The sequence below is a fragment of the Hylaeus anthracinus genome, unplaced genomic scaffold (assembly GCF_026225885.1).
Source record: "Hylaeus anthracinus isolate JK02 unplaced genomic scaffold, UHH_iyHylAnth1.0_haploid 11982, whole genome shotgun sequence".
Taxonomy (NCBI): Eukaryota; Metazoa; Arthropoda; class Insecta; order Hymenoptera; family Colletidae; genus Hylaeus; species Hylaeus anthracinus.
Window position 1 is genome coordinate 9,209,479 of NW_026534330.1, and position 60,948 is coordinate 9,270,426.

The 60,948-nt window shown below is 36.8% G+C and overlaps 5 protein-coding genes across 5 annotated transcripts; 4 read left to right on the plus strand and 1 right to left on the minus strand.

The window, feature by feature from the left end:
- The first annotated feature begins 4,187 nt into the window (after positions 1-4,187).
- On the plus strand, positions 4,188-5,735 carry LOC128886303 (cytochrome P450 9e2-like). The gene has a single exon (XM_054141010.1). The coding sequence runs from the start codon at positions 4,188-4,190 to the stop codon at positions 5,733-5,735; it is 1,548 nt and encodes a 515-aa protein (XP_053996985.1).
- A 34,059-nt stretch (positions 5,736-39,794) lies between these two features.
- Positions 39,795-44,750, plus strand: LOC128886278 (uncharacterized). Its single transcript, XM_054140987.1, has 2 exons — positions 39,795-41,353; positions 43,038-44,750. The coding sequence occupies exons 1-2, from the start codon at positions 39,833-39,835 to the stop codon at positions 44,607-44,609; spliced, it is 3,093 nt and encodes a 1,030-aa protein (XP_053996962.1). The 5' UTR covers positions 39,795-39,832; the 3' UTR covers positions 44,610-44,750.
- A 70-nt stretch (positions 44,751-44,820) lies between these two features.
- LOC128886194 (cytochrome P450 9e2-like) lies at positions 44,821-49,519 on the plus strand. Its single transcript, XM_054140848.1, has 2 exons — positions 44,821-45,929; positions 47,555-49,519. The coding sequence occupies exon 2, from the start codon at positions 47,586-47,588 to the stop codon at positions 49,029-49,031; it is 1,446 nt and encodes a 481-aa protein (XP_053996823.1). The 5' UTR covers positions 44,821-45,929; positions 47,555-47,585; the 3' UTR covers positions 49,032-49,519.
- A 1,832-nt stretch (positions 49,520-51,351) lies between these two features.
- On the plus strand, positions 51,352-53,274 carry LOC128886195 (cytochrome P450 9e2-like). Its single transcript, XM_054140849.1, has one exon. It carries the CDS (start codon positions 51,451-51,453, stop codon positions 53,005-53,007), a length of 1,557 nt encoding a protein of 518 aa, XP_053996824.1. The 5' UTR covers positions 51,352-51,450; the 3' UTR covers positions 53,008-53,274.
- Positions 53,275-57,879: 4,605 nt separating this feature from the next.
- LOC128886279 (cytochrome P450 9e2-like) lies at positions 57,880-59,457 on the minus strand. Its single transcript, XM_054140988.1, has one exon. The coding sequence runs from the start codon at positions 59,455-59,457 to the stop codon at positions 57,880-57,882; it is 1,578 nt and encodes a 525-aa protein (XP_053996963.1).
- Between the last annotated feature and the right edge of the window lie 1,491 nt (positions 59,458-60,948).

Consider the following 60,948-nt stretch of genomic DNA (forward strand, 5'->3'; position numbering starts at 1 on the left):
CGCTCGAACAAATATCTTGCCACTCGATGCGGTGCGAACTTCGTGATCGATCGGACAATCAATTTGGCAACCGTAGATTCCAATCTGTTACCGCCGGATAAGAAACTAGACGAGTGGCCACGAGCGCGAAACAACCAGTTTCGTTCAATCGTTGGGAAGACGTATCGGTTGACATTAAAGAGTTGAGAATTTGTACGACAAATATGAAACATTCCGATCCTTCGGCTTTGCCTCTAGGTAATTCTCCTAAATGGTAGGCGCTTGATTCCTGTTCTCACGTGTTTGGGAAACACTTTAGATGTACATAATAGTGTTTAAGGTGCAGATGACCATCGCGAATGGTTCAGCGTAAGACGAACGAGCAAACTATATGGCGTCACAGGGAAATTTTACAGCGCCGGTAGTTCCTATACTCACCGTGTGCTGAGATGATCATGGTATTGAACTCTGACCTAAAATAATGAGCTATTACATTACTAGTACCGTGAAGAAACATTTAACCCATTCATACCTCTGCAGAAGCATTTAGAATTTTCTTATAAATATATTCACACATATTCATCAAACTTCAAATAAACTGTAATTTTTCAAAGTTTATAATAATTATATCAGCGTACATTATGCTACCAGTTTCATCAAATTTAAATTACGAAAATACCACCCAATACCGTCGAAGAACCAGTTTCCACAGTATTCGAACTATAAATCAGTTTCGTTCCCTGGCTTGTCGATTGTGTAATAACAGAAGACTCCTTCGGTCTATCAGTTCCGCCTCTTCTTCGCCATATACATACAATACCTTACACACTCGGCGCACAGCGCAAATCATCGTAATGTTCATTAGGCGAACCCAATTACTCGTGCGTAGCGCGCATATAGCTTACGTTTTAATCATAGTTCAGTGACGCAAAACATCTACCCGGTGCGTCGCGAACCAGGGAGCCCGGGCAATGTTACCGGTAACGTTGTTACTCTGTTCTTGTTATACGACCGAGCAAGGAAATTTTTGTCTGACAAGGTAGAAGTCGACGAAAGTAAAACGTGTACTCGGAAGACAGAGAGGTAACTGCGTTATCGCGACATATTATATAGCTACGTCTTGAAGATTTAATGACGTAACGCCGCAATACGACGTAGAAGTCTTTTCGCGTTTCTTACGGAGATTGGGGTTGCCATCTCGAAACGGTGGAAACGTATAGTTGCGACTATATACATGTATATACGAGGAGAGGGATGGAATAACGGACGAGACTAGGCAAACAGACAGATGGATTCTGCTTATAAGCATAGGACTCACGCTCCATTAGGAATCTCCGATTCGATCTTCTTCAATCGTGCTTCTTTTCGAATTACTTTTTTTTTTTGGACTTCTTTAAGGGGACACGTCGCAGTAACGACTGAAATATACCTAAATGCATTTCTCGAGAAATTTTTTCAATTGTACGATCCAAGTAAATCAATTGATTATTTATTCCTAGACTGCGGATTATTATGCATTTATGACTTATTGATCAAATGTACCTAATGTATGTTGAATATATTCTACAATTATTATAATAATATTCAAGTCCACATACAATTTTTTTCTTTATTTGAAAGATTGTTATACATGGCTTGGATTTAATGTTTTTAGCAATAATTGAAATTAGAAATGTTGGAATGATTTCTGAGCAGCTTTCACTAAGTACTTTTCCCAAATAGATGAATAATAGTAATCTTTGGTGCACATGATTCTTGTAATCTTGATTGCTAGTAACATAGGGATCATGTTACGTTATGTTCATTTTACTTTTACAGTAACAACGAAACTCTTCTTGTTCTTTAACGCTGCTAGAAATAAAATTTCAAGGCATAAGGAGAGATAATAAAAGGGGACTTGCTCTCTTCAGGAGTAATATTTCCATAGTTGTTATCTTTATTTCGTTTAATGGATCCAATTATTTCACTTCGATTCTTAAAAGAACTACACAACTTCGTATACAAGCAAGTTTTTACTTATTTGTTTTTAATTTACTATTTTCTATTAATGTTTGTTATTGAAATTTTAAACTCAAATTCATCCAGAAATATAGTAATCGTATATATATATATTATTTCTTTTTTAAAATATATTAATTATCGTTAGGATATAAGAAAAGTTTTGGAAATAATGATTCCAAAGCAATGATAAGCAACGATTTTACAAATGAGTTGTGCCCAAGAAATGCATGTATTTAGATTTTTATTATTTTTAATTAAATAAATAGTTGTATAAATTCAAATCTTCACCATTCTTACAAAAACTGATATTTTGTAATTTGAGATTTTCCATTAAATCAATTGCTTAACGAAAAAATTGTTGAATATAGCCATGATGACTTCTTTCCTAAGTTCCTTTTAAGAAGCATCAGTGTCTAAGTACTCGAGTACATTAACCAAGGTATGCATTGTTTATTAAATTTCACCTGTCCCTTCCTTCCGAAAGCAATTAATTATTGATGTAACCATCGAATTATACGACAAGCCCGTACACCGTGCTTTCCACGGTAATAGGAGGCGGTAATTCGAAGAAAATCGGTTTAACAGGTCACAGCCATACGACAGGACGATATTGGGCGGCATTATTCGTGAGTGCATCGTAAAAGCTCAACGCAAAATGGAGAAGCAGTTTCGCGTCTTGTCCTCCGCCTTTAATTTCTTCGTTAAGCGCGTCTCTCGCAACCTTCTGGACAAACAAGAAGCCAGAAGTCAGTCGAGCAGCGGCTGTGGAATACGCAACGGATCTCGACAAAGTTAACCGATATATTTTTAATCTATTTCCAGGTCGTTTAAAATCTAATTGGATGTCGTAAACAGAAAATAATCAACAGCCAGACGCAGAATTATCATAGACATTCTCTCCTTCGCTTCCAAGGCGAGGAAACTTATTTACTTTGTTCAACGTTTTGCAATACTGCTCCAACTTGAAAGACTGTGCCATGCTCGAGACAGATGTTAACGATTTTCTCGTTTTTAGCGAATATTCAAAGTGTAAATAAATATCTATGAACACGTGAGAATTTGCAGTAGTTTATTCACGTCAGATCTCATTATTGTTGAAATGGTATTATTTGAAATTTTATTTTAAAAGATTTTAAAGTAAATAAGATAAAGATTATAAGGTAAGGGTAGAGATTTCTTTAAATAAAATAAATTCTTTTTATTGCATATTATCTTGAAAATTATTTTTGAAATAACATCGTTTTAAATGTACCGTTAAATGTCTTGTATTATTTTATAATTATTTGAAGTAATTGTTTGAAATGACTGTGAAAAATGAAATAAAATAAAATGAATACAATTTAATTATAGATAACTTCATATATAATATACGAAATAAAAAAGGATATTGTTAAATATTTCTAGGTTTTCTAGCTAAAGACTTACACATATTATAGATCCATTGCAATGGAGATGAGTTTAAGGATTTCGAAGGCTGGTATTTCAACATAACAAAACGACGAGCAAATATTTCTACTATTATAGATAGTTATAAATGTATGAATACAAAGGTACAGAATTAATTTCTATATATTCACATAAAAGGACGTTCAAATATCAGAGGTTTTTCTCTAATAGCCGCGATTTGTTCGGCTCCATTTGCCAAAGAATGAAGAAATCGCTTGAAGCCAGTGGTTTTTAGCTAATTGATTTTTTTTTTGACCAATTCAGCGAGAGTATTCAACCCCTCTGTGCTCTCTGAAAGCGTGCTTTGTAGTTATGCAGCTCTTATTGCATTCCTGCGTGTTCGATTCCTATACAATTTTCGAGATAAATGCACACCTGCCAGATAAAAATCTCAGACAGTTCATACTCCCGAAACAAAGAATTTACAATATTTTACGCCATCTTATCAAAATTAACTCATTATCGATTCGTAATAAAGGTAATCCCCCAATTCAATCCACGATACCGTGAGATGAACATCCTCTGTAAGCTTAGGATGAAAGAAACAATTCACGATCTTTCTCGAAAACGATATATCTATCAAACGACGGATCGTGAAATATTCTTTATCCGAAAATCTCACAACAGTGCCGACTAATCCGTGAAATGGCGTCGCAACATATTACGAATCTCCACCTTTCCTTCTCCCACGCCTTCCCATAGTCTGGTAGATTTGTCGACGTTTATAAGAAGGCTTAATGAAAAACGATCATTTGCGATACATGTTCGATACAATGGAGGCATCGACTTTGTCTGCATTCACGGTGTTAGTGATCACTCTGATTACCATATGCCTGGGGAAGATCGCGTCGATTATATACCGCCAACGCACATATTGGAAGAAATATGGAGTGCCGTACGTGAACGTAACCCCAGTGCTTGGATCCATAGGGAAAGTTCTTCTGCGTCGCGCAGCCTTCCACGACGAGTTGAATTACTATTACAAATCCTACCCGGATGCACGATACGTCTGCATGATGGACTTCGCGACACCAACGGTCTTCATTCGTGACCCCGAATTGATCAAAGAGTTGGCCATAAAGAACTTCGACTTTCTCCCTAACCATCGAAGCTTCATCAACGAAGAAATTGATCCCATATTCGGGAGGAACGTGTTCTCGCTGAAAGGCGATCGCTGGCGAGAAATGAGGAACACTCTGAGTCCGTTCTTCACGTCCAGTAAGATGAGATTCATGTTTGGATTGGTGTCAAAGTGCTCGTACCAGTTCGTAGACTATTTGTACAATCATCCAGAATGTTGTACCAGGGTGGAGGCCAAAGAGACTTTCACGAGGTACGCCACCGACGTGATCGCCACGACAGCGTTCGGCATAAGCGTAAACTCTTTGAAGGATCGCGATAACGAGTTCTACAAGACGGGTGTGGACGCGGCTAACTTCACGGGTGTATTCCGTTTGTTCAAATTTCTGTTGTTCCGTTTGAACGCGCCGTTGATGAGAACGATGGGTTTGACGTTCATGGCGCGTTCGTCGATGGATTGCATGTGGAAGGCTATTACCGAATCGGTGAAGGCGAGGGACGAGCAAGGAGTCGTCAGGCCTGACATGATCCACCTTCTGATGCAGGCTAGAGACAAACAGGACGAGAATAGTCGGATGAAAATCGGCGATATCGTCGCTAATGCGTTCATCTTTTTCCTGGCTGGGTTCGACACGGCGTCCACCTTGATGTGCCACGTAATCTTCGAGCTGGCTCTGAACAGAGAGATTCAGGAAAGGTTGAGAAAGGAGGTGGATCACTATACTTCTGAAGGAAACGGCGAGATTGTGTACGAGGATCTGATGAAAATGGAGTACATGGACATGGTGATGTCGGAGACCCTTAGGAAGTATCCTCCGGTGATGTTCACCGATAGATTGTGCGCGGAGAAGCTCGAGCTGCCCCCAGCTGGGCCTGGCTATAATTGTGCGACTGTGTATCCGGATGAACTTATTTGGATTCCCATTTTGGCCCTGCATCACGATCCCAAGTACTTCCCTAGTCCGGAGAAATTCGATCCTGAACGATTCAGCGAGAAAAATAAGGATAATATCGTTCCTAATACGTATATTCCGTTTGGACTGGGGCCTAGAAAGTGCATCGCCAATCGGTTCGCTTTGATGGAGGCGAAGATTCTGGTGGCGCATATCTTGCAGAAGTTTGTTATAACGAGCAACGAGAAGACGAAACCTCTGGTGTACAAAAACGGAAGTTTTCAATTGGTTCCGAAAGATGGATTTTGGCTCAGTTTCGAAAAGAGGGACTATTAAATCTTTTAAACTAGTCTGAAGCTATTTTAGAGTATTTGACATATACCTTCAAAGGAATGTAAATCATATCAAACGGTTATAACTTGGCAATTGGTAAATTTTTGTAATACGATTTGGTAGAAATGTTTTGAATACTTTAAGTAATAAGAATATTAATACAAGATAAAAAAAAGTACCCGTTTGATCGATTGGTATTACAGGAAGTGAATGGTTAAACCGATACACAGCTGGTCGAGCTGGTGCAAGATCGTAATCTATTGTTTTGTTGTTCGATATATTTTTAATCCCATTTCTGATTTAATCATGCACATCCATCTTCTCGAATTGTTTTGACCGATCGTGAGTCAACGGAGAAACTATGTTGTTAGATAAAGATTGTACGGAGTGTGACTCATATTTATATTGCTTTTAACAACAGTCGACAGTGATTCATGGTTGAAACGATAACGAAGATTTTTCAAACTTCACCTTCGTTTAAAAATTAATTATTTTATTACTTTTCGTACGGTCTCTTTCAAGATTAATTTCTACATTTCAGATTAATAGCTTGATCTCAAATTGTCAAGAATACATAATTCGTTTCCGTTAACGTTCAACTATGTAGTTGTTTGCAAGATGTCATTTTCTTAATTTTTCTCTTTACGTTTTTGCCAATCTGAGCAGATAACTACATCAAAATATTATATAACTCTAATTATGATACATGTTAATCAAAACGACCACATTTCTATTTATAACCCTCCTTGTTTCAAGTAAAGATAATTAATCGCATTTACACTTAATAACTAAGACGAAGTACTGTATTATTTCTGACTGAATAATTTAATATAATGATGTATATTATAATGAAATATATGTTCAACCTGTGCTCCTTAGAGTGGATAACAAGGAAGAATGGTTTGTTGGGAATAGTACCATAAATTGATTAACAAAAATTCGCCATTTTATATACAGAATATGTCTTTTTACTTATTTCAAATCGTTAGTATCTGTGAGTAGCAGAACCTGGCTAATTTAAAATCGTAAATTACTACAACGACGTTTATGCGTTTTCGACATGAATGCGTTACGGTCTATAAATGTTTATTATTTCAACCGTATCTGTCATGGAGCGCCCATAAAGTTCGCTACATATACTTTGCTACGTTGCGGCTCCGCTGATTTTATAATGTCTTCTTCTTCAACTTCAACTGAATATTTTGTTGCAATGAATGCACAGTCCCCTGCATCGCGATTTTATTGCTTTCTTGGAATAGAACATCCACTCGATTTAGCAAAAATAATCAAATGTAAAGAGAATATAAAAGGCTTTTTTCAATTGTAATCCCAAGTAAGTAAAAAATCCTTTGTTTCGATTTTGTTTGTAGAGAAACCATTTTTTAAAGGAATAACATTATGAGAAGAACTATACTTTTATCTTAATGTTTTGCACTTGATAAATATATATGTAATTAAACCTATTTATGTTGCCCCCTGTAATTGTTTACAGATAAAAGCTACATATTCTCAAGCATTGTTTGCAGGAATTCATTTTTCAAATGTATTCATTTTTCATGCCTCTGTAATTATAGACAGTTCATATGTTGTAGTACGTGTCTAATAAATTAATTTTACGTATAACTTGTAATTATGTAAAATAAATTATGTAGAATTATACTTTGTACAATTTATGCAACTCTTGTTATTTATTTTAATCAAATCAGAACTTGACATGACTTATACTGTTCTATATTTATTAGATAACAGTTTAATCATTTTATTGTTCCGCTTTTGTTATATGTATGTAGCTTATCGTAAATCGCACATTTCCATTTTTGTCCTTACTTTTCACTTAATCATTTATAATCACTTGCAAAAATTAAAACTCTCATTCTGTCTAGAACAATTGGGTCAAGTGTAACTATAACAGTAAATAAAAGATCTTGAATCACTGTGGTACTAACCTCAAGTATATGTGTTGTGACGTTTCCTAAACGATTTAATTTTTAATATATATGCAAAGTTATGACATGCCATATTACGACTATATAAATAAATCCTCCACCAATTTATAATCAATTTCTCCGCGAAAATCTTCGTAGCAGGGTTGAAATCTTGTACCTCGGTGCATTTTAGAACAATGCTACACGACGTCGCCTGTTTATCGGGACTAACGAAGGCAAACACTAATAAGCAGAAATCTTGGTAACAACTCGCTCCTTGTATAATTAGATTCCCTCGAAACTTTAATATAACGAGAAAACTCGGGAATAAGTAGGTCGTTCGTTTAATATAGACCGCGACATATTTGTTTATTAATGATAAGAATGTAACAGGAATATTACAGAAGATTACATCCAAAATTGTTGGCGACGTTGAAACATGTTATTAGACAAAGTTTAAGGATTGTAGGTACCACATTTTGTTAAATTATTAATTAATTACATATTTCATATTTTCGAATTATAGGAGCAAAATAGTTTTCATGAGTTAATATAAGGGTAATAATAATAATAAATTACATATTTCTTGTTGTATTCTTATATATTTATATACTCATATAATGAATATATTATACATTATTTTATACTCACATAGAATGAATACATTATATATTATGTACTATCAATTACCTTTCTAATTTCAAGACCAAAAAGCCCTCGTTAATTAACTCCGCAACTAAACTCTCCAGAAAAACAATTGTCACATAACAAACACACGTTTGAATTCGAATTTGAAACCTTTTTACCGTCCATTTCACTTCGCTCATTTACGATTCACGCATGACGTACCATGACATTCGAGAAACTAATTAATCAGTATCTATCATCGTCCCAGTCATCATCCATAGATTTAGTCGTCTAAACAGCTATATATTCCAATTACTAATGAGTGATTTCCGATGCCGGTTGGATTGATGGTCTCTCCCCTCCTCTCTCTCCCCTCCCCTCCCCCCCTCCGCCCGCCCGTGTTTATGTCCGATCCCACCACTAACTCCTCCCGGCCCGAGTGGATTTTTATTAATTACTTTATTGTTCCCGTATCGATCAATTATGGTATGTAGGTACACAACCAATTGTTTTGCGGGTGATTGGTTGTTATGTGCGGTAGCGCGAAATCCAATAGTCGTTGTTTTTGGTGTCTCGAGGCTGATGGATGGCGGATATCGACTGCATCGCTGCAGGGGGCTGGGTGGCTTTCTCATTTCACAAGCCGAGAGGGACTTCCGCCGCAACCCAACTCCCAGGGGGAGACACTGGGAATTTGCTTTAGCCGCGGCATCAAATGTCGCCGAATTTTCTGTTGGTGTAACCAATTTTGGTCTATCCAGTGTGTCTCGGGCGTTTTTCCGTGAAAAACCTTTTCTCTACCATCTCTTTCTCTCTCAGCCAGTGGGCGTTCATTGGAAAAATATAACGCGCTGGAGAAGCGCTACACATTCCAATATAAAGCGTCGGATAACTGAAATTGAAATTTCTCCAGCTTTTAGAGGTACATTTGAAAACGAAGCGCTGTTGGCTCGAAACGTACGCCAGGGAAAAATGCTACCCTCGGAGGATACGCCCGTACAAAAGAATAACCTTAAAATTGTGAAACTGAGGTAACATCGCAGCGGGTTCGTATTCCCGATTTAGATTTGTTCATCGTTTTTAGCGGCAAACTCGTATCGGTTTCATAAGAAAGGGAGTTGTATTTTGCGTATTTTGCGTTCATATCGAATTTAGGAAGACTGTTTACTGTAAACTCTTGTAATTACGGACCTAAAACTGTATGAATCCATAGTTTTTAATGAATTTCTGTGATGTAATGTATCTTATCAGTTCAAAGATAAATGTTTTCATTTCAATGTTTCCAATGCACCGGTTGGGAAACCCCATTTTCTTGTCATTTTTCCAACAAAATGTGCTTCGTCTCAACGTTTACCACAGAAGCTTCGATAAAATTCGAGAAATTCTCGTGTAATCGACCAGGAAAATTAACTTTCGCTCTGTTCAGACGTTTAATTAATAAAGTTACATTAAATAAAGCGTTTACTTTGAGGCAACACATACTATTTCATTTTATTTAAATTTCATTGTCATGGGATTTCAATTAACCCTTTGACTGCGGGACGATTTTTGTTGGAAATTCTAAGGGGCGTGTCACTCGGACAGGGGTGCGATCGTAATTTAACCGACCAGCTCAATCGGTGAAATTTTTATATTTGTTAAAACAAGACGAAACTTTCAAAACAAAAATAATAACATAAAAGATTATAGAAAAAGTGTTCAACACACTTTCCAACCTAGAAAACACATAAGAAATCGAGAATTTTCTTCCATAGAAATAGTAATTCGCCGAAAATCCTTCACCCCATTCATAGTAAACACAATTTTTCAGTAAGTAATGAACCTCCACACGCCCGCTGCGTATCGAAGAACGCAAGCCCCGCCGTGTCCCCGTGGAAAAAGCAAAAACAGGAAACCGAGAGGGGCAGGAATGAAAAAGAGAAAAATCAGTTCCAGCCACGGGCGTGCCGGAGCAGATTTTCCTACGGAGAAACGATCCGTCGTTGTCCAATTTGCTGTACGAAGCCAATAGCCGTCGTCGTGTACGACGCACCGAAAAAAAAGGGACGTCCTGTACGACAGAGCCGCGCCGTTATCCGATATTTGTGACCGAAAATGGAAGCAGGTATCGTATAAAATGACAATAAGGGCGTGCCATCCCGTAGTATCGTGCTGGACATCAATAACATTCGTTACCGGCGTTACACCCTGTATATACGAACGTACGAATACACACGGATTACGGCTGCTCCTACGCAGCTGTATTGTCAGTGTGCTTCACCTGACGTACACCTGTGTGGGTGAGAACTACGCGTTTCCGTGTGAGACGGTTGTGTGCGCTTGATTCGTCTGTTACGCGGCCGTGTACCAGTGTGTATGGTAGTCAGTAAAGAATAGCCAGTCGTGCGGGGGCGTATAAGACCACTTTACGTAACTTATGTCTCCTTTGTTAGCATCGCTATACCTCGACCCCGTTGTTGTTCGCCGAGGAAACGGTCGGCCTTGTCGTTGATGCCCTTGCCATTGACGTTCTTCTGTTTGCCGTCATAGTCGTCATCCGTTTTCTCGCGCGGTTTTGTCTTTTGCTCTCCGCAGGATGGATGAGAAGACAGAGAATTAACACACCTTAATGATCACGCTCCCGTAGATTTCTAGTGGAAGAAGCGCTGATCCGCATGGGTGGACGGTGGATGGAATCGTTTACAGGCTTGGCGACGTGTAAGAAGATCCGATGCTGTCTCGTGACCTTGCGTAGGAGAGTATGGGAGTATTGGACATCTATTATGCGGGGTTGACTTCATTTTGCGTGAGCAACCAAGGAGGAATATTAGAGTGGTATTCAGAAAATTCAGGGCGACTGTTGGAGTGAATGAAAAGCGTTTGGGACTAAGAGTTGAAGAATAATTATTCTTGTATTGTTCAAGATTAGAGTTGAAAGGAGGCTTTAAGTATACGACCTCGATGAATTGGGACATGAAGAGGGGGGTAGTTTCTCCAAATACGCTTTGGCTTTCAGAAATTAGCTTTGAGATACTGTCCTCAGGCTTTAGGATGTACAGTGTACAGCCATTCCTCGGTTGATTTTATGAGTCAAACTGTTTCATCGGAAAAAGACGACGCAGCGATTATATTAAATTTACATATTATTTTGCAAGTGAAATTTACTGCGTGTTTCTTTGCTTTCGAATTTTATCCAAATCGCGCTCAACTGCACGAAGGTAAGCAAAATGGGACGTGTGTTATTTCAAGGAAAAAGAAAGTAATACGGTAGAAATATAACATGAATTTTTCGCTTTTAGTTAAAACTGTTTAATATTAAAAAATAGTCCTTTACTATCGAAAATGATCAGGGAATGCTAGGGTTGAAACGTTCGATGCAATACGAACAACATATTTAGACCGATATTCGTGTTTATTACTTTTGTATCGAGCAATAATTTTAATTATTACAATGTTAATTCATAGAAGAATTGTTGGGTCTGACTTGATAACTTAATTAATAACAAGTTCCAATTAAGATCTTAGATTATTTATCATTATTATTGTAATACTTATTTTTGTGACATAATTGCAAGACTTGTTTTCATTTTCAACGTGCAGTATTCGTTCTAAAACATCCACATGTATGTGTTTATATATGTACATATGAAATACATATAAATTCCAAGTAAAAAGACGAGTTGCTGTTACTTCTTTGGAATGAAATCTCCAATGAAAACTTTAGTTTGGAGCAATTTAATTGTGAAATCCCTTAAGAGGCTAAAATAATGCACATCTTGATGTGCCTTGGTTAAGCATGTTATCGTCTCCTCTTTCGATTTTAATTTCCATGTTCTAACGTTGTTTTGGAAGACGGTGCCAGTGTCGAACGGTGACCACAATGTCGTTAGAAAATGTCTTCGGGGTCTGTCTCAGTTATGCTGGGCTTTCTCAGGAGGCAGCTTAAAAGGCGGGTAAATAATCCATTTTCGCAGTCTAACGCGTTTACTCGATCCGTGGTTATGTTCACTCTTGTTCACCGCCTTCCTTCCGAGATTACTTGTCGCGAAGATGTGACGTAAACCAGAGATCCTTAGTTGTAATTATCTGGATAACGTTGTGTAGATCATTTTTTAATAGCGAGAACGAAACGTTATATAAAGAAATCGTCGAGTCGTGAAGCCTACATAATCTTGCCAAGAAGAATTTGAATTACAATTAAAATTTTAATCACGTTTCTATTTTATATCTCTATGTATCTCTGGAAAAGATATTCTTTTAAATTGCATTTCGATGTTTCGGATTGTTATTTTTATTATAAAAGGCTACCTTTATTCTTGATATATATTTTTCTAATACCTGGGATGAATTAATAAATAGTACAAAAGTAAAAGATTATAATAGAATATTATATAATAGAATATTATATAATATAGAATAATCATATAGACTACAAAATAGTATAACATATTATGTAACACAGAAGAATTATATTATATAGGAGTAAAATAGAAAAATAAAATAACATCATATAATACAAAACAATTTCTTTGTAATAAATATATGCGTGTGTAAAAGCAGAAATATAACAGAAGAACACTGTACCAAAGAAAACATGCAATTTTCAGATCATAAAATAAACACAAATTATGTACTTATCGAAATAAAAAATCGTCTACCTCACAACGCAAACGACGAATCATGTGAACGACTCGTCTTCGCGTAGCAAACGCCACGAAGAATACCATTTTACTCGAACGACGATCAAAATCAAGATTCATATTCTGATGACACCCCACGCGAAGACTGGCGGAAATTTTAACGCGGAATCTCACGGCACGAAACAGTCGTCTCGAGAATCACCGAGGATAACGTGCCCCGAAAGAGCACCCCTCGGCCAGAGTAATGCTCGCCAATTATCATCTAGGATATACACCTCGCCATAAATGGCGGCAGTAGCACGGTTTTTTCCGCGTCGCTCGTAAAGACACGGCCCTTTCCTTTTCGTCATAGTCGGCCACCCTTATTCCCGGTTTAAGAATTAAATTAGCCGATACGAAGGATGGTTTCACGGTGTTGGATCGTGGGAAGAGGAAAAAAAGTGATCCCCCAATGTCTACTGGAGTCACGAACGAAGAAGAACCTCTCGAGAGTGCCGTGAGGGCCACGATTCCCTCCTTCCCTGTTGCTCGTTCTATACACATCTCGCGGCCTCCTTCTCCCTCGTGGATCTTAGAGGTGGTAGGCCAGGCGAAGCTGAAACCAGGATATTGAAATTTCCCGCGGAAGAAGTGTATTTCTTGCTCGCTTGCTCCCGCGACCGTGCACCTCTTCTGGCCTACTTTCAAACACTCGATTCCCAGTCGTCCACCGTGGCTGTTCTTTCCGGTTAAAAGTCGTTAAGGAATTGTCGCTTTAATGGGGGGAGGGCGAGGGGTCGTTGATAATAATACCCGAGAACGGTTTCGTTTCGCACGCTTTTCAGTCACGATTTCTGGCCACTTCTAATTTTCATCGATACTCCCCTCTGAAACTGGACACACTTTTTCGGGACGATTGAATGGGATTTGGACTAGCTCTATTTGTTTATCTCTCTTTGGTTTCTCTTTTGAAACATTTGGGGGGAGCATTCGTGAAGTCAGACCTCTACGAAAATTGGACAATTAAATTTTTTTAAATAATTACGATTCTCCCAATGACGAAAATGGTTTCGTACAATTTGAGAATACTTTGTGATTAGTTTTGTTCTTGATTGTTTACTATTTTGATATTCTTTGAGTCTGGTAGGATAATAGTATTCTACAATGGATTATAATACCAGCTAATATAATTTTAATTTAGAAATTTCCTTCGCGAATCTTTCTTTGTCGTTTGTAAATATACAAAGGATTATGAAAATGGGGAGGAAAGAACAATAGACTCTTTAACAACAAAGCCTGATTCAACGTATAATTAAACATTTCAGCGTGACGAGAATTTTTGAAAATACTATTTCATTGTGCGCCACTTATTACAGTACGAACGATACGCGACGACAATGTAGGGCATCGAGAAATCGCAACCTAAACGTTTCTTTTATACGGGGGTGAAAGTTGTCGAACAAAATGCTTCACGCACGTATAGACTAACGTTGTTAGTCTAGTAACACGCGAAAGGGTAAGTTCCTCGTTATTAGCTGAACCTTCGTTGCAGGGATAATGTGGGGTATAATCTAGAGCAAATCGGTTCTTATTACGGTGGGGAGCAACGCAGGCGGCGCATATTTTTATTTTTACAGGAAATAGGCGCGCTTTTCATTTTAATCGTTCAAGCTCCCGTTGCACGTAAAATTAAATCGCAATTTACCGGAGGAGAATCAAATTAAAGTATACGCGGAACCGTACTTTCGAGTTACTTTTTCATCGTGTTCGATTGAATTCAACTGTATGCAAACGGAAAAAATTTGATTCCAATGGAGAACAGATGTACATGACGCGAATCTGCCAATATTTTTATTATCTTAATTATTGTACTATGATGGGGGGGGGGGGTACTATTTACAAATTGTTGCAAAACGGATTTTTAAAATGTTATTTTATATCTGAAACATTGCAAACAGTACCAATTTTTTTAACGCATGTAGTAATTATTATAATCTACAAAAATAATAATTAATATTACGTATATGTGTATTAATATATATTTAATGTTTTTAATTGAAATAAAATTTAAATTGCAGCATTATTCTTACCGTACAGGCGCAACCAATAATTCAATTAAAACTAATGAGACACAAACTGTCTATTACATAATTTGGATTTTAAATTTAAGTAAACATGCAAACATAATACCACACATAAGAAGACCCTATGGAATGAAAATTGTCATAAAGAAACGTTGCTTAATAACTCTTACAAAAATATACACGGTGTCCGAGAAAAGAAATATTAGTTTAATCGACGGACCACTTAAAACCAGCTCTGTTCAGCATCGACTTCGACATTTAACTTTATTTAACAAACATTTACGTCGATCATGGATGGTATAAGGCGGGACAGCAACGAGAACGGTGCGTTTCCAGAGGAAACGGCCATCTCTCGAAGACGATTACTTAAAGAAAGCGAATGCTTTTATTGGCTCGTTTCGCGAGCATTTCCCTCGGTCCTGGCGTCTCCATCACAAATGGTTTCGACTAAAGTACCATTAAGCGAGAGTTTCGTTGCACTCGGTACCCCGCACGATCTCGAAAACACAGAGGACGCGGGCGTAGCCGGACGAGAAAGAGGAAATTCGTAGCGCCCTCCCCGCTAGGACAAACACGAGCGAAACGAGAGGACCAAACGTAAGCGAACTATGCGGATCGAAGGCTGCCGATGAGACGGCATGTTGTTTCTGGTCCAGTAATAAGAGAACTCCCCTACCCCCTGGCCGCAAATAGACTAGAAAACTCTAATGAAGACGTGCCAAGAGTTTATCTTGGAGGCTGGTGTAGCGACGATTGGTCTGGGTTAGGTCCCTCAGGGACGATGATTTCACGGGCTTCGGTTATCCCTCTCTCTTGGTAAAGGATTCGGGATCATCTTTGTCTGGTCGTCTTGGATTTCTTCCTCATTTCTTAAGGGATTATATATTTTCTCTAGCCTCATAAAATCGGTTTTCAACATTCGTAATTACTTTTTATACATAGTTGGAAGGGAGGAAGGAAGAAAGGTAGTACGTAACACTGATAATTTCAAACAATTTCAGATTTACTATTATATTTAGGTTTACAGTTGCTTCGATTTCTTGGTCATTACCCACTATGTGTTTTATTGATTATCTAGGTAAGGTAATTATATATCGTCATTAAATAGGTGAACACATCGTTTGCCTAACTGCGTCGTCGTATATATATAGTACTTGTCTAGTATCAAGATATTATACATACAGTTAATTCCATATGTACACTCTGTATTTACTGAAAAAAACTTGTTTACATTAAACGATACGTTTGATGTTTTCAAATAAATGCTTCACCTTAAATATATACATGAATGAGCACATGGAAATAAATTTACACATAAAGGAATTAATGAAATGTATAGGGTCTCTATTACATAATTTGAATTTGTAATATACATGTATATTACATATGTATACAATACATTCATAAATAATATTTGACAGAAATTGTATTCTTACGTTATCAAAGAATATAATTTATTACATTTGATCTTGATTTAGTGCACTATATATTTTAATTCGAAATTTAATCAGATAAATATTTAATTTGGAGAACAAATACTATAAATTTAAATTGTATTTAAACATACATTAATTACATATATTACATAAATTAAATTATAACAGTAAACTATGTACATATATTTCACTTGAGTCACTTAACTAATAATTTGCATCCATCATTTCTTGCCTCTGAGGTACATACAGATTCGGAAGTGAAATTAGCGTACGTAAACGAATTTTAATAACGGATGAATCGCAGATTGGAATTCATAAATCATTAGCAGTTATTTAATCGAGTTTTCCCTTTGGCAGCTGATCATTTTTGATGAGCCACGAAGCGGCTGCAAATCATATGGCGCGTTGAAAGATACTAGAAGACCGATATTTCTCATGAAATTTCGTCCTCTTGTTTCCGCATACGGATCGAATGCGGAATTAGTGTCCACAATTACTGTTCGAAATGTCATGCAATTTATGACGGGCATGAATCGAATCGCTCGCATTTATAACATATGGAAATCAACGAGCCTTCAGAGCAGCACGGATCTGCGAAATACAATCGCATATCAATGTACGTTTATCGTGAAAACAGTAGCTTAAACGGAGCCAGGAGGCTGACATATTCCTGACAAATTATCGTCTGATTTTGACTACTGAATGATCGCAAAAATGTCCGTTCTCCGTGAACGAGAGGTCCAGATAAATTACCAGTCGTTGAGACGATGGAAACGTAACTTGAATAGAAGGGAGTCGTTTCATTTGACGAATTAAGTAGAATTACGTTTTTTTAAATAGAAAACAGCATGATATACATGTCACCGTTCATTGTTTCCTTTCCGTCCTTCAATATATATCATTTGAAAATTGTTTGCTACTTGTATAGTCCTTACTTTTTTTTATATATTATGACATCTTGACTGTGTCTCAATACATTTAGTTTATAGATAGTCTGCACTAACAATTTAATATTATTTTTATCAATTTAATTCCATTTCTTTATACCAGTTTTAAATAGATTTATATTTCACAAGGAAAGTTTAGTTCTTTTACTCATTAATGAATTATTTTCCAAACAGAATCAAAACATATGTAAACAGATGCATAAACATATAAATGAATAAAATTAAACGAGTTATTTGCATTTCTGATTCAATGAAATTCAACTATTTAATTCATTTTAAATGAAGAGTATTATCGTGTATTAGTATGTTCAAAATATATATAGAAAAATTGAAGACCAATACTGCTGTGGGTAATTCAATAAATTAAAAAATAAATTTCTTTCAAAATATAATTTTCTTATTTTATTTTTCATGTAACATGTACTTATTTTATATCTGCTCCCCACACATAAGTTATTTATTGTGACATTCTCTCATATCTAATTACATTTCACATTCTTCGCAATTTTCCTGTATAATTTCTAGAAAATTACTCTTTATCGTCGAGGAGTATGGAATTGGAACGTTTCAACAAATCTCCCAGTAACAGTTTGTCCATATTTCTGAAACGTATCTTTTTTCTCAGGGGTGGCTTTGCGTTGGTCGCAGACACGGCGAATAAAGTAATCCGCCGTCAATTCAAATTTCCCCTTAATCGAATTCTCGATAATTCCAATTTCATTCAATTTCAGTTACACCGAGAGTTTCGTTTAATTCGAGGCCTCGTTCTCATTAGAGTTTCGTCAGCGTTTACATCCCACGGACACCCGCACCGATAAATTCGCTGAATTCGACGTGTTTGAATCTACTTACGATCCACTGTTTCGCTCGCATCGCTCGAATATGAAGCTTGGGGAAGAGGAATGATTTTTCGCGCGTCGGGTAACGTAGTTTTGCGAGTCACAAACGCGAGAAGCGATCGTGCGGAAATTAAATGTGACAACCATGGAAATTCACGATGAATGAATAATTCGTTCAAAATTCAATACGAGTGTGGAAATTTTGTTACACTCTGAAAAATTCCACGAAGCTTTGCTTCCTTCCCCGAAACGATTGGTTGAACAACAATGAGCTGCTAGTGGCTTATTTTTGTTAAATACTATATATTGAATATTAACGAGAAAATTAAGGATAATATTCCAATGGAAACAGTATTAATTTTAAAGACGTTTCACTACTTTTGAACTCGATGTCTTCATTATTTCCTACTAAATAATAATAAATCAATTAGTCAAGAAGAAAATTTGAAAAAGAATAATCTAGTTCTCTACAATGAGAATGGTGAGAAACGAATCATAATTTTATCAAAATATATGTTTTTAAATATTAAAAAACGACATTGACATTTTTTCAAATTTCGAATATATAATAGAAAAAGCAAAAAAAAGAAAAATACAAGTCGTAGGTATCATTAGTTATATAGAATTCAAATACTAAATTTCTTTGGAATACGTTTAGCTGTTTAGGGTCAAAATTGTATCAACAAACGTGTATTTATTAAATATTAAATTCAAATTATGTAAAATAAGCCAATAAAGAGATCCCTTTATAGATTGAAATATGTAGAAATACCGAATTTTTATCGTTTACCATTCACAAATGACAGTTTACTTTGAATTATGACGTAAATAGAGAAATTGATACCATTACCAGAAAGTTATGTAGGTCATAAGGTCATACTTTCATTCATATTAATCCATCAATTAGGAAACTTTAAACTGTCGTAGCTCGGCGTGGAATTGTCGGATTCGAGACGGACAAACTTCAAATTAAAGAGCAGAACTTTTCTTATATAAGCAGTATTTATTATCAATGTTAAATATTCTTAAACACCTATTTTATTTATTGCTGCACTGAACGCAAAATTATGATTATTGTGAGTTAAAGCAAGTAAATGATTAAAGTAAGTTTCCTTGTATCTTATGAATACTACGTACAAGTGTAAGAAATAAAGTGCTGAATGTGTCGTTGTTAATATTTATCTAAGTATATAAATCAAACGTTTAATTAATGTTCCCTCTTGTGTTCCTGACTGGATTGTTTAAGTTTGTGAAGAATCCTACTAAATAACTTACGAAGGAAGATATTAACAATAAGTTTACTGTACGGTATATACTTACACATATGAAAAATAATTTAAATAAGACAGACAATCATTCCACATAACTCTCAACAAGTTAAAAATTGTCTATATGTTGACAAATCATAGTACCGTTAAAAATAATTTTCATTCGTTCGTTATGGCTTCGAAGTAAAAATCGTTCCGTCGATGGAAAATTCGCTGCAAAATGGAAATTAGGTGAAATCGTTTCGACCGAGAACCGGTCGCACGTAGCATTTCGTCGGAGTGGACGGCTCGAAAATTGTAGGCGTCATTATCTATTCAGGCGCATCAGGTTGGCTTGAGATATTGAACTGCACTATCCTATTTAAATATTCATGAACATCTTCGTAATCGACGTAATACGAGTCTAGCGTAATCTCATGCACCGTAAAGTAAATAGGCGTGCATTTTCAACTGGCGATTCGTCGATTAAATTACAGCATATTAATATCGCTCACCATCTAATGTTAAATCTGAGATGTTAGTAACTTTCAACATGGATTAATTATTCCCTGACCGCGGATGCTTACGCAAATTCATGTTTCTACAGGTAGAGATAAAGCATCTCTTAGTTTCTGAACGGTGCAATGTGTGCTTCATTATCGATCATTTATAAAATGACTGTATTATAAATGATATTCTTCTGTGAAATAAAAGAATGTTTACGCAAAGCATTTCTTAGTTCTCAAACAGTGCAAGGTGTGCTTCATTATCGATAATTTATAAAATGACTGTATTATAAAAAATGTTCTGAAATGAACTTACATAAGCGAGAACATGCTTTACTGTTGGGTGTACGAAGTAAGAGTCTTGTAATCATTGAAAGCCGGAAACCGCACTTTCTTAGACTTTTTATTAATTTAATTCGTAGGGAGTTATATAGTGTGCATTGCCAAATTACATGATTCAAATATAAAAGTACATCTTTTCGTTTTAATTTCACGAAATATTCAATCATACGGCCTATCATCTTTTCGGACTAACAATAAGATCAGGTAACGTTTATATTACTTCTCCAACTTCCATTTTGTATTCCAAACAAAACGAAAATTTGTTACGCTTACTTCAGAGCACGTACTCGTAATGCATAGAACGTGTACATACACTCCTATTTTAATTACTCGAAATATCCGTACATACGATACGTCCCACCATTTCGTTCCGTCACTGTCGTTTGATTATCCAGCCATCTTGCGCCCAAACTGCTTCGGATAACCACGGTATCGGATCTGGGTCCCTGCACTACTTAATCGGTCGCGAAATCGTCGACACTGGAATTTCCCGGAGGGACCCGGGCTTGGCTCGTTAATTCAACCGGCTCGATTAATTAGATTAATGAAAATTTCCCGCAGCAAGGAGCGTCGGCGCAACGCGAATCACGGTCCGCTGGTCTTTATTTTCTTTTTCGACGAAGGGAAATGAAATTCACTTGCTATATTCCGTGTGCCTGTCCGTGGCTGTTGTTCCGCCGCGGGCTGTTTAGCGGATCGCGTTGAAATAATTCCCCGTGGAAATTTGATTTGCTAATTTGACATCGGTTTTCGTAGTTCGCCGCCATCGACGTCGGCTGGTTACCATCCCCGATCTTCGCGAGGAATCGCGCTCGCGGACTCATCGTCGCTCCTGATCCGCGACTGGTGGAATTCACGAACAATGGCGTTATAATTATAATTGCAGTACAGCGAGCAACGTAAACAGGACGGCTTTGCAGCGACGCGCGTCGACTTCTTGCTGTTATTAAACGAGGCGTCCGCTGCCGAGCTGGCCAACATTATTACGGGACGCAACAATGGCGACCAGCCGGTGGCAAAAGTATCGCAAAGTCGATTTTAGGAGGGGTCGCTGTAAACCATTGTTTTTCAATGATAACGTTCCATCTTAGGCGATCGACACCTTGTAGTGGGCGAATTTTTAACTATTTGCTTTTGGGGACGATGGTCATTTTGCGTAGGCGTATGTTTTCCGATAACCATAGTAAAGATCTAAAAATCAAGATCAAAAGCGTAATTTAATTGAACCGTCTTACAATAGTTCTCACTTTGCGAGTCACTATCTGAGTCCCGCTTAATAAACAATAAAATATCTCGAAAAGGTTTCCAACAATCTCTAACAATTCATTCTCCATTGTGTCGCCCATTACGTTCGATGTTCGACGAGACGTTATTCCTTGGAAAGGTCAACGATAACATGAAAGAAAGAAACCAAGCGAGAGAAACGTCCATCGGAATGGCGTCCTTTATTCTGAAATTTTTTGCACTTCCTTTACCACGCGTTCATCGCGATAATTGTTCGAGAGTTTACTGCGCATACGGTGTGTGTCTTTCGACAATCGATCGTCCTGCTACCGCCAAGGCAAATATAAGGCGTATAAAGGAGCGCCCCGTTTAAACTTGAATGCGTCCCATGGGACGTGTGCCATCGTCGACGGTAATAAATATGTAAAGTACGGTTTACGAAGTGTATGCGGAAACACACGATGTTGGCCCGTATCCGGTAACCGTTCTAGTACTTCGAAAAGTGCATACGAATGATCTTATTGCATAGCCCTCCCCCCAAAATGGATTACCAATGGGGAATGATCGATAGTATCGGTTGAGAAATGCGCGAAAAGTTAAGTCGCCCCTGTTGAAATTTTTAGCAGCACGCGACGAGGGTTGATCGAGCACTGTGTACTCGATTTGGTAAAGTTTCGGATGGACCGACGATGGTGTGTAGCGTGCTACAGTCATCGGTCTTTCTTCTTGTTGTGTATAGTTTGAAAAGTATGTGGCTTAGACTCAACGAGCAGTGGAATATCCAGAAATTTAATAGGAGGAATGCTAATGAAAATTAAAGTTCGCAAAGAGTGGTGCATAACAGCTACGCTTAATTTCTTATTTCTGCCAGTTCTGAGGCAATTTTCCTGATTTTTGTGCAGTTAATAAGTAATTGACATAGGGTTCTGATATTTGGTACGTTTTTTGATACGTGTATGTACAAGATTCTGTAAAATCTTCAATTGTCCTATTCAATCAACTTGTTTACTAGTTACATGCAATTTTCCACGTCACATTCTTTATTTGAAGAAAATAGAGGAAAAGAAAGAAGAAAGTAAATTGTGTTGAAACTCTTTCGAGTACCACTAAGGAATAGTAACGCGACTTTTTTATTTTTAAAAAACTTCAGATTCTTTCAAGCGTACTTATTGTGGCACTGCTCTGGTTAGAAATGTTTCTTTCATTTTACCAATGTTTGCATATAGTAAAGCTCTGTTTAACTTAAATTGCAACAATAATTATTAATCACAGTAACATTCGTGGTCTTAACAGTAAACCTCCACGTATATTCTCTTTTATACTTTGCATGTAGTACTGACACGATTCTGTAAAACGACCATAAATTATATTAGATCTTGTACACGTTAGTCATGTTTGTTCACGACGAATTAATCAAGTTTCGCATGCAAAGCATAAATCAAATGTTCGTGCAGTGCTACACTTAATCATTGCTAATTTAGTCTGGCAATTGTTCGGTTAATTTTCATCAAAGTTACTATTACTAAATGTTAAAAGGAAGTTAGTACATTGAGCAATATTTTGGAAATTCCTAATGTTTCTAAATTCAATTCCTAACAATTGATACAAATCTTTTACTGTAAACATCCTTCTGAAACGTGAACTATTATACATTTAATAAGTATGCATGTCACTACAGGGGGAAGCAATTTTCTAAAATTATAAAGTTTTAGACAATACTAAAACTCGAAAACTACTCTTATTTTGGATCAAGATTTGATTATTAAAATAAAATTACATAATTCAATCGCTTTTCTTTTTTAATGGTTAAAATTGTTTCACTTTGTTAAGTTTCGAAGAAATTCACTCATTGTAGCATTAAAAAATTCAAGATTATATTGTTGGTTTAATATTCTCTAATAATTTTTTATGATACGTATATGAATTAGGAATTTAGAATTTAGAATTTAGAATATAGAATTTAATTAGAGTGAGGTATTTGTAACTTCGTTTATATTATTTCTTCATTTCTGTTGCGAATGTTAACATCACATTATCAGGGTGTTCTATATTATTTGAAATGGTATTCTCGACAGTTTGGATAACGAAGCTTTCAAATTTTACTTGATTAGTTTAGAACTTAGTTGATTCGATATACAGGTATATGTATAGATTAGGGACATTTCTGGGCATATTAGGAAGCAGTACCAAAGGAACTTAAATACATCTTCAGCCGGAGTGTGTTACATAAGCGTGGTACATACGTGCTTATGATTAGAGCTACTTAGCTTTAATTAGTCCCTAATTCGATAGTGCACGTAGCATTATCCATCGTCTGTTTGCTCTCTGGACAACATCTCTCTCAACCCCACCTCCTTGCTGCTACTACAAGATGCCTAAACTAATCGGACTTGGCTCCTAAATCCCTTTGAGGATTTGTAATTAAGGATATCTCATAGGGACCGTTCCAGCGTAACTATATTTGTTGATATTGTTGCTGTGGTATTGCCGTTTCACGTGTTGGTTCGATATTTCACTTTTTCAAGTACATAGTCATTCTTTGAGTGATTCTATTTTACGCAATCGATAATAACGATTGTCGAATATTTTTACCAAATGTTAATAGCAACATCGTCTACACTATTATTAGACATAACATATATATGTATAAAGAGTAATATTATACACACTTCAGAGCAAACATACTAATATTTTATTTTATCGTTATTATTTTTTAAATATGACTTAAAAAATTATACATGTGTTACTTTGTATAGTCACAAAGTACAGAATGATTGTTTATGCTTCCTTTTAAAATGGAATTACTTAAAACAATTAATTCGTTGTAAATAGAATAATATCGTGTCATTTAAATTGTAAACACTTCTCCATACCAATGTTCATGTTTAATACTTTAGTTGTTCCTAAAGTTTCAATTACAAATTAATGTTTCTATCATTTCTTTTTTGGAATAATAATATTTTCTTATTAAAATTATTATGGAAATACATATGATAATGGTGTTTATAATATCAATGAAAAAATAGAAATAACTTTATAAAACTGGCCTTTGTTACTTTACTAAAAGAATTATTTCACCGAGTTGTTCCAAATTTATTTGATTATTACATAATACGATAAATCATCCGGTTAAAATATATTTATACAGTTTCAAAGTAATCTTATATAATAAGACTTGATTCCAGTTTGCAGCGAAATGGTTTCGAATGGAAAGGGGGTTAAATAATAATATTATTTATGTAAGGCCCACATGGCGTCCAGGGTACATTCGAAATTCCAGGTGTATTCACTGTCTCGCATCTCCACGCCGTTGCAACTGTGTCGATTCCACGTGCTTGGATTCCAGCTGTGTCGTCTTTATTCGGAATTCATCGGATCTCAAATACTTTTCGTCGGGGCACGCCGGCAGATCCTTTGGAAATCCCGTGTGTGCAGACGCGATTGTACCGACGCAAGAATGTTTTTCGTTTGATCCGCTGGTAAGCCGGGAAAAATGCTCGATTTCAAGGAAATCGTGACACGCGTCATTGAAGATACCTCCATTTTTCTGTAAATTTCGTAGCCCCTACCACCGGCTCTTATCCTTTACTAGCGTGTCGCTAATAATTTCTCATGCTCCTCTTTTTAACCCCATTGAACTCGATTTACTTTAAAGATAGAAAGAAGTATCGTCATAAAGAGTTTTTTTTTTATAAAAGGCTTTAGGATTTCACTGTTTTAATCAAATGTAAATAGGGTGAAATGTTTTCGATATTTTTATTTTAATTTATGATACTTTTTTGGTTACTAGACGTGTATGAATTCTTTTTTATATGTATAAAGTGTTACGTATATAAGAGAATGAATGTTTAGTTAATGTGTGTGATGGAATTTTTTATTATGTATGTATGTATAGGAATACATGTATAAGATAATTAATATGATGCCTAAGTTAGTATATATTATATACTATTATTATTTTAATATAATATATTAAAAGTTCATACTTTGAACAACACTTTTGCCTATGTTTATGTATATAGAAAGTACAGGAAGTATGAAAAATATACGAAATGTACGAGATATGCAAACTTACGATACATATTAATTATCCTATAAAATAGTATTTTATTCGTGTGCACATTCTACTACTCGCAGAAATATAAAATGTACAAAGAATCTTAATTAATTTTAATTAATTCTAACTTTTAAAACTTATCACAGTTGGAGTTTCCATTGATAACATGCTCGAGTAATTCGAAATATAGTCAATAGATGGTGTTACGTATCTCAATTAAACCGTAAATTGAAATTTATGCACTTGTTAACTTGATAAATTTCACGAATATTGGGACGTGGACAAAGTCTAAAAGGGCTGCTATTGAATATTACTATCGAAGGGTAGCAAGGTACTCTTGCAAATTTATTCGCGAATTCCGTTACAATAATAAGCAGGAATAACCATAACAGTACATTTAAGGGATAGAATAGGTAAACAGTGATTTTGGAATTAGTACCTTCAATTTAAATATTAACTATTTTATTAACTGAAATTTCTTAAAATTAAAGCATGCTTGTATCGCGTAGCAATTGTTACAATTATCGAGTTCAAATCATTTTTTTCCATCTTTGAATCTAATTTTGACGTTTCACGAATAAAACCATTTGGTTTCTCCGTTCCCGATGGACCACCCTGTGTGCAAGTTCATTTTGCTTAACACCTCTGGTGAGGAACTGGGAAGCATTAAGTAAAAAGCGCTACGTGGGGTGTCCGCTTGTTGGACACGGTAAGGAAACACGGTCTTCTCATTCCTCGGCCTGTTAACTTTTCAACGAACCTCGGCTACGAGACTCAAAAGCTCTTGGTAAAGCGTGATTTACACGTCACCGAAACTTGCTTCGTATTTTCCTCTTCCTTACACCCGGCATCCGTGATTCTTTCGCGAGAAAACTCGACGACTCTGCTTGCTTGGAGTGCTGGGACACATTTTAAACGAGAACTATTGAACATAAATATTGAATGAGATAGTATTTGATTATTTATTAGGAACTTCATAAAAAATAAAAGAATTTGTAACTAATGTAGCATGTTTTTTACACTTAATCTTTTAAACATAACGAGTAAAAAGAATATAGTATAATATAATAATATATTACGTAATAGGAATAATTTTGTCACGTAACAAAATATTTTTTCTTCTGCTCCCTCAACATGTCGATTTTATTTATTACTAATAAAAATGCCCCTTTTAAATGGTACAAGAGATTCATATAAAAGTAGGAGATTGACTTTCAAAGATAAATAATTGCAGAAATATTTGTAATTAGTCCCCTATCGTTTATTTAATGATACAGTTTGAAATAAAAAATGTAAACAAACAAACAGCCACACAGAAATATTTATTTACATCGTCATTGAAAGATAGAATAAAATACATGTGTAGGTGGTTAATTAATACAGTTATTTATATTTAGTATTTTGAGTGATCATTAGCATGTACACATATAATAGTAAATGCAAAGAACTGTTGATTTATTAAATTGAAAGTTGAATATTTCCTAAACTGTTATCCTTTCGACATAAGTTTATTAACAATTCACTGCAATCATCGGTTAGCCTTCTTAAACAATACCAAGCAACGCCAACTTGTTCTCTCTTAAAGTTCATTTGATCGGCTAAACTTGCTTCGTCTGACCTCATAAACCTCCGCCGATTTTTTAATAGCTAATATAAACTTTCTTAAACTTTACTACATGTCAAATAAATATGCAAAACGACTCGTTCAATTTTCGTCTCGATGGATTCTGATTAAAAATTCATTAAATCTCGTTTCACGATTCTTTTGTTCATTACTCGGACAAAAGTTTGGTATAGGATAAATAAATTTGGGAATTGTCCATAATAAGGATCTACAAAACTAAGATGAATTATTCAGGTATGTTATCAGAGTGTTTCTATACGAAACTATAGTAGAAATGACAATTTTTTCATGTGTAATTAATGCTTTGATTCAGATAATTCTCAGAATATTACAACAAACACGAAATATTTATGAAATATTTATGAAGTGCTGGATGCTGTTGTAATAATGTGTACAATAAATAGTATGTAAAAAGCTAATTTTTAGAAAATAACTCCTCATCTCTAAGGAGAATTGAAACGACAAGTTGCAAACTTGGAAGACCGTGAACTTCATTTCTTATTATGATTAATGTTGATAGTATATTTCAGTGACCCATTAGGAATATTCATTAAAGAAGAAAGGAAACGTCAAAGGAGCATTATCGAAATGTCGAATTCCGGCTTTATTTCCTTTACATAATTTCCTTTCGTGGAACCTTTCCTTTCCTTTTGCGCAATAAACGTCTACTTCCATTTAGGTTAACTGGACATAACAGTGACATATAAATATGATTCATTGAGAGAATATTACAGTTCTTCATTTGATGTTATTATTAAAAAATGTACGCTATACATTTACTCCATTTCTTTTAGAAGATACGTAGCGAAGAAAATAGTACTTACATTATCAAAATGTAACTTACGAATAGTGGATAACAAATTGGAAATTATTTAGTACAGTTTCGATGCAATCCAGAAACAATTTCTCCATTCATATATTTTTCAATTTATTTAAAATAATATCGACGTATAATAATATCGGTAAACTGTTTATATTAATACTCATATTGTAGAAGTTAGTTTCTCCAACACTTATCAGTTTCGTGAGCTAGTCCTTTTAGAATTCCACACATATACGTTTTAGTATTTTATAATCACAGGAAAAGTCTTGCGTCTAGCATGGAAAGACAATTAACCAACGATGACGTGACCTCGATGGTGAACGACCAGGCAAACTACGTGTATTCGCAAGCAATAACAACTCAAATGTGTGTTAATTCCCCAAGAATACTCGTCGCCAACCTGGCCTATCGGCTTTTCAAAAATATTTCTTTCTTCTTATTCCAGAGTCCGTTCGATGACTTCAAGTAATACGTTCCTTGCCACTGTTGATGCTGAAGATGAAGTATATCGCGACTTGTTAGTGGAAACTTGTTAGTGGAAATTCTTTATAAGTTGAAACTGTTAGAGACTTACAAGTGCAGCTGTGATTTTTTGAAACATTTTCCTTTGGAGAAAGTTGACAATTTGCTTGAGTGAATAGTGTATTAATGATAAGGATCATTAAAGTTCTATACACAGAAATGACAGTTCAGCATACATCCAATTTTATTACTTTTGAAAAAACAAAATCCTAAAGCCTCTTTTGGAAAATCCTTTATAACACAATTATGTTATACAAAGCCACAATAAGTATTTATTGTAGCTTTATATGAAGTGATTATATAATAATATTTAAATAAATTTCATTTTCACGAGACTTCTCTTTACCACAGAACCAACAAATATATAATCAAACAGCGACACATTCTCAGGGAAAAACAAATAGATATAAAGAAAGGAAATGAAATACAGTATGACTAATATGTAACGTGCACCAAATAATTTGTTGTGCAATTTTTCCAAAAGACAAGAATTTCACCGAGCTGGACGTCATTCGAATGGAAGGATATTCGGAAACAATGGCACGAGCAGTCGATTTATCGGGAAATAATTAAGCGACAATGCGAGCCTTGAGCTCTCGCGCAATTAGCACGAGGCTACCTCAATCTTTCCGGTTTTTTTTTCAGTGGTAACGCATGAACGCGTACGGGCTACACATAAAACTAATGGAATATGGTTGTACTAGGACGAGGGTTCCCTGAAAGGAACACTCGTCTGCGTGTGCGCGTGTATCTGCATATTTTCTTAGCCATGAGAACACGTTCTCGATCACGCGATGGCGATTTAAGTATATCCTTGCGCAAATGGACAGTAAAGCTCAGGAATATGGGCTCCATCGTGGATATTATGGCGGACGAGGTGTATATTATTCCCCACGAACGACAGTTCCACGATACAACAATTTTACGAGTTGAAGATCGTCTTATTCCTAGGAAAATTTGATTTTATTAATTCAGAATTAATGGATAGCACCTTTTAAGAATCTACATACAAACCTCTGAATGTATATCCAAACCTCTTTTATTTAGAGTCTCGGAATGTATTGAAAAATTTCATCTGGAGAATTATTAATATAAAATTCACAGTGTGATTTCTCTGTAATTTGTACTGTTTTTCTCCAATATAAATGAAATTTTGTTTGATTGCATTACACATGAATAATAGCTGCAGCCATAATTGTAAATTAATTCAAAAATAATCTTGAATTTGGAGAATATAGTACTGGAATTTTTATGGTCGCATAAAATAGTTACAATTGTATTACTTAAATAACCGATTGAAAAAACCTGTTCTAAATTAATATGTATAAACACATTAAAATCCCCTTCAAGCAATAAACTACAACGTGTATAATATATACTAAACACACGACATAATTTTAAGCTCCATATGCGTTTGAAAAGTGAGCAGTTGGTGTAGCTAATGAAATTTGCACAGCAGTCTAACATTTCATTCGGAATCGTTTAATTATCCTTCCTGTTCCCTGTTGCATTTGTACTTGTCGGGCTCATCGTTATTCGCGATAGACTTTTGAACTCGATACCGCCTATACAAATACTCCACTTTGTTATCACTGACGCTACTCTCGTTTCCATTGATACTTCGAATTAGTGGACACGGTTCACGCATGTTTCACCGCGTTGAAATATATTTTTCATCGTTGGACAGGTACAATTCGCGGCCGAGCATTCGCGTCTGTAAAACGACACCTGGTCCTCGGCAGCCAGTACGGCTACCTATTATCGCCGTGACTTCGTCGAAATTCATGGTGCTTTTATGACGTTCTATTAACAATTTGTGTCACGTGTGAATCGCAACCTGTCGTTCTGTAATGGCGCGCGTTCTGGTGTAACAGGAAGCCACCGCGGCGCCGCCGCGCACCTCGCGCCGGTGCGTTTCGTAACCGAAGTACTATTTCCACGCTGGAGCTGATCGACTGGAAAATACTGGAACATCGATTCCAATCAATGGTGTTGCGTTTTATTGGACCATCGGTGATTTTGGTAATTGATACGCTTTTTCAATGTCGTGCTATTTTTTAGGAGAGTAGTGGTCACAATAAAAAAATAACATTAATTACAGATGGAAAATATGAGGTTTGAATAATGAAAAATTGCAAAGTAGGATTAAATATGCTAAAAAGACACAGCCTTATTAGTAGAGAAATGTTTCTTTATATTATTCAAAGTCTACGTATATTTTTTGTTGTATTATTAACTGATACAAATAAAATGTTTAGACAAGTAGTAAAGGCCCGTATATAGTCAGACAGGCAGTACAGTAGAACGCTTACAATTAGTCAGGAAAGTAGTATATGACCATACTTTGTCAGACCAGACTGTGCAGTGTGGCTTTACCTGATCAGTACGAATAGTGTACTTGTCCTTTTCAATTTCAATCGAATTTAGACAATGTAGGGAAGTTGTGATGGACGTATACTGACAGAATGCTAATGGGTGTATGACTGTTAAAATGATTATTGTAATTATGCAATCTAAATTATAGGTCTAGTCGATTTACCGTTTCACATTGATCAAATAACCAGAAGCATCGAATAAATGTTGCAAATAAATTGTTATACAGAGTTGCCCTTTCTATTCTTTCATCTAAATTAATTTTTGACTCTGTTAAAAAATATATAAATAAATACGTAAAAGCACAATATATACGCCGATAGTCGAATGTTTAGAAGAATAATGCACCATCAGGAACTATGGTTGTTCGTTAGTGAAACAACACCAATTAAAAGTTTCAAAGTATCGATTTTCTGTCGAGGTTGTGAATCGAGTATATTTCTATTTTTATAGTTGCAACAGCTTCTTGTAATTATTCCTTTTTTTAAGCTTGAGAATTGTACAAACGTCTATAAAAGTATATTTTATTAAAATTGAAATTGTACATGTACTAGGGAGCAGGAATTACTATTACAGAAACACAATTTTTATACTTATTTTGTAGTAACTTATAATAGAATTGTTTCAAAAAATTACTTTCCAAAATTTCCTTTCCAAAACATTTCTCTAAGAAATGTTTGTTATGAATTTCTGATATATTATATTACACAAGAAAAGGATATTTCTTAATACACTCTCTGTAGAGGTTCGACCAACCATCGCTGAACCCTTGACTCTCTCGAATCTCTAATTGGCACATCTCAAATGTGTCAACAAGAAAACCAAGAGAGAAAATGTAATAAAGAAAGAAAAAAACAAACGACGACACAAACTATACTGTTAAGCATTTCTCTCTTGGAGCATCGATCGAGGTGGAGAATTCTCTGGGAACTCGGAGCACGAGTGCTGCTTTAAAATGAGCGAGATCCATGCATTGAAGAGTTCGGCTTCAGCAGTCTCTGGAGTCCCCGAAACCAGGAGCATCCGGTTCGAAGCACTCTACGGTTTCCAACGGAGTGATGCTAAAGGTCCTCACCCGATTGGATGAAAATAAAAGGTGGACACAACTGCCAATACACTTAAGTTGGCTTCGCTGCTGCTTGCTTCCAGCATCCTTCTAAACAGAGAGGCCGAGAAGGACGGAGAACCTCGCCACGGGATTCCGTGACAAGGGGTGGGAAAGAGACGGAGGGGCGAAATAAAGAGGGAAACGGGAGGGTTGGAAACAATTCCGTGATAATAAGATAGCAACCAGCTCGTGCGATGTAAACCAGTAGCTAAAAGACTCGATTCGTGGAGGTACGAGTGGAAAAGGCTGAAATGTGTTTTATGGAACGAACTGGGACCGGAAAACCTCTCGGTTTTCGTCTGCCATTTTCTTTTTCTCTTTTGTGGATTGTCGACGGTATTTTGATACACGTGTATTTCTAAAGCTGAGCAATTCTGGAAATTTTGTTCGTGGAAGAGGTGAAAGGCTGGCAGGTTATTAGAAAATTATTTATTAATAAATAACAGTGGGTAATGAATAAAACAGAAAGTTGACACTTTCAGATTTTAATGCAAGTTTTTAATTTGTTTGTTATTATTTAAAATCATATTTGTTCAATTGTATTCATTCAGAAATGTATGTGCGACATTGTAAAATTCTATACGATATTCACTGAAGAATATTTCATCACGCAATATTTATTGTTAAGGAAAAATGGTGCGCCTATTCAGACGTATAGTGTCCTCACAGGAATGGCAGAAATTAAGGACGAACGTGAAATGTGTACCTTCACATGCACTTCATAGAATTTTAAAGATACGAAATTCGTATGCATGAAGCTTTGGTTTCGAGGAAATCAAATTTGAGTGAATGCATTTTCCCCGGAAAATGAATTGAAAATGTGGTATAAAGTTGTCACGCCCGAAGCTTCGCTATTGAAAACTGAAATTTAAATGTGCATATTTAATTATTGCAAGCTATTGGACAATACGCGCAATTTGAACGTTACTGTTATTGTTAAAGGCTATTACCTTAAGTAGATTACATTTCAGGAAAATCGGATTTATCCAAAAGTGTTTTATGTATCCGTAAAAACTGTGGAACAAAGCAACTCCAAAAATGACATGACATTTTATTTCAAAAGCATTCTCTTTTATATCGCACAACATATATGTTACATAAAGTAAACAAGGTCATCTAAGATTATCTAAAAGAGCTTTGAAAGTTTGGATAAAAAATATGTAAATGTATACGAGTTTGAAAGTTGTTTACATTCTTGTAAAAAAATACAAAAATTGAATCGGTCACGGAGAATGGAATGTATAGCGATAGAAAATTAAGCGCTGACTAAACAGCTTGAAAGGCTCACCCAGGGACCACGTCGGCCTAATTTCTCGAGTGCCTGGACCGCAATAAATCTACGGGCAGGACGCGCGTAAAGATATATCGTCCTTACTTTCCTTTTTATTTGCGGGAGACAGTTTTTCATTTCCTCGGAAGTCGAGATCCTTTTCTCTGAGCTTTTTAAATAATTTATTTACATCTTTCCAAAATCCTTTCTTCGAAATATTTACACCTGAGTTTGCAACTGTATTGCTTTCAACACGAGGGAAGCTAATATTGCCTTTCGAAAATTCCATTCAAGTTAATTCTCTTCGTTTGAAACGACTTGTGAATTATGATCAGAGTAAGTGGTAAAAATGTGGTTTGCTGTCTTTCCTTTTTTTTTTTTTTTAAATTCATCTTTGAAGGTATTATGAAAGTGGTAAGATCATATTTTAGGGGAAATAGTAACAAGCAGGAAAAAAATTCCACTAGAGCACGTAAAGCATCTCACATCGCCTTGCAAAAGCAATGCTTCTGAAAATTGATTAACTATATTTATGAATACTACTATTGATTTATGCAAAAAAAAAAAAAAATCGAAAATTTTGATTTTCTAAACCAAGTTTCCCCCTTAAATGATAAACAGTGATATAACGTAATTATGACAAAAACTAATAATAATATGAGGAATATCCATATAAAATATGGGACTTTCAATATCAGGAGTAAAAGTTTCAACGCAAAAAGAGTAAACTCCAAGAAATAATGATAACTTAAGCACCCCAAGTTACCCCAATCATTGGAGAGTTGCAGTTCATTAACGCATGGTGTTTTCGAGAAATTCGCAAGACACTGTCTGAAAGTGTCGGCGGTGAACGATGCAGACGGAAGGGTTAGTATCGACAGCGGTCAGGTGAAAGGGCCATGGAAGGGCCAGCAAGGAAACGGTGCATAGTGGCAGCCGTGTTAAGAGCACGGCTGCAAAGAGAGGGATGAAGCAGACGGACGGACTGACGGACGCCCGGATCCTCGACAAATGGATTAAGCGTAAATTGCTAAACTCTGTTTAATTTGGCCAAATGAATTTTGTTCCGCCAGCCCTCTCTCGTTTTCCCTGTTTTCTTCGCTTTTCTCTATCCCTCTCCCATCCTTTTCCTTTTCTAGGAGAGCTCTGCAAGCTTGACGCGAACTTCCAGACCGAAACCTCGTTTCTCTGCAACTGAATGCACATTAAGTTCCTGACGTACGACCAATCCCATGTTTCTTTTTTCATCGATAGAATGATTATATTTGGGTACCGATCTACGGTTTTCATTACGATCCCAACCATTTCGAGGAGCCAGAAAAATTCAATCCCGATCGGTTTATGGATGAAACTCGTCAACTCTGGTGCGTTCTTGGGCTTCGGAATTGGGCCGAGGATGTGTATCGGTAACAGATTCGCGCTTCTGGAGACAAAGGTCTTCCTGTTCCATATGTTTGCTCGTTACACCTTGAAGCCATGCGCCAGGACCACCGTACCGATGACGTTGAGCAAGAAAGGTTTCCAAATGAAGCCCGTGGATGGATTTTGGTTCGACGTCGAGCTGAGGAACCCGGCCGTTCCCGTATACAGGGTGTCCCAAAAGTCGGGGAGGAGCCGGAAATGGGGGGTAGCTGAGACGATTCTGAACAACAATTTCCTTTGCAAAAATGTCGGATGGGGCTTCGTTAAGGAGATATTAAGAGAAAACCCCGACCAATCAGAGCGCGCGTAGACCGTTCGATCGGCCGCGGTAGCGAAGGCTACGCGCTAGGTGGCAGCGTCAATGTCCTTCGATGCACGTCGAGTCACTTGTCGCGTACAAGTGCGGCCGCCAGCGCGTAGCCTTCGCTCCCCGACTTTTGGGACACCCTGTATGTTAATTCTATGGGTGATAGCTACACCGCCAGCTAAGCATTACAATTTATATCGTTGCTTCGGTACGAATTTGCGATTAACAATTACATTGAGCAATTTACTTTGTGGTTCTCTTTTCTTTGACCAGTTTTGAGTTATTGATATCGTTAAACGTTGATCGAGCAATTAACAAAAAAATCTTAACAAAAAGAAATATAAAAATATTTATGTAGTTTAGCTTTGTATGAATTAAAAAAATGATTATAAGTAACGTTCATTACTAGTTGTATTAATGTATCTGTTCGGTAAACTGAATGAATGTAACTAGATAAATGAATGTAAAGGTTGTTTAATAAATGTCTGTGGTGAAGATTCTGCATAATCATCCAGTACTCATATATAGCAGCTACTATTTTGCAGTCGAGACGTAACGCCAATTTTGTATGCAAATGAAATTCCTGGAATGTGAAACCATGTGTAAACATTAGATTTACCGACACTTCATTTGTATCTGATTCTATTACGACCTTAGAGTCATCTTCTCAATTGAATGCACAAATATTTCACGTGGCAGTAGATTGAATAATACATGAAACAATTTTGCAAAACGTTTCAACAGTTCATTCTTTTTTCTTTTTATTATAAACATATGGAAAAACTAATGGAATATAATTTCCTAGAGTATTGAATTTAAACGAAAAGTATGCATCTATAGGGTGTCACTTAGGTACCTAAAGTATTTCCGTTGTTTGTAACGATATGAAGATTCGCCACGAGAGGAAAATATTTACTTTGGATGTGAGATACTGTATCTTATCTACATAAAATATGTCGTGTCATCCAAACTGCGTAGCGTGTATTTTATTGATGATACTATTTATATTCTTAGATTCATGTACATTCTCACACATTTCTCCACAATCTTCTATGAAAGAAACTGTGCATAGAAGTTTGAAATCGATCATTTGAGCGATAGGTTTTATGTTAATTAAACACGTTTTAGAATGATACTAGAAAATAAGTTAAATAACGTATCTGAAATGGCAACAAACCTTTTACAACGTTTCTTTTTAATTCCTAGCCCGTTATTTTGGAAGAGAATAATTCCTCTGCACGTCGGCGTCGTATCACGATTACTATTTTACGTTAGAATAATCATCTCGTGTACCTTTCTATTATATTTTACATTTCGTATGTCGAAGCGTATCAAAGGCCAGGTTTCCGTTGTAACCGGCCAACGTGTTTCACATGGACTGTAAAGGCAACTTCGTAATCTGACTACGCGCTCCATTATCCCGCGTTCAGCCGGCTCGTGTGTGCCCGTTGGAAATCAGTCGCTGTCCACCTTCGGATACGTGCCTAAATCAATCCGGTCGGGATTATGCGTTGTGTTTAGAATATGCTGTTTACGGTTCCGACCGTTCCCTTGGTTCAAACTTCTCAGTGTTGCGGTATTATATTTCCAGAGGATTCTGTTTGTCTCAGCGTTGAACATTTCGATAACTATGTCGCGGTGAAATAAAAATTGTCGTCGAAGGTGAGTTTAATTTCGGGTGCAATGGAAGTGTGCGACGTAATTGGACAAAAATATAGCACACATATGCCATCATTAGATTTCTAATGAATATACAAAGTCCTTAGATATACAGTACTACGCAAAAGCCTTAGGCCACCGTGTGAAGATACGTTACACTTAAATAAATCTATGTTAATGAAATATTTAGGTGTAGGAATTAATTCTGTCCCTTTATATTCGATCATTTGTAACTGTAGTTTAAGTAGAAATATTTACGCGTCATTTTGCTGAAGTACCAACCTTCTAACTTCTCGACTTGATCTCGATTAGAATGAATTCATATATATATTGCATAACCTAAATATATATTATATTTAACTTTATATTCAATAATTAATAATTGTAGTTTAAGTAGAAATATGTAATCGTCATTTTATTATTATATATTAAATTACGAACCTTCTGTGTCCCCGACGTGGTGTCTAATTACCAATCACAAATGTTTACTATTTCGAAATTAGGAAAGTGTTTCATTTTATGAATTTTAATGGATTATATTTTCAGAATAATTATAACTTATTTCGTGAAGTTATTTAATAAATACGTAAGGTACAAATTGAAATGTAAATTATAACATTTCGACTAGAGATTACAATTTCACTTTTCTTTGATTCAATCAAGTAACAGGTCACGTAATCTAAAATTTTCTGCTCTTGCTTCATCCCATTTATTGTCCTTGGTGAACAATCAACGCAAGTCTCGGTCTCCGTTCGAAATAGAAATTGTTATCTTCGCCGCTTACAAGTGACTTGATTGTTCCGAGGCACTTGAACGCGGGAATTACTTATCCAAATTGATTGTTTAATTAGAACGTCATTCACTAATATTCTTGTAAATATTTTGCATGTATGGATATGTGTAGGTTCGCTATGCTTTGATTAGATTTATATTTAACAGTATCTTTCCAATATTTTATTTATAACGAAAGTACACACGATTACAATGAAACGTAAGAGGTATATTTTGTTTTGTTTTAAAAAAATAAAATCCTGAAGTCCATTTTGTAAAACCTTCTAGTTTTTAATAATTTCGTATTTGTTTGATTCTATATAATTTTATTCATTTTATTCATTCCCTGACTATTTTGCATCAAGCTGGAAATCGTAACAGACTTTTTTGAGTGTCGCAGTAAAACATCCGCCAAATACTAGGTAGAAATTAACCGGATAATCATTGACGTCGACACGATTAATAATTTCACTATTTATAGACCGGGAAGATAATTAGTCACGGTTTTTGCACAAGGTGTGCCATGTGATTAAAATGATTCGACCTTACTATTTCAATGGAGACAGAAAAGTATGATAAGAGGACAAGTTCAATGGAATAATAAGATCTGGGTTAAATCGTAAATTTATCTCCCCTTGGTTTTCATTTTTTTACAAGTGCAGTAATGGATTTGCAAGCTATATCTACGCTTATCTCATTAAATGACATTGTATGTTTTTTATTTTAAGATAAATTAAAATTAAAATTTATTAATTTAAAAAATAAACGTGTAACACTGTTTATAAATACAGATTATAATTTTATAAATTACACGTATGAAATTATAAATTACAAGTGTAATTTTAAATTGTTATTGTAGAATTGACAAACAATTGGGCTCCTTAATTTTTTAAATTTATAACTTTTGCTGATACGTTTATTATAACCGAGAATAAAAATATTTTATAAGCAACGCAGTACAAAAAATTTGTTTAAATTTCAGTTCCTACGCATCACGTGTTGAAATTTCATGCAAATATTTTAATTAGTCACACCATGTCTTAGGTTCGTACGATTTCGTTTCGTTTAAATAAATTGTACGGGAAACTGCATGGGCCCGTAATCCATGGAATTCCGAATTTGTACACGGGCTTGCGCTGAAATGAATGTAAATTCTATTGTACGTAAAATAAGTTTGAAACTGTGTCGGTTGAATCTTAATTCCGTAATTCCTTGCAACGTCACATCGCAAAATTTCAGTTTAGGAGTTGCCGTAGAGCCCATTTATAACCGTTTCAATTTGTTTCAATTATTGTCATGATTTATTTCAATATAATTAAGTCGTTTAATACATCATTAGATCGAAGTGGTCAAGAATTTTGAATATAGAGAAAAAAATCGAAACTTCAGATAAAAATTTTTTAAATTGCAAAAGGAGATGAATATTACACCAATCTAAACGAATAAATATTTTCAACAAGTATTGAACGTGTTTCTGAAAATGTTCAGGAACTATGTTGAAGAAAATAAATCGCTTCAATTGAATTCGCGTTTAATTACCGAAACGAAGTAATTATTTGTTCCCGATTTTTCGTAATGTTGCAGTTTTGAAATATGTATTTTCTGAACGATAGAACACGTTAAATTCCTATGCTAATGGTATTGTTTTTGTTAGAGATGGGAAAATTATTTGAGATTGTACAACAGATAAAGAAACGAGGTGAATAGTGCAATTTTTAAATACAATTGCGTTGTTGAAGTTACGCAACCGTGTCTGTGAGCTGCTACATAAACCCTTCGTGGCAGGAAACATTTTACCTTAACAAAGAACCGGTTTTGCGTTCCATTGTTTGTCCTCACTTTTGGATCAGTGAATAAGCCGTCTACAGAGAATCAATCAAGCAATTCGTCATTGTTTGACATTTGTTATGTCACACGTGTCACATTGATTGTGAGTATAGTGCATTGGCAGTGATGGAATATTTTGTAAGTCACAATATCGAATATTTATGCAAAATTACGATATGAATATTTATGAAAATTTTGCAAAATTTATACAACTAATTGCCACAAAAAATAAAAAAATAATTATAAATCACAGATGTGTACAATTAATTATCGTGAAAAATTAATAGGTTTCAAAATAATTTAAAATAAATTATGATCTAAACTCGACGTGACATCAACGTCGAAATTATTATCATGTACCGAGGAGAGGACTTCGTATCGTGTTACGTAATAGCATGCGAGCTCGCGTGACTTGATATATCCAGCAGTTTGTTTTCTGATTCCTCCGCCTCGTATAGTGATTAAAGTGCTGGAAGAGTATTGCAGTAGTGGCACACCGGTCTCTAAACAAGGAGAAAAACCAACCCACATCAACAACAACATCATCCAAAGAAGTCCCATCATGGGTCTGCCAATAATACTAGCCGTCGCTGTTACAATTCTGGGCCTCTATTATTACTTCACCAAAGAGCAGAACCCTTTCGAGAAACACGGCTTGCCCTACAAACAATCAATCCCTCTACTGGGCAGCTCTTGGTCGGCCATGCTCCACCTCAAACCATTCGCAACGATGGTCCAAGACATCTACGACATGGCAGCCGAGGCAAGATACGTCGGTTTTTATCATCGGATGGCGCCAGTCGTCATGCTTCGGGATCCAGAGCTTATCAAATCGGTGGCCATCAAGAATTTCGATCATTTCCCCGATCATCGGACCTTCACGAGTGGAGAACCCGACCCCTTCTTCAGCAGCAATCTATTATTACTTCGAGGCGACAGGTGGAAGGAAGTCAGGTCACTTCTGACCCCTGCCTTCACTTCTAGCAAGTTGAAGGCTATGTTTGTCCTCATGTCCGAGTGTGCCACAAACATTGGACAGTTTCTCGCTAGCCTACCGGCTGACCAAAGGACGATCGAGATGAAGGACGTCTTCACCAGGTACACCAACGACGTGTTCGCCAGCTGCGCTTTCGGCATCAACGTGGACTCCATGATCGATCGCGAGAACAAGTTCTATGCGTATGGCAGGGAGGCTTTGGATATTCACAGCATCGGAATTCATAAGATCGTTATGCTGTATGTCTTCCCAAGGCTAGCTAAGCGGCTGGGTATACGGTTCATAAGGAAAGAGGTGTTGGAGTTCTTCGAAAGTGTCGTGTCAGCGAATATCGCTGCTCGAGACGAGACAGGTATCTTTAGGCCTGATTTGATTCAATTGATGATGGAGACTAGGGGAAAACTGGGTCCTGGCAAGGAGTTGACGATAGAAGACATGACCTCTCAAGCTTTCGCTTTCTTCTTTGGTGGTTTCGAGACGACTTCGAGCTTGTTGTGTTTCGCTGTTCACGAGTTAGCAGTGAATCGTGGGATTCAAGAGAGATTACAGAGGGAAATAGACCAGGTGATGTGTGATTCTAATGGAGAAGTCACTTATGAAATGGTTAATGGGATGAAATATCTGGATGCTGTGGTTAACGAAGCGCTGAGGTTGTATCCGGTTATACCCATCACTGACAGACAGTGCGTTAAAGAGATCGAATTACCTCCAGCCACGCCAGGGACGAAGCCTTTTCTCATGAAAGAGGGTTCGTATCTTTGGTTACCGATTTACGCGATTCAGAGAGATCCTAAGTACTTCGATCAGCCGGAGAAATTCGATCCTAGTCGATTTTTGGATAGACAGGGCAATATTCTTCATTCTGGAGCGTATCTGCCTTTTGGGATGGGGCCGAGAATTTGTATCGGTTATCGATTCGCTCTTGTGGAAGCCAAAGTTGGCTTGTTTCATATCCTCGCCCGTTGCAAGCTGGACGTTTGTAGCGAAACACAGATACCTATGAAGTTGGGGAAAGCAGGAGCGTTCTTGAAGGCTGAAAAAGGATTTTGGCTGCAGGTTCGACCGAGAAATAATCCATTTACCTCGGTAGTTGCTTGAATGGAAATCCAACTGATGGTCTCCTTGATATCTTCGAGATAACAAAATTCTTTTGAGGAGCCTTTTCTAATTAAGTAGCTTGAAACTGATTAGGTAGGATGAAGTATGAAGTTTGTAGGTGTTCCTCGATTGACTCATTTTGTATTTATAAGGATCTGATAAGATAATATTATATTTGTAATTTTTTAAGGAATAATAAAAGATTGAGATCTTGGCTATGTAGTGAATTTAATGATAAATTGAGTCGTTCGTTGCACAAATCGATTAATTCCATAAAACAAAAAGTTGACTATACGAAGTGGTTTGACACTTACATTTAAGATTTTTCAGAAAGCGGTGTTAATCGATTTGTGCAGTAAACGGGTCAATTGTTAGTAGAAAAATTAGTAGTCGGACTTTTAACAGCAACTATAAGAGATGCCGATAAATAGTAAATAAATTTAAGTTTTAGATTCTCATCTGAAGATTGATTAGATTTTAAGCAAAATCGCACAGAACTAAATTTATTCACACTTGCGATTTAGTTTTTCAGTAACAAGATAAGAAACAAACCAGTTGTGATTTAAAGAAAAGTAAAATTCCAAAGGACCTTTTGGAGAAGCCGTTATTAGTCTGGCAGTGAAGCAGTTAAACGGGATCTTCCCGTTTCATTGGTTTCTGCCTTGGCTGATAACTTGCATCATGCAACCTGTTCTGGGGTTTAAAGACCTTCTCCCACCTTGTTCCCGTTAGCACGGTACAAGAAGGCTGGTTGATGCCACGTTCGATCACGGTTACAACGGAGAATAATCACGGCCTTGCATCAGGTGCGTACGCAATACGTCATGTAGAAAGGGATATGGGAGATACAGTTCTTCTCCAGTGGAGATCATTGATTTCACTGCTCAGAAATTTTTCAAGATCTTCAATTATTTTATATTTCTTTTCAATAATTAAAACCACACGTTTTCGCTTACTTGCTATTACGATACTGTTCTCTGCTTCAGACTGAATTGATACGATTACATTTAACCGGCCGAACAAAAGTATTTATTACGTTTAAATACTTACATTGTGTGTAAACATCGCTACGAAACGTTGTAGGGTTAATAGAACATACGGATAACAGAACGTTCGTATATTAGGGTATTCGGATAATAGGGGTACGGATACGGGAGTCTCTACTGTATTATTTTTCGAAGCGACACGTGACTCCAAGGAAGAGGAAATGTTATCAAGTGTGTCATCTTATGACACTGACAGTAAAGCAAAATATAACATTCGACATTAATAAAGTCAACCAGAGTACATGAAGCTAGATAAGATCAGATAAAAACTAGATTGATTTAACCAGCGCAATATATACATGGAGCAAGAAAACGCATCTTTACAGATGTGTAGGTGTACGCGTCATGATATAAAACTCCTGTAAAGCGCTTGCACTGCCGACAGTCGCTCGACGGACAACGACTCAGTAGGTTGCTAATAGGTTGCACGCACAAGTGCATAACAACAACCTGTGACTAATTTTAAAAGTTCCTCTTAAATTACTAGTAAGCGACACAGTGCGAGTAATTCAAAGAAATTAATTCAAAACGAATAAACCATAGAAACAATTAAAAAGATACAAATATCTACCAAACCAGTGTCCCTCATGTGTGTGCATGAACAAATTCTTCAGTGAATCTTCGAAACAAATCCCATAATGGATCCGTGGACAGTGGCTTTAACGTTGGGCGTGGTTGTAGTTACATGGTACTACATTAAAAGGAGCTACAGTTTCTTCAGTGATCGGGGAATCCCGTACCTGAGACCACTTCCATTGCTTGGAAGTCTTTGGAAAGCCGTCTTTCAACGCATACCTTTCGCTGAAGCAATCCTGGAAGTCTACGACCTTCATCCTACCGCGAAATATGTCGGTTTCTACGATTTCCTGACACCTGTGATCACTATTCGCGATATCGAGCTGTTAAAATCCATCACGGTGAAGCACTTCGAGCACTTCCAAGACCATCGAGCCCTCCAGAAAGACAACGCGGATCCCCTGTTCAGCAAGAACCTCTTCACCCTTCGTGGTGAACGCTGGAAAGAAGTGAGAACCATGCTAAGTCCAGCGTTCACCTCCAGCAAGATGAAGGCAATGTTCCATCTGATGATCGAATGCGCTGATCGTTACGGGAATTTCCTAGGCACGTTACCCGAGGGCAAGCGTACACTAGAACTCAAGGACGTTTTCACCAGGTACACCAACGACGTGATCGGTACTTGTGCTTTCGGGGTAGAAGTGGACTCGATGGCAGACAGGAACAACACGTTCTACGTGTACGGTAGGGAGTCCACGAGCTTCGGTAGGATTCAGTCGATAAAATTCTTCGTCGTACGAAGTGCGCCTTTCATAGCGAAGCTATTTGGTATAAGGCTTGTGTCCAGCAAGATCGCGAACTTCTTCAAAGAAATGGTGGCTGACACCATAAAATACAGGGACGAGAATAACGTCGTTCGACCAGACATGATTCAGCTGATGATGGAAACTAGAGGAAAAGTGGGCCCAGGGAAAGAGCTCACTATCGAGGACATGACCGCCCAAGCGTTCATCTTCTTCTTCGGCGGTTTCGAGAGCACCTCGACCTTGATGTGCTTCGCTGCTTACGAGATAGGGGTGAACCCTGAGATCCAAAAGAAACTGCAGGAAGAGATCGACGAAGTTTTGGAGAACTGCAAGGGTGAACCGACGTACGACGCGATCAATGACATGAAATATCTCGATGCTATCATTTACGAGGCCCTGAGAATGTATCCAGTCGTCGTCGCTGCTGACAGAGTCTGCACAAAAGCCTTCGAGCTGCCACCAGCTTTGCCAGGATTGAAGCCACACGTTGTGCAGGAAGGCGATTTTATTTGGATGCCGATCTACGGTGTTCATTACGATCCCGAACACTTCGAGGAGCCGAAGAAGTTCAATCCTGATCGGTTTCTCGACGATCCGAAGAAGGTCGTCAATTCTGGCAGCTTCTTGAGCTTTGGAATTGGTCCGAGGATGTGTATCGGTAACAGGTTCGCCCTTCTGGAGACGAAGGTTCTACTGTTCCAAGTATTCGCTCGTTGTACCTTGAATCCGTGCTCCAAGACTGTTATACCAATGGTGTTGAATAAGAAAGGATTCCAGATGACGTCTCAGAATGGATTTTGGTTCGATGTCGAGCCAAGAAAGAACAGGGTTTCCGTTCTTGTTAATTCGGGGGGCGGCAGCCGAGTCGCCTTTTAGAAATGTTTAGTTTATACTGTTGTATTTACGTGTACTCACGTTTCAAATCCACGTGTGAATAGATGCAAACTGGTAGAACTTCGGTCGTCTGTTGAGCGATTGGTAGAGATGTTATAGATAGAGTAGTCCGATAAGTGAAGTCCCACTGTTAAAAAGAGAAAAAAATACTCAGTACCCTATCTGCCTCTGCGTTTTTATTAATGTGAATGTAAAATATACATGCAATTATTAAAAGTATAAACAATAATCACTTATTATTAATATATATAAATGATTGATTATTTTTATATTATTTAATTTTTGCTGTAAGAGTAATGGTGTTATCTTTAATAATTTCTATAGTGTACATTTATGAAAATAAAAATTGAAATGCATTAAATTTAAAGTGATAAATTAAATATTTTTGAATGGGATTTTGTTTACTATTATATTTTTATAACATCATAAACTGCGGATGTTTGTGCACTTATGACAAATTAATATATTGGGATATGTATGAGAATGTGTGTAAATATAAAAATATATAAAATATCAATAATAATCTACACGTTGTATCGTTCAGAAAATAAGTTTCTTTTTTTAGCTGCAGTAGTGTCGGAGATCCAACTCCTCTACTCTATCTATAATATCTCTTTATATCTCTTCATATTTCTGCGACTTGAAGTTATACTTGGAACATTTAACGAAAATAGTGAACTGACTTCATCATTCTGATTTCTTATTGATTTTCTTTGCTTAAGCATCACGTAAGAAATAATGTTAGGGACTGTGAATGTAATGTGATAAACAGGAGTTTAAGTAACCAGGAAACTTTGTAACTTGGTAATTACATAACAATTAAGGGGATAAGAAGATATTTTTATACGATTATTGAGCGATTAAACTGATCTACGCAAATGAGGTTTAATCACTTCACGCTTGAAAAAATAGTGCCGCGAACAAAATAAGAACATATCATATATTTTTATTATTTTTATTTTGTACGAAATCGAATGAATCACAGCTACTTGTACTTGTGAATGTATTGATTCGATAAACTGATTTATAAATGTATATAATTTATCTTTAATCTCTTCACGCTCTTGGCCACGTATGTGGACGTTTAGTTTTCTATAATTACAATTACTGTCAATAATAAAATGAACAAAAATTTGACAATAACAGAAAAAAAATCGCCCCTGAAGAGGTTAATATATTTCTGCGTTGAAGATTTCAGACATTTAGGCGAGTAAACACATGTAGTTACTAATCATTTTTTTTACAGACGAGAAGTCATGTTGATTTTGTTTGCAAATGAAGTTCTTTGGAGATTGGAACAAGGTAAGCGATTCACAATTTAATTTTTTATTCTTGCTTTAATGATACTCGTTTTAGAATGAAACTTGGAAAAAAACTAAGACAAATAAGACTAATTTCTTTTACTTTTCCTGATCTCGTAATCTATAAACCGAAAAATTTCCTTTGGATTTATGATATTCCCAAATGTCTAAAACGAAAATTTTTCCTTGGCTGATAATTTGCATCATGCAACTTGTTCTGGAGTTTAGGGGCCTTCTCCCACTCTGTTTACATTAGTATGTCACAGGAACGCCGGCTGATGTCACGTTTTAAGAATGTAGTTAATAAAAGGCGTCTTATGAATTCGTAATACTCCATGTAGAGGGGGACATACTGCGTGTGATGGTTCACTTGCGAAGATCATTGATTCCGATACATACTCTAGGAATTGTCAGATTCATTCCAATAGGGATAATTAATTTTAACTGTTCTTATTACTAAAATTACCAGCATTTTATCTTAGTGATAACATTTTCTTATTATATTAAGGTCAACGCGACATATTATTTATCGTGAGAATTTATATATTACTATATACTTTAAGGCGATACCTACTTTCGCGAAAGAAAAAATGTTATCGAGCTTATCATATCATAAGCTGAGAAACGCGCAATTAATTACAGTGGCAAAGAGTCATATAAAATACAAGGGAGTCAACATGACTACGATAAGATTCAAACTCTATCTGTTAGATTATCAATACGCTATCAGTACAATGAACTTATTATTTGTTGCCAAAAATCACCGATCTCAGAACCAGTTTAATAAACAAAGATTAAAAGTATCGATGAAGCAATCTCGGAATCGTTTCATTTCAAGGTATCCCAATTGATACTTCGTTTATAAAGCCGGACTCTGGCGACATATAATTTAAATAGTCTGGAGATAAAAGAGGACCCTGATTTCTATTAGGGTATCACCGTTCTTCTTACAGTCAGTCGAAACTAAGATCTTGTGGAGTAAAGAGCTTCCTCTAACGCCGTGAAATAAAGTTCAGTTTTATCCAATACTATTGATATTAACGCCCAATATACACGGAGAAAGAGAACACGATTCCACGCATGAGTACATACACATACAAGTCACGATATAAAATCTACAAAGTGTTCTCCCTAGAACCAGTCACTCGACAGACAGCGTCGTATGTAGTATGATCGCTAACAAGCTACGTTCACGTGTACAAAACAATTAATACCTCCACTTAGAATCACGTGCTTCCTAACTTACGATTACATTATCTCGAAAATTATCAGGTGCTTAAATACCTTATGTACCTTCTACCTAATTTTATCTTAAGTAGAATCCGGATAAAGTTACAGTCGGCGACCAGTGCAAGTGATTTATTTAACCAACCAATAAATTCCAAATAAACTATTGTCTCGCAAAAGTTACAGTTGATAACTAGTGCACGTGATTCGTTTAACTAACGAATATATTCCAAGGAAACAATTATCTTCCAAATCAACATCTTTCGGTGTGTAGATGAACAAATTCATCAAGTGATTCTCCGAAATAAGCATCATAATGGATCCATGGACAGTGACCCTAGCATCGATCGTCGTTGTGGTGACTTGGTATTATTTAAGAAAGACTTACACTTTTTTTAGCGACCGAGAAATCCCACATCTAACATTCACCATGTCGGGTACACTCCTTTGGAAATCCTTCTTCCAACAAATAACTTTTGCTGATTTGATTTCGCTTATTTACAACGTTCAACCTGACGCGAAGTATGTCGGTTTCTACGATTTGACGACACCTGTGATCGCTATTCGCGACATCGAGCTGATGAAGTCCATCACAGTGAAGCACTTCGAGCACTTCCAAAATCATCGTAACTTGCAGACCGACGACGCAGAACCTCTGTTCAGCAAGAACCTCTTCGCCCTTCGTGACGATCGCTGGAGAGAAGTAAGGACCCTGCTGAGTCCTGCGTTCACGTCTAGCAAGATGAAGGCAATGTTCAATCTGATGAACGAATGCGCCAATCGTTACGGGGACATCCTGTGTACGTTGCCCGAGGGTGAGCGAACTTTAGAGCTCAAGGACGTTTTCACCAGGTACACGAACGACGTGATCGCCACCTGTGCTTTCGGTGTGAAAGTGGACTCGATGGCCGACAGAAACAACAAGTTCTATGTGTACGGCAGGGAGGCTACGAACTTTTCTGGCATATCGAAGTCTTTGAAATTGTTTGCAGTACGACTTACTCCTTTCCTATCGAAGCTATTTGGTATAAAGATGGTAAACCCCGAGATCGCGAACTTTTTCAAAGAAATGGTGGCTGACACCATAAAATACAGAGACGAGAATAACATCGTTCGACCAGACATGATTCAGCTGATGATGGAAACTAGGGGAAAACTGGGCCCAGGGAAAGAGCTCACTATCGACGACATGACCGCCCAAGCGTTTGTCTTCTTCTTCGGCGGTTTCGAGAGCACCTCGACCTTGATGTGCTTCGCTGCTTACGAGGTAGGCGTGAACCCCGAGATCCAGAAGAAACTGCAGGAAGAGATCGACGAAGTTTTGGAGAACTGCAAGGGTGAACCGACCTACGACGCGATCAATGACATGAAATATCTCGATGCTATTGTATATGAGGCGTTAAGGATGTATCCAGTCATTGTGCAATCGGACAGAGTTTGCACAAAACCCTTCGAGCTGGCACCAGCTTTGCCAGGATTGAAGCCATATGTTATCCAGGAAGGGGAATATATTTGGATACCGATCTACGGGGTTCATTACGATCCCGAACACTTCGAGGAGCCGAACAAATTCAATCCTGATCGGTTTTTCGACGATCCAAAGAAGGTCGTCAATTCTGGGACGTTCTTGAGCTTTGGATTTGGGCCAAGGATGTGTATCGGTAACAGATTCGCGCTTCTGGAGACAAAGGTCTTGATGTTTCATATTTTTGCTCGTTGCACTTTCAAGCCGTGCTCCAAGACTATTATACCGATGGTGTTGAGCAAGAAAGGATTTCAAATGACGTCTATGGGTGGATTTTGGTTCGATGTCGAACCAAGGAAGAACAGGGTACCCGTTCTTGTTAAGTCTGGGGGCAAGACTAGCGTCTCCTAGAATTTACTGTTTATATTGTCGCATTTGTATGTACTCGCATTTAAAAAATTTTACTGTGGAATTTTTCTATTTTTTTTTTTAATGCTCGTTTAGAGTTGCATCAACTACTCGTAGTGCCTTAACTTCAGGTAATATAATTAAATCTTGTTAAGGCAAATGGTGTGTTTGAGAATGGTAATAACTTCTCTGGTATTAAAATTGAATAGATCGACGAAAACGAGCCTCGCTTTTCTATTTTTATCGTCGGTTATCCCCAATTCGTGTGACGCAATTCGGCTCCTTGAATTTATAATTAGCGCGAAACTTTATTTATACTGGGAACGGTTCGTGGAATAGTGAGCCTATTTTATCATTCCTATTTCCTTGATGTTTTCCTCTTCCTTTATTTCTTTTCTTTGCTTCAGCATTTTTTAACAAGTGGTAATGTAAGAGAAATAATGTGAAAAATTCTGAATGTAATCTAATTGTGAATAAAAGTATAGATTATAGTAAGTTGTGATTCTCTTCGTTGTATTAGGTAAATGAATGAGAAACATTGTTACGATATACCTAATAATTTTTGTTACAAACAGAATCGGTGATATCTTTGTATAGCTGTCGTGTCGTAAAACTCATTGCGATGAAAATGAGATTTTCGATCAATTATTTTTTCACTTAGGAAGTCGTGCTAATTTTCTGTAGCTAACGAAGTTCTTTTGAAGATTGTTTGAAGAAGTCTGAAGGAACAAGGTAAGCGATGCACAATTTAATTCTTATTTCTAGCTGTAATAATACCCGTTCGGAATGAAACTTGGAAATAAGTTAAGATAAATAACACCAATTTTGTTTACTTATTCTGATCTGGTCATTTTGAAAGAGTAAGATTCCTATATTATATTGAATCATTTCACATTTCTATCAATTCTCTTGTAAAAGGGTTTTCATGTTCGAATTGACTATTTTCGATTTCAGATATAATAAAACAATTATTTTTGTGCTGTGTTGTGTATTTAATGATAAATTCGTATCAGAAATATTAATGGTTGAACTTTTCGAAGCATATACAAGTAATACCTATACAGAATTAGTATACTTAAGCTTTTCGTTCTTATCGGGATATCTGATTACATTATAGCATAATCGCTCGTAGATAAGTTTTTTCATTAATTGATTTTTATTCTGTATTTTTCTTAAATTTATTGACGCTTGGTAGTTTTCTGATAACAAAGTACATCTATATGCTTTCATTTAAGATGATAAAACTGGATTTATTCCAAACCAGTTGTAGCTTTTTTAAAAACAAAATTCTAAAGGCCTTCTTTGAAAACCCGTTATTAGTTGGCAGGCAAACAATTAAAAGTGACCCTCTCGTTTTAACACTCACTTCCAAAGCTGGTAATTTGCATCGTGTAACCTGTTCGAGAGTTTCGGGACGTTCTTTCACTCTGTTTTCGTTAGCATGACGCAAGAACGATGGACGGCCATGGTTATTGTGATATATAATATAACGATGACCTCATGTGTAGGCGTTTGTTACACACATAGTGGGGGACTGCGACATGCGATGCTTCCTTTGTGAAGATCGTTAATTTTGTTACTCAGGAATTGACAGATCCCCTTGAGCGTAATCTCAGTCTCGTCTGTTTGTTGAGTACAATTCTATTTTGATGGAATGAATTTTAGTCATGCGAATTGTCGATATTTGGTATTATTTGGCGTGAACTTAAATAATCCATTATTTTCATCAAATACTGAAGCAATTCATTTCTTATTGTAATTTAATTAATTACTAGTACCAAATCTAGTGGTAAATATGTTCCTTAAAATGAAGTTACTAATATCATCAGGTGGATGTAAAATGTTAATTAACGGACTAAAATTACTTGATATGTCTTTCAAAGTTACGTTTGTCTTTGTAAAAGGCTATCAATTTCATTTATTTTTTCTTCATAACATAATTAATAGAACAATTAAATTTATTTGTTCTTACTACAGATAATTCTATTACAATAGCAAGCAGTGACACTTAATACACGAAACTTGACAGGAAAGGATGATAAAATATATGAAAGCTCGATAAGATTAGGTTTCAACTCCATTGATATATAACGCACAATGTACAGTCAGTCAGTCAGTACACAACTGTGTATATCAGTGTATAAGTCATAATATAAAACCTACTAAGTGTTTGCGCCGCAGTTAGTCACTCGACAGACAGCATCGTGGTAGGATCGCTGATAAGCTGTGTTTACAACTTTATAGCAACAAACACTGGAATCAGTTTAAAAACATTTCGAGTCGAGCTTTCTCCTAATTTACGATTACGTTCCACGAAAAAGTTAAATAAATTCGAAACGAATAAACCAATGAATAAATTTCAATCAGTGTTCCCAAAGTTTACATGACTAAAATTCTTCAGTTCTTTTAAATAAACGTCATAATGGATTCATGGACAGTGGCTCTAGCATCGGTCGTCGTTGTAGTGACTTGGTTCTACTTTAAAAGGACCTATAATTTCTTCAATGGCCGAGGAATTCCGCAAACACCAGCCAGCAGAGGGCTTACAAACTTTCTGAAAATCTTTTTTCAACGAATGTCTTTCAACGAGACAGTTTTGGATGTCTACAACGTTCAACCTGACGCGAAGTATGTCGGTTTCTACGATTTGATGACACCTGTGATCGCTATTCGCGACATCGAGCTGATGAAGTCCATCACAGTGAAGCACTTCGAGCACTTCCAAGACCATCGTTCTCTCTTTAACGACGATTCAGATCCTCTGTTCAGCAAGAACCTCTTCGCCCTTCGTGGCGATCGCTGGAGAGAAGTAAGGACCCTGCTGAGTCCTGCGTTCACGTCTAGCAAGATGAAGGCAATGTTCAATCTGATGATAAAATGCGCCAATCGTTACGGGGACATCCTGTGTACGTTGCCCGAGGGTGAGCGAACTTTAGAGCTCAAGGACGCTTTCACCAGGTACACGAACGACGTGATCGCTACTTGCGCTTTCGGAGTAGAAGTGGACTCGATGTCCGACAGGAACAACAAGTTCTATGTGTATGGCAGGGAGGCTACGAACTTTAGTGGTGTGTTGCTGACTTTGAAATTTTTTGCAGTACGATTTAGCCCTTACCTATCGAAGTTATTAGGTATAAGGTTGATAAACATCAAGATCGTGAACTTTTTCAAAGAAATGGTGGCTGACACCATAAAATACAGAGACGAGAATAACATCGTTCGACCAGACATGATTCAGCTGATGATGGAAACTAGGGGAAAACTGGGCCCAGGGAAAGAGCTCACTATCGACGACATGACCGCCCAAGCGTTTGTCTTCTTCTTCGGCGGTTTCGAGAGCACCTCGACCTTGATGTGCTTCGCTGCTTACGAGGTAGGCGTGAACCCCGAGATCCAGAAGAAACTGCAGAAAGAGATTGACGAAGTTTTGGAGAACTGCAAGGGTGAACCGACGTACGACGCGATCAATGACATGAAATATCTCGATGCTATCATTTACGAGGCCCTGAGGATGTATCCAGTCATCGTCGCTGCTGACAGAGTCTGCACAAAAGCCTTCGAGCTGCCACCAGCTTTGCCAGGATTGAAGCCATACGTTATCCAGGAAGGCGAATATATTTGGATACCGATCTACGGGGTTCATTACGATCCCGAACACTTTGAGGAGCCGAACAAATTCAATCCTGAACGGTTTCTCGACGATCCAAAAAAGATCGTCAACTCTGGGACGTTCTTGGGCTTTGGAATTGGGCCGAGGATGTGCATTGGCAACAGATTCGCGCTTCTAGAGACAAAGGTTTTACTTTTCAATATTTTTGCTCGTTGCAACTTGAAGCCTTGCTCTAAGACTCTTATACCGATGGAGTTGAGTAAGAAAGGGTTCCAGATGGCGTCTAAGAACGGATATTGGTTTGATATTGAACCGAGGAAGGACACTCATCCTGTTCTTGTTAGCTGTGTGAGCAGCATCGCCGGTTAAAAATAGATTATTTATATTGTTCCATTTATACGTGACGTAGGTACTTGAATAGGTCGATGTAGGGGCATCTTTTTTTTTTATTTTAATTTTATCATAGAAATTTTATTGATATTTTTTCATATCTTCTTGTTATTCGTCTTCTTTGCCCAATCATCATTAGACTGCGGATCTTATGCATTTATGGCGTTTAATAATACGGAAAACATATAAAAAAATATAGGTACATAATGGATGTAGAATATATTTTATTTATTAATATAATAATTTTGTTTTGAATAAGTACATACACCTTCTGACTATGTTTGCCATATATTTATTACGATCGCTTTGGGTATCATAAATGGTATAAGGGTCATTCCACGCCAAATCGATGACTTGTTTTAGTCGATGTCTTGGATTTTGTTTCAAACGAAATATGTTGTAGTTAAAGTGAAATTGTAGGCAAAAATCGCAATATTCGAAGGCTTATATTTCTCAAACGGTTCCGAAACGAGCAAAATGATGACTTAAACCTCTCTTAATTTTACTTCCACTACAATATATTTCATTTGAAACAAAATCCAAAACATCATCCGAGAGAGATTAATTGTGCTAATCACATGTAATTAATTAAAAATTTCCTTTTGAGATCGATAAGCCACACTATTTTTGTATGCAAATCATATTCTTTGGAGGCTGAAGTAAGGTAAGCGACACACAATTTGATGTTTAATTCATGTGTATATTTATGTATATGTACTACTGGCACTGTGAATATATATAATAACAATTGTATTTAATTTTCTTCCTTAATTAGGTTATTCATTAGTTTATTCATAAATCCACAAATAACCAGAAAATAATTTCTTCCTCGATGAGTAACTGTTACACTAGAACCTCTAACGGCCAACAAAAATACCTGTTGCACATACTGCTGTATCTTTAAAATTTGACAGGAAGCAAGGACAATTCACTTCATCAATACTATATAATTTCTAATTCCAATATTCATCACCAAGAGTTGAAGCAAAGGTATGAACAATTATTGATTAATTTTAAAAAGAATTTCCCAGTGCATGGGTTCGATGAATCCTTAGCCATTTGTGCGATCAATACCATCGGCTTGGTCGTTCCAAAGTTGACAGGGTAAGGGATTAAAATCGAAATCGAGGGAAAGTTCCCCTCCTGGCGGACGGTGAACGCAAACCGCAGTCAAGGGGGTTGAAAGAAAAAAAGAAAACAGAAAAAAAGAATTACTATCTCGCGAGTTCCGTCAGCAGTAATGGACGCATGTTACGTGTCCATTTCAATTATGATCTCTTGAATGGATCGACCTTCTCTGCATGGGTGGCACGTAACACGGACTCGCGCGATGTATAACAGCCTTATAATGTATTCTGCTACGTGATCGGCTGGTATCAAATACGCGTCGCAGCCTTGTGAATGTTGCTTTAATGAGCGCCACGTTCGAATGGCGCCGCGTATACTACGTCGCCGATACGGTTTTCACAAAATAACACGCGACGCGATTGCTTAAACAAGCCACTTTGATGCAATTGACCTACTTCCATCGCGGAGCATTCCTTCGTTGAGGGCACCTCGAGGAATCATGATACGCTCATAAAGGCGATTATGGGGCACCGATATGCAACGTGGCGCCTCTGACAGTCGTGAACGGCAGAGAGGATTCGCTTTGACGTGTTTCACAAGTTCTCTTGACATTGTCGTCGCTATAAGTCTAGCTGATGCAACAGCCACTTATTTTTGATTGCATCCTGAGGCGATGGAAACACGTTACGTAGTCTATGCACTTGTCTCTTATTATTATCATCTCGGTATGAGGTTGGCGAAGAGTGTTGTTTCTGACGAAGGATAGTCCTGGAAAAATTGTTTGGAAAATTTCAGTGATAATCGACTCTATTGCAATCGTATGTTGCGATGAATTGTTCATCGGTGAGAGGAATTAGGTTGAGTAGGTGATATCAATTATGAAAAATAATAGACGAAAAAGGTTTTTAAATGGGTCGGAGGCAGTAGGTTAGGGCAAGGTAGGTGAAGAGTTAGACGAAGAGTATGGTTTATGATAAAAGATATTCGTGGAAAAATTTCAATTTTATTATGGATGCTGTGCAGTGATGATGCAGGCTTCAAATGACATACGACTTGGATGAAGTACAAAAATGTTCGTTCAAAATGAAAATATTTGGCTGCTAGGTTTGGTGTATCAAAATACGTTTGATTTTTAGATTAATTACGATGTAAAGCCTCCGATTTACGGAACCTATCAAATATTACCTTGAAGATCAAAAGCTAAAAATTCAGGAAATATACAAATGATTTATTTTTTCTACAATTATTGACACACAAAATTTTGTAGGAGAATTTCAGTGAGAAATAACAAAAATATAGGAAGTTAATTTACAATTAGATTGTGATATTTGTTCCTTGCCAATTGTATTTGTATTATTATCGTCATATCTGTTCTTTTTGAATTATATTTGCAACGCGTAGAGATGTTCAAAAGTAATCGCAGTCGGATGAATTTAATAACCGAAAAGGAATCTGAGCAGATGCAGATTATTGTTCGGCTTCTGCTGGGCGTTGTTAAAGTCCTCTCATCCGACCCATCAACCCTTAGGTACCCTAGGAAATATCTGGCAAGTTGACCCGATAAAACTACCCCCTTTAATGTAATTCACTCTCCGCCATCGGGTAGGAGATGAGCAAGGGGATCGAACGTAGGTTAGTGATCGAAGGAAGAGCGCGAGGAGCAGGTTTTGGTCAGAATTAATGAACTGAAGATCGCGAGGGTGGATCCTCGCTGTGTATTGTCTTGTCGTGTTTATGGAAAGAAGTGCTAAGCGGGGGTGCAGAAGGGAAAACGAATCTTACTCCCGTTTTCCTTCCTTTTTCAGTACTGCATAACTTATGGCATCTCCTTCAGATTATTGATGAGAGGACACATGATTTGTATTATTGCTGAAGTTAATCTCATTAGTAGAAGTGAAAATTAATTTTTTTGATAACATCAAGTAACGATTATCTTGCCACATATTTTCTGAGATTAGTTGAATACTTAAATGGAGCTCACGGGATATAAAATCATAAATATTGCGCCATTTGACAAATATCAATGTTTTTTATGTAACTTCAACGTGAGCAATATTTGTGGGCAATATCAGCATTAATGCTTTCATTCTGGTGGCGTAACTTTTATGACTGCTGTTTCATAAATAATGTTTCTAACAACTTTAAGGAAACGATAACGTGGGATATTTTGCTTCTATCAAATATCGCTATATGTTGACATAACGAGTTTCTATGTATATATTATCGATTCCTACTTTTACTTTTACACTTAATCTAATTCTCGACCATTATCTGAAACTAAACGCTCGATTGCGCCGATCCAGCGACAAGCAGATCATTTATCATTATTTCTTTTCGAATGTGCAGAGTAAGTTCATAGCTCAACAACTTATCGCGAAGTTTGTAAGTCATGACAAGCTTCAATAACATTGACTGATTATTAGTAATTTGTAACTGGAATTAATTATTCAGAGTGATATGGTCCCTGGCGTACAGTGGCCCAACGAACGATTCATAGTGATAAAGAATCACGCATTCTGCCACGATGGGCGTAAACGAAGGAGAAGTTATCAATAAATCTGTATACGTTATGTGTCATCTGTCGCTCACAGACATCACAAGTACTTTATTATTCACGGAAATAATTTAATCTTAAGTGTTTCCGCGAAAAAGAATGTTGACGATATATTGTTGAAGTGGTTAGAAACAGAGTAACATTAAGTGCAATTATACTTCGAACTTTCTGAACTGTAAGAAAGAAATGTATATTGCATTCGAGAGAAATTTCGAAATAAATTGTGTTTACGAAAAAATATATTCCAATGCTACGTGATTGGATTTTAATTATTAAAAAAATAATTAAATTGAACATATGTATGCTTTTGTAATCCTTGAGTTATATTATTACTAATTTCGGCACCTAAAAAATAACAATTAACATTTTCTTATTTTTGTTCGTCATATGGAAATCTACTTTTTTAAAGCATTTGTGGTACACAAACAATCTTATAAATAATATCAAATTTTTTATCCTTTCAGAAGGAAACTGATAAATTGTATCGATAAATCAATAGTGAATCAATCTCTCAATTTCTTACTTTAATCAATGATTTTTTGGATTAGAAGATAGTGCTATTATGTATCACGCAATTCGCGTAGAAAATGTAACAACATCGTCAGTTGCGCTTCATTTATTAACAATGCTTAATAAGGAGTATCACTTATCGTTTATCAAGGTATTAGTAATTTATGTAGATATCTTTAATCACTTGATGTAGACAATAAGCCTGTTGTTTATTGTCACACAAAATTGCTATCTCGGGGGGGGGGGGGGGGGAATTCACACAGCTTTGTGTAGTACTTGCAGTGTTTCCCAAAGGATTCTGTCATTTTCAAATAAGTAAGAGCAACGGTTTCCAGACGTTTTATTATTGCCTTAAAAATTTTTTTACTTGTAGTGTATTTAGGGTGAAAGAAATATTGTTCAGTTATCAAATTCCATTTATTGTGCAGTTAAACTTGAACTGAAAACACAGAACGTAAATATCGAGCATTATTTATAAACAATCAAATAAAATCAGTTGAAGTAGTCTATTTTGCCAGGTAAGCAAAAAAGCACTATTTAATTCATAAATTAGGTTAAACTGGATATTTGTTCATATGAACTTCTTTTATTTCGTTTTAAACTTTTTGAAAACAAATATCCTGCCCTCAAGTGGGTCAAAAAACAAAAGAAAGTATACAAAACATAGAAAAAGCATTTTCAATTACAGAAAAACACGTTTCATCATCTGTCATTCAAAATCATTCGTCCTTCGCGTACTCCGTGCCATTAACCACCCCAGTGTGAATCGCTTGGTGTGGATTACTTCTAGGCTCGACTTTCACCCAAAAACCATTCTCAGGCGCTATCGCTATCGAGCCTTTGGCTATTTCTAGTTTCTCGTCCGTTTCAGGACAAGGTTTTAAATCGCAGCGAGCGAATAAATGAAAAATCAGGATTTTTATCTCCGTCAACGCGAACCTGTTACCAATACACATTCTTGGCCCAAGTCCAAACGGTATAAACGCTCCCGAAGTCATGATCCTTTTACCATCGTTGACGAATCGATCAGGATCAAAGGTATCTGGATTGTCAAAGTATTTGGGATCACGTTGGATCGCGTAAACAGGGATCCACACGGTTGATCCCGCCTGAAGGGTGAACGGTTTTTCTCCAGGCAGGGCTGGCGGCAGCTCGAAGTCCTTCACGCATACTCTATCCAGAAAATATGCTATCGGTTTCAGCCTCATCGTTTCGTTTATAATAGCATCTATATACTCCATCCCATTTATATCATCGTATGTCATCTGGCCCTGTTTCCTTTCGAGCACCTCGTCGATTTCCTCTTGCAACCTCTTTTGAACATCAGGGTTCACTGCCAGGTAATGAATAACAAAGCACAGCTGATTGGAGACGGTGTCGAAACCGCCGAATAAGAAGGTGAACGCGTGGATCGCTATCTCCTGCATGTTCAGTCCTGTACCATATTGCTTTTTGTTCCTCGTCTCCATCAGAGACTGAAGCATGTCCGATCTCTGAATCCCCTTGTCGTCCCTGGTTTTCACGTTGGACGTTACTACGTCCTCGAAGAATTTCGTGAGCTCCTTCGACATCAATCTGAGACCGAGCCACTTCGATAGCCGGGGCATGGATTTATACATCAATATCGTCACGGCCGATTGGAAGCTGGCGAAGTTCAACGCTTTTCTGCTGTTCACGTACATCAGATTTTCAGGGTCGTTCAGCGAGTCTACGTCCATGCCGAAGACGCAGCTAGCGATCACGTCGTTCGTGAACTTCGATGCCACGTCCTTCAGCTCGACCACGCGTCTCTCTTCTGGTAGCTTAGATAAATATTCGGAGAAGTGGACCGCGTGGCGCGACATCAGCGTGAACATGTTTTTAATTTTGCCGGGGGTGAAAGTTGGCGACAGCATGGCTCTCTGAGCTTTCCACTTCTCACCCTGAATGGAGAACAAACTTTTACCCAGAAGAGGATCCAGTTCTTCGTCGCTGAGAGGTCGATGATCCTGAAACGACTCGAAATTCTTTACGCAAAAGGACTTGATGAGTTCGATATCACGTACGACGATGGCAGGTCGAGTGAACTCGTAGAAGCCGACGTATTTGGCGTCGGGATGGAAGTCGTATATTTGCTGGAGTATCTCCACCATGCTGGATTTTTTGGAGAACACGCCGCCAATGTTACCCACTATTAGCTGAGGCGGAACGTGAACAACTCCATGTTTCTTGAAGTAGTCGCGGTTTCTGATGAGGTAGTAGTAGAAGATGGCGATTAGTGTGGCCAGTATTGATAAGACGAGTGTTAGGTATTCCATTCTGAACTTCGGAGTACTTTCGGAAACGTATTGCTTGCATGCACTGGCTATTGAGAACTGAGGTATACTGAGAAGACTGAGCTCTTGGAAGAGATAGCAGACACAAGTCCCACCGGTCCCTGTAACACCAATGTTGCTTCTAATTCGCACATGCGCGTCGAAGGATTAGCACGCAGTAATGTAACTATAGGATACGACGCATTTTCAATTTTTCTGGATTGCGTCATCTCAACCCAGTATATCTACGTTATACTCGAAACCCCTTAACTCTTTAGTTTTTTCTATATAATCAGCAACCGTGGTAGCCGAGCGTATAACAACTTCCTTTCTACAAAAGGGCATTAATATCGCTTTTTTTACTTATATTTCGAATGTCTATAAGTGGCAAAGTTTGCATACCTGACCTGTGATTAGCGCTAACAGTGCAACTAAATATTAATGTGTTTGTTTTAACTCCCACGTGAGCAGGAATATTTTCTGTAGTACTCTGCATTGAAGGGTTCATTCTGGTGGTGTAACTTTTATGACTACTGTTTCATAAATAATGATTTCAATTGTCACTCAACATTCACCGTGGATCTTATTCATAAATAACAAAAATAACAAATAACAAATAACTTCTGAGTATTTCTCTACAAACTTTCTGTCTCACGAAAAATAGAAAAAGTAGGTCTCTCATGCCGTATTTACTATCAGTACCAACGTATTGAACGGAAACATCTCTGCGAGCCATGACGAGATTACAACTTTAAGGAAACGATAACGTGGGATATTTTGCTTCTATCAAATATCGCTATATGTTGACATAACGAGTTTCTATGTATATGTTATCGATTCCTACTTTTACTTTTACACTTAATCTAATTCCCGACCATTATCTGAAATTAAACGCTCTATTGCGCCGATCCAGCGATAAGCAGATCATTTATCATTATTTCTTTTCGAATATGCAGATTAAGTTCATAGCTCAACAACTTATCGCGAAGTTTGTAAGTCATGACAAGCTTCAATAACATTGACTGATTATTAGTAATTTGTAACTGGAATTAATTATTCAGAGTGATATGGCCCCTGGCGTACAGTGGCCCAACGAACGATTCATAGTGATAAAGAATCACGCATTCTGCCACGATGGGCGTAAACGCGACCAATATTTACAACGACTGAGCGTATTCCGCACGCGTAGAAGTTATCAGTAAAGCTGTACACGTTATGCGTCATCTGTCGTGCACAGGCATCACAAGTACCTTATTATTTACTGAAATAATTTGATCTTAAGTGTTTCCGCGAAAAAGAATGTTGACTCAAAAGAAAGGATTGTGTCATTTTCAAATAAGTAAGAGCAACGATTTTCAAACGTTTTATTATTGCCTTAACAATTTTTTTACTTGTAGTGTATTTAGGGTGAAAGAAATATTGTTCAGTTATCAAATTCCATTTATTGTGCAGTTAAACTTGAACAGCTAAGTACTTAATTCGTATTGATTTTTG

Coding starts and splice junctions, on each gene's coding strand:
- LOC128886194 (XM_054140848.1), top strand. CDS start 47,586: ATGTCGGGTACACTCCTTTGGAAATCCTTCTTCCAACAAATAACTTTT.
- LOC128886303 (XM_054141010.1), top strand. CDS start 4,188: ATGTTCGATACAATGGAGGCATCGACTTTGTCTGCATTCACGGTGTTA.
- LOC128886195 (XM_054140849.1), top strand. CDS start 51,451: ATGGATTCATGGACAGTGGCTCTAGCATCGGTCGTCGTTGTAGTGACT.
- LOC128886279 (XM_054140988.1), bottom strand. CDS start 59,457: ATGGAATACCTAACACTCGTCTTATCAATACTGGCCACACTAATCGCC.
- LOC128886278 (XM_054140987.1), top strand. CDS start 39,833: ATGGGTCTGCCAATAATACTAGCCGTCGCTGTTACAATTCTGGGCCTC. Junction 41,354..43,037: donor GAAATAATCCATTTACCTCG/GTAGTTGCTTGA, acceptor TGAATCTTCGAA/ACAAATCCCATAATGGATCC.